Source organism: Diadema antillarum, unplaced genomic scaffold (genome assembly GCF_040938485.1).
Source record: "Diadema antillarum isolate AM-2024a unplaced genomic scaffold, OU_Dant_1.0 seq00000986_RagTag, whole genome shotgun sequence".
Lineage (NCBI taxonomy): Eukaryota > Metazoa > Echinodermata > Echinoidea > Diadematoida > Diadematidae > Diadema > Diadema antillarum.
Window position 1 is genome coordinate 12282 of NW_027271826.1, and position 72089 is coordinate 84370.

The 72089-nt window shown below is 38.3% G+C and overlaps 4 protein-coding genes across 4 annotated transcripts in view; 1 reads left to right on the forward strand and 3 right to left on the reverse strand.

The window, feature by feature from the left end:
* The window catches only part of LOC139742210 (protein FAM91A1-like), a 19053-nt gene extending 12074 nt beyond the window's left edge, over positions 1-6979 (forward strand). Inside the window, exons 6-12 of the mRNA XM_071652786.1 lie at positions 1-9; positions 667-777; positions 1459-1572; positions 2459-2528; positions 4169-4482; positions 5024-5242; positions 6768-6979. The exon at positions 1-9 is cut by the window's left edge and continues 79 nt beyond it. Coding sequence (XP_071508887.1) covers positions 1-9; positions 667-777; positions 1459-1572; positions 2459-2528; positions 4169-4482; positions 5024-5242; positions 6768-6917 — 987 coding nt within the window. The 3' untranslated portion in view covers positions 6918-6979. The remainder of the gene's footprint in view (positions 10-666; positions 778-1458; positions 1573-2458; positions 2529-4168; positions 4483-5023; positions 5243-6767) is intronic.
* A 10783-nt stretch (positions 6980-17762) lies between these two features.
* LOC139742211 (regucalcin-like) lies at positions 17763-25372 on the reverse strand. Its single transcript, XM_071652787.1, has 6 exons — positions 25219-25372; positions 22416-22595; positions 20916-21019; positions 19852-19966; positions 19140-19271; positions 17763-17971 (listed from the first exon to the last, which is right to left on the reverse strand). The coding sequence occupies exons 1-6, from the start codon at positions 25370-25372 to the stop codon at positions 17763-17765; spliced, it is 894 nt and encodes a 297-aa protein (XP_071508888.1).
* A 4140-nt stretch (positions 25373-29512) lies between these two features.
* On the reverse strand, positions 29513-35137 carry LOC139742212 (regucalcin-like). Its single transcript, XM_071652788.1, is given in 7 exon segments — positions 29513-30006; positions 31425-31539; positions 31541-31557; positions 32105-32219; positions 32652-32758; positions 34089-34268; positions 34975-35137. Coding segments are annotated over 7 exon segments (897 nt in total). The 5' UTR covers positions 35129-35137; the 3' UTR covers positions 29513-29797.
* A 4007-nt stretch (positions 35138-39144) lies between these two features.
* On the reverse strand, positions 39145-58832 carry LOC139742209 (regucalcin-like). Its single transcript, XM_071652784.1, has 6 exons — positions 58634-58832; positions 45294-45473; positions 43137-43249; positions 42144-42258; positions 40999-41130; positions 39145-39969 (listed from the first exon to the last, which is right to left on the reverse strand). The coding sequence occupies exons 1-6, from the start codon at positions 58785-58787 to the stop codon at positions 39761-39763; spliced, it is 903 nt and encodes a 300-aa protein (XP_071508885.1). The 5' UTR covers positions 58788-58832; the 3' UTR covers positions 39145-39760.
* Between the last annotated feature and the right edge of the window lie 13257 nt (positions 58833-72089).

Here is a 72089-nt window from a genome sequence, read left to right on the forward strand (position 1 = left end):
ATTCCAGAGGTTTGTACAATACTTGACGATTTTCGTATTGCATCTAATAAAATATCAGGAATGTGAGAGTGAGTCGCAACAGTCACCATGACAACAAAGATTTAATGCTTTTAATACTGACTGCATACCATCCCCGTGATGATAAAACCTGGCATCTCCAAAATCATGCATTTTCAGAAGAGTTTACATAACATCAATGTTGATGTCAAATGATTAAGAAGCATTGTTGTAGATTACATTGATAATTATGCTGTTGTAAAATTCAAATTGATGCTTTTGATATTCAAAATAAAGTTACGTTTATGGAAACAGTAAAATTACAAATTTTTGCAAGCATGAAACTTTTATGAATTTTGCGAGGAGCCAAGATTTGCAGAAGTAGAACGTACGCAAAATTTCTTGTCAAAAGAATGCATTGAATGGCAGTGACAATTCGCAAAAGTTTCATGCTGCAAAAAGGCCTGTTGCTTCAGTTTGCAAAAGTTTCGTGCCACGGATGTTTCAGGTGTTGCAGTATGTGCCCATTGAGATATGAGGGTTTCACCTCAGTGATGATACATGACTTGATTATTTGTGGCCTGAAAATTCTTGTGCAAACCAAATATGTGACATATAATAGGTTCACTCACTCCACATTTATCTCTCTGACTACGTCCCTACTCTCAGGTGAACTCTGTGTGGTTCAAGCTTTTCCTCTACCACTTGGTGGGCAGCGGGCCTCCATCCCTACTCCTGGTGAAAGGAAGTCGGTTACGATATCTGCCTCCCATCTTGCAGGTATGGTGTTCTCTCATCTTAAAATACAATTTCTGTCTGTTTTTGTAATGTACTGTAGCTATGATAATTTGGGTATAAATAAATCAAAGAGTATGGACAAGGTTTGGTGTGAAATGGACATGGAACAAAAGAAGATAATTGTTAGTAGTCTAACAATTTTGTTGTTTGACATTTCATCCTAGAAGAAGTACTGCATAAGCTATTATTTTTGCATGCAGATGTTTTTGCAAATTAGGAGGTGAAGGACACTTTTGTGAGATGTTGTTTTCACCAATTGACACTGAGGCTGTACTAATGATTGTAAGTGCACTGATACCCTAGTACATGGCGACATTTTCGCGTGGTGTTGAATTTGCAGTCCAAAGCTTGAACAGTAATTCGCGAAATTTGTGAAAATTAAACCCTCATGAAAAGAACAGCTTATACGGTAGTAGGCCCTTGTGGTGCAAAAAGATTGAAACAGCTCTGAACCTTTTATCTGTATTTCATTGATAATGACGCAAACTCATGCAAGAGTGCACATTGACTCATTGTCTTTAGGAACAGGTTTGTTCTGTAATTAATCTTTCGAAAATTATCATACTGTGTTAGGCATTGACTGGAAGTGGAGCTGCTTCTGCCTAATTCTCCCTGTCTCTCCCTCAACACTGTCCACCACATGTCTCTTTGTATGTTCCCCAGGATTACGACCGTCTGCTGATCACCACATGGGGTCACGACCCCGGCCTGGTCAGCACGTCCAACGCTCTTCTCACAATTAATGACGCCCTCTCTCACTCAGCGGTGCTCATACAAGTAAGCTTACAAGTGCCACACTGTCCGCAAAGATCCATTTTTCCCCTAGTGGCGTAGACACTGATCCGCTAGGACGTGTTCAAACTTGCCAGAAATGTCAATCGACTTTTACGTCATACTTTTGTGTTAGGCCAAATTTCCATTTTGGTCAAACGTCTCTGCTCCAATCTTGCAATGTTATTGCCTTTTATTTCTTTCTTTCTTTCTGTTTTTGAAGATCAGTCTGCACAGAACTGCCAAGTGATTTGCCAGTAGACTGCCCTAAAAGTTAATATCTCTTTGTGTCCCGACAAGTATATGTAAAAAGCCTCCGAGAGTCTGATATTACATTAATTTTTCCCATTGGAATGCGCATAAACACTCAGGTATCTCCCTGATCACCCTTTTGAATCTCCCTGAACTGACATGTAACATTTGACACCTTTCTTTAAAGAATTGAATGAGCGTGAGTTATTGTGTAGCACTGTACGGATTGATACTGTCCTTTGTGGCATGGATCGCAGTTTTTTATGAAAGTGATGTTGTGGTCATTATGCATATTTTCTGGAAGGAATGCAAGTAAGTTTCTCGTGAACCCTCATACACGCAAGTTGATACTTGCAGAAGGTTATCTTCCTGACTGTGTACTGTAGGTTCATTTATCAGGTTCAAATATTATGTTTTGATGAAGATTTACCCATTATCCAAGCTTGTTTGTCTTGATATTCAGATTTTTACAAGTTTGTACTCTTTCTTGCAAATTTATAAAAGCTTAGTCTTGTGCATTTGTATCATTTATTGGTTCATTTTCTGTAAGCCTAAAAAGAAGGGTAGTTTGTGAAGATATTATTTTGGCATCAATGTGCCGTGTCTGATTGTTATCTTGATTGCTGTTTTCCGAACACAGGCCCATGGTTGGCTGAATGATGGAGAGACGATATGTATTCCCTTCCCTCTGGAGGAATTAGAGAGAAAAGGTAACAAAAATTCTCTTTCTGACTTGGCCAGACATCTTCCAGTCTAAAGATTACAAGCTCAGACACCTATCCAATCTCAAATTTTACTGAAAACATTTTCCTACCATCCTCAGGACTCATTCTCCTGAAGGATGGTAAGAACATGCTACTGAAATATTGAGATTGATTACGTCCTTTTCTGGACCTCACAGCAATCCAAGAAGAATACATGGTGTACTGCGAAACCATCCATCACTTAACGTTCTACCACCATAAAATACTTCAAAAATATATAAATCCAGACACCACATAGCAACTTATATTTGCACTCCATACCTGAAAACTGACATCAGGAGATTTACATAGTACCGACAGCCCGGAAATGGACGATTTGAAAAAACAAAAAGCAGGAGTCTTTAATCCTAACTAGGCCGGGCTATTTAGGTAGATGATAGAGCCGGGGGTGCCCCCACCCCCCCCCCCCCCCCCCCCCCCCCCCCCCCCCCCCCCCCCCCGATCTCGGCCGTCAACTGTGCGATCACACATTGCCTATGACGTAATCTAAGGTACCATGAAGTTAATTTTTCAAAAAATTATCATTTATGCTAAATTATGCTAATTTATGCATAATGATACATGTACATGAAAGCATACAATTTTGTATAAATCACTAAATAAAGCTCAAAACAGGCACATTTTTTTGTGTAAATATTCTTAGCAAATGTAAGAGGAAGAAAATTGTGCCATCAGAAAAAATCTTCAGTATTTTATTATTTTTTAAATTTCTTATGTATTTCTTTGTCGACTTTATGTTTTTCATTTTTTTTTCAATGAAATTTGTCTATGACATTGTTCTGAAGAAGAATTTATGTTATTGATTGATTTTGATCAATAAAACCCCCAAATAATCATGCCTTTATGAAATTTGCCTGTAAGCACAGATTGCATTGAAATTGTACACAAATTCACATTTTTGAGCAATTTTTGGTCTGACATGCACATACATATTTATGCGCAACTTCGAAACGTGCACCCGGGCATCACAAATTTGGTGTCAAAAGATGCGGGAGACTCGAAAGAAAAAAGTCGTAAAACATCACGGCGATAGCTTTTCGCGATAGCCATACATCGCGCGGAACGTCGAGGGGGGGGGGGGCCTCAGAGGAATGGAATTAGTTTTAATACTCCATCATGTTTCAAGAAGAGATGCCATAGGTACTCATCTAAACGTTTCGCTTGAGTATTGGGGCACTGTGGCATGGTGGATAAGATTCCCGACTCCCGATCGGAGGATCCGAGTTCGAATCCTGCCCAGTGCTTACGTCCTTGGACAAGATGTTTTTACCCACTGTGTCCCTCTCGACCCAGGTGTATAAATGGGTACCTGGCAACGCTAGGGTAATAATAATAGCAGGGCCCTCTGGTAGAGCAGTGGCAACACTGAAGAGGCTACCCTGGGTAAATAAGACCTTATTATTATTATCATTATTATTATTATTATATAGATCAAGGATTTGCTTAGGAGGTCAAGCATCTTCTCTTTACCACACAGGAAACACTACAGTACTTGATATGAATTGTCATCTTTCAAGACAAATCCTTTCAGTATATGGATCAAATGACATTCGTGCCTTTGTGCTTTCATCCCTTGCTCTCCAAAGGTCATTTAACACGAAGCTGCATGCACACCCACGAGACTGTCAAGAAACTTGAAGCGGAGCTGGATCTCCAGCACGCCTGTGGCTACATCACCCTCCTCAAGTCCGGTCGCCTAGCAACCCAGCATCATCTCATCCCCAGCAATGGAGCCGTGGGCAACGAATTGGAAGATGCCCAGAGCCGCCTCACTGCATCCCAGCTCAGCGAGGCTGCGGAAGAGGATGACCAGGGGTCATACGGTCAAGAACTTGGTGGTCAGATCATGGACGTAGAGAAGACAAAGGATTCCATGAAGCTCCCTCTAGGCCCAAGAGAGGTAAGAAAGATTCAGACCTGTTTGGTCTCTTGCAAGTAGTCTGGACTGGTTTTGCCTTGAACATCTAGTGGCCCAGTAGTTGACCTTAACCACCATTTAATATGTCCCATGAACTATCACCTCTCAGGAGTATCCTTGTATTGCATAGGAACTCACAAACTTTTTTTGCAGTACGCAACTAAGCATTAACCACATGAATTGTGAGTTGAATATCTTACTTTTAATACATTTCTACTTTGACTTGTAGAGTCATCAGGGCAGTACAAGTAGAATGGTTGTAGGAATTTTGATTAATTTTCAATGTGTTCTTTTAATAATAGCAATGTAGCATTTTCATTTTCATTGATATCCTCTCTTGACGTCTTAATGGAAGATGTTTTGACAACTCTTCTCATGATTCATATCTATTTTGATGATAAAGCTGTACTGGTTACAGAAAATATCAAGCCCTTGCCTCCCCTACTCTTCCTGAAAATGTGCAGGAATCCATGGATTTTTCGCATAGTGACATGAAAACATTTCCCATTTTACAAACTGCCAGGTCCATGGTGAGAGTAGACAGGATGTGGAGGAGACGGAAACGGACTGGACGCTGCTGGACCTCAGCTTCGGCATCCCTCTGTTCGACGAGTGGGTCAACCAGGAGGTCTGCCGCCGCATCGCCGAGAAGAAGCTCTGCGAGAAGTCCAGCCTCGAGGGCCTCCTTCACTCCAGCCGCAAACTGTCTCTACAACTGCTCAATTTCATTGCACGCCAGCAGGTGGGTGGGGGAATCTCTACATCTCATTTTTGTGACCGCCCAACTCAAAACCCACAAAAAGTTATAAATTGGGAATCTCTGTGATTGAACAAAATAATAAATATGATGCCATCTGGGTACACTGCCCACTTGCTAAAGTTTGTCTGAACCTGTGGAAGAGTAATCTTTTCCTCACTTCCTTTCAAAATTTGGGGCTTAGGACAAAACTTAAAGCAAGATATGAGCAGTTTCTTTGGACCATATTATTATTTCAAACAGGTGCTGCTTTCACTGTGAAATAGAACATGTTTTCATTGATACTTTTGCACATCACGCCAGAGTGACCCTAATCTATAAATCCTCTTTTTTCCCTTTTTCTATGAAACCACACCTCCTAACTCTCATTTCAGTCACATTTTGAATGGGTTAGGATGGTCCAATTCTAACATGTTATACTGTAAAAGTGGTTTCTTTTGGGTGGTTTTATTTTCGCGCTTTTGGCGCTTTGAGGTTGAACCGCAAATTTAATATCACACGAAAATGTTTTGAACTCGTCACTTGTACAATACTATCATTATCGCCTGCGAATTTAAATACACGCGACAAAGTCTGCACCGATGGAAACCGTGAAAGTTTCTCTACGCGAAAGAAACCACTTTTACAGTATATAATTTTAAAGGGATCATACAGTTTTAGTTGAGACCTAATTTCAGGTTTCTAACATTTTTTTTTGTGAAATAATGAGAAACCTCTTATGAAATATGAAAGAGCAAGTAATTCTATGAGGAATTCAACGTTTATTTGATGAAAATTGGTTTTGAAATGGCTGAGATATCCAAAATAGAACGATTCTAATAAAGTGTGGGACCCACACTTTATTACGATCGCTTTGTTTTACTTTGTTTTTGAATGTTTCAGATATTCCAAAACAGATTTTCATCAAATAAACTTTGAATTCGTCTTAAAATGGTATGCTCTGTACTATATCATAAGTGTTTTCTTGGTATCTCGCAAAAAAAGTTAAAAGCCCAATTCTCATCTCCACCAATACTGTACCATCCCTTAAAGGCTTAGAGTGTACTCATTTAATCTAGGTAGAAAAGTGGATATTCATTTTTGCCTGTTTTTTTGTGAGTTTTCATTAGAGTTATTAAAGGTTGTGATAGGGTTTAAGGTTTAGTTCAATGCGAGGATTAGGATGAGGGTTAGGGTTACATGTGAGGGTAGAATTTATGTTTGGCTTTATACCATGCAGATATTTCATGGGAGCGATTGTCGCAGGAGCAAATGTCATGAAACCATGATCACAATGTAACTAGCTTTTGATATTCAACACAGTTACTTCGTCTTCTCTAGTTGGCTTAAACAGGATATTTTGAAGCATGTCCTTGTGTTCGTTTGAAAAGTATGGCATACAAAATTATAAAATCACACTTTGCAGTGTTCTCCCTCAAGTAAAAATCAAATTGTTTGCCCCCAAATAATTTGATATATAAACAGTTTGTCTAATAGCATCTTTGGATCTGTTTCTCAATTCTTGGACCAGGACTTGCCCGTAGTTCCAGATCTGCCAGCGGACAGCGGCCTGACACCGTCCTCCACCCAACGAAGCCACGCCCCATCCCTGCCCTTCCCCACCAGGAACCTGGTTTTCCATGAAGGCAAGCTGAGTGTATGGGATCCCATGCCAAGGTGAAAGGTCATGTGATGTCAGGAGGACCGGTTTGGCAGATACCCTTTACTTCTTACCCCTGTCAGTATCACAGAGATAATTTATTTCAAATTCAGACTAGATGGTTGCAACTCTGAGGTGATATGTTATGAAGAATCTCTTTACACTTTTGTATGTCTTCTTTAATATTACTGTGGGTAGTCAGAAGATATATATTGCATGACAAAATTTTGACGAATGATCTGCTTTTATCACATAGTGGAGTTTGATTGTGATGTAACAGTAGGTACTTGATCTCTTCTTTGTGGTATTTTGTCATAATTATAGGAAAAGAAATGAAATAGATTGTATGTCTTAACTTTATCTTGAGATGACTGGACTTGGTCCAGTGCAAATGGTCTGAAATGCAACTTACATTGATTTAACTGTAGATTGCATGTGCACCACTTTGGATGTAACTTTCTGTTGACGGTGTGAATCATGTCCCAGAATAATTACTGTGTGTCTGGATACTAGACTGTCTTTTTCTTGCTCATTTTGTCGGGCTATTGGTCTTTGAATGTACTCGAGACAAGTGGACGATTATTGTTATTGTTTGACCTTTGAACTCATCGCTCAAGTTACGGACTCGAGGTGCTCTTTAGATATGGATTTGAGCCAGCATCATCATCATCATCATCACTGTACTCTTCATCAGCATGATTTTCCCAATGTCATCGTTATCATCGTTGTCAAAATCACCAATTTCATCTTCATCATCACCCCTCCCCATCAGCACTGCAGAGCCAGAATCAATCACTGCTGTTAATCATTACCACCACTGTCATCATAATCATTAGGATCACCACTACCAACCTCATCGTCATCATCATCGTCACGAACATTATCGCTGCAGTTACAAAACATCATCCTCACCCACGAAAGAATTGTGACAGGTGGCTTTCCATATGCTTCTTTTGACATACAATGTAGTATATCGCCAGTGATGCTGTATCAGGGCTCATATTGTAACGTTTCATTCAAATCCCATGATAGAAGAAAGGAAATGATGTAAAAATATTATTTGTATGCCTTGATTGTAGTAAAGCAAAGTTATATTCATAATTCTCTCATGGTCCAGGGTTTGATACTTACAGCATCTAGTTTTCGAAGAATCAAAGCACAAACAAAACAAAAAATGTTAAGTAGAATGTCTATTTTCTAAAAACCATATTAATTTTAATCAATAAAAAAGTGGATTCTCCTCTTCATCATAACATTCCCTCATATGTTTAGTGTGTTGAGTTAATATTTTAACTGGGATATAAAACTTTGGGCAGGTTTTGCTCTGCTTCTATCTTTTGGCTTTTACCATATGAATAGATTATAATCAAAAACTTAGGATTAGTTTCCAGATTTAGCAAAACGATTTTAGATTTTATATTTTTCAGTTCAGCCACCTCCTTTCCCGTTCCCCACTCACATTATGTATAAATGGGTTATTACCATAGAATTACTTCAAAAACTTGTGGCATTGATACCCATAGTTTTGATAATTTCACTCCAAAATATAGTAATTCCCCATTTAGAAGCAATTGACATACTAGTGAGCAGATTCAAGCATGAGAGAAACGGATCTAACCTGCCATTCACGTCGCGTTACCTAACAAGCTGTCACTTCTAAATTGTGTACTTGATATTTTTTAGTTTGTGCATTTTTAATGATTTTAAAGATGAACATACAAGTTAGAACAATGCGGTCACAAGCAAATATTTCACATGTTCCCATGGCTTCACGTTAGAGTAAGGCGCATTGCTACCTCTAAATGGGCTTGGAAGTCTACATATAGGTCAATTTTGTTTGGGTAAATGAATGCTGTTGTAAAAAAAAAATGTGGGATTAAGCTAAGTGCCTGGGCATATGAAGGGTGAATGGGACACTCACAATGTTTTATAGTTACACACAAAGAGTACATGACTACACCATTACGTGTAATGAGTTATTTTTGACCTGGCACCAAGTGATGTGAAAACTGATTTTTAAGACAAGAAAACAGCACCGTAAGGTGAGTTGGCTGACTGAAATGATGCAAATTTTCATTCGTTACGAGATCAAAGTTTGATCCACTGTCTGAATTTCAACCTTCAGGAATATTATGAAATTCAAAAACTTCTTGGTTTTCATGAAACATTTTACTGTGATATGTATGACTTGACATCTTGTATTAAATATCTGATCTGTTCTCTGGTGGATAGCTTTCAAACAATTTCTGTGGAAGACTTCTAGGTAATATGGTGGGAGACAGTGTATATCATTGGAAAGGAGTCTTGAAACTCTTATATCCCAAATCAGGAAATCAAGGTGTGGTAGGTATATCAAGCTTTTGTGGTGATGGCTCACAATTGCATCCACAAGGTTTGTTTGTAATTTTTTCTTTTTCTTCCGTGCTCAACTGAGACATCGGTTGCTCAGCTGTTAAACTGAGATGCTGGTCATTTGAGTGAGGGTAGAGACAATAATGTACACTTAGATGTTTGATGAATATTTGCATAGATCATTGCACTAAGTATTGACAATGCATTCAAAATTATGTTTTTTTGTTGTTGTTGTTGTTTTTTGTTTCTGTTTCCGTGCAGCAGCTACATTGTACATTACTGTTAATGACCAAAGTAGACGTAGAGTTTGCACAACTCCAGGATATTCACAGAAACATGAACCTCGAAACTCAAGAGAATATTGTACTGATTGATAATGATATGTATATAATGTAAAGTATGCATCACAGTACTCTGTGATTATAATCTTCTTGTCAAATTGTTTTGTGAATGCATCAGTCTTGCCTGATTACTACTGTAGTTGTTAATGAGCAAAATGTGTGCCTGAGCTTTCTCACAATCATCGTCCAGGGAAACATTGTGTGTAAACGGGGCAAAAATCTGTCTTTGTGTGAACTGCCCATGCAAACTTTTGAATACTTGGGAGTATTCAGATGTGAGATGGCAAAACAAAGTATGTCGAAAATTCATGAAAATTGACATAATCACATATTTCAGCTTATTTTAGTATAATCTAACTCTTGACCAAATCTTGAAATCAGAACCCATTCCGTTACTACATGTATTAAGATGTAATGCCCCCTCCCAGTGGGAATTGTTCAAATTTTGTTGGCAAAACAACGTAATCGGCGATACGCTTGCTCCTGCTCAACACACATCGGGCATGGGAATTGGTAAAACATTAAAATTAGCAATTGATTGTTTCAAAAAATCTTATGACACAATCTTGTCTGAGCCCCGGTCTAAGCATAGCCAAAAAAGCCCGGCCCTTTTAGGGTTAAATCACTGGTAATGGTTGTACTGCAGTAGTACTCCAAATATCCCCGTAATAGAATTGGTTTTGCTGCAATTCTACAAATGTCCCCATTATGACACTCATATAAGTCATTAGTAATGGTTTTGCTGCAATTCTACAAATGTCCCCATTATGACACTCATATAAGTCATTAGTAATGGTTTTGCTGCAATTCTACAAATGTCCCCATTATGACACTCATATAAGTCCTTAGTAATGGTTTTGCTGCAATCATATGCCAAATGAGCCCATTACGAGACTAATTTTAAGTCACTGCAGTAATTACTCGACATGTTCCTGATTTATAACTCCTAAAGTTATTGATAATGGTTTTGCTGCATTCACACTCCAAAATGTCCCCATTATGACACTCCTTGTAAGTCATTGGTGATGGTTTTAAACATTCTGCAGTAATACTTGAAATGTACCCATAATAATTAGACTTCTTTAGACACTGGTAACAGTTTTACTGCAATAATACTCCCTAATGTATCCATTATGAGACTCCTCTTCAGTCATTGGTAATTGTTTTGCTGCAGTCATACTCCAAATGTCCACCACATAATACTCCTTAAGTCATTGGTAACAGTTTTGTTGTAATCATACTCCAAATGTTCCCATTATCAGACTCCTTAAAGTCATTCATACTGTAATATTTTGCTGTAAAAAAGGCAGGGCCTACCTACTCCTAATGTCCCCTTTATGAGACTCATTTTAAGTCGTTGGTAATGGTTTTACTGCACTATTACTCCCAAATGTCTCCCATTATGAGGCTCATATAAGTTATTGGTAATGGTTTTGCTGCACTATTACTCCCAAATGTCTCCCATTATGAGGCTCATAATATTGTTAATAGTTTTGCAAACTCATGTAAATACCTAATTCCATTATTCTGACGGACATCAAGCTGCTTAGTGGATGCTATGAAATGAAATGCTGACTTGCATTTATTTGAATTACAAGATGGGGACTCATTACTTCAAATTTTGCAAATCCTGAAAATCTTCAAAACTCTCCCCTCTCGCCTCTCTCGCTTTCTTCATGATCCATTCCCTCCATAATTTGTTCATACAATGTCATTGGCATGTCTACATTATTTTGCTGCATTTACCCTTTCTCCCCAATCAGCATGTCTGAGAATGGACATACAACCAGTAGCGAAACCTTTTTCTTATAGCCCAAAAGCTTAACTACTCTGTGTCTTAAATGTAGTGTAAAAATAGTCAAAGAAACACAAATGAAGAGACCTTTGTTAGTATCCTTTTCACTTCTATATTTTCCAATTTCCATAACAGATTATCACAGAACTTGTATCTAAATCTGTCAATCTCAGTGTTCCTTTCTCACATTAGCATTACAATGGTTACTGTTTCTAAGGAGACCCAAGCGATACCCAAGTAAACAAGGAATATTGTCTAATTGTATGTACGAAAGTCGTCGTACTTTCCCCACGATTTCTGTTTGGCAGATTTATGTGTCAATGGGTCAGTTGTTGATTTACATGTCTTTTTTTGTTGTTGTTGTTGTTGGTGATTTGATATGTGTATATACACGTGTACCTATCTCTTTATATGTTTCAGACATAACAATACTGCTGACACATAAGCAGTGTATTGTACCCGCGTGTTCGTGAGTGATATACTGGAGTACACGCAACGGTCTACACGTTCAGCGAACGTGTACACCACTAGCATCTGTATAGGCCCTTGCATCTGTTAGATGAGAATGAACAAGTGAAACGCCACTAGAGATCAGTGTAGAATGCGCTTGAAGGAGACAGTGTTGCTCAAACAGTATTAGCAGGCAACGAGCATTTTTGACTCGCGGAGAGTGCGGCTTTGCATATCATACAAATCAGTATTTCTCTCAAGTGCTCGGTTCAGGCCCCGTAATGTGTAACATCATCTACCAATCGTAGGAACTAACCGTTAACTGAGTTCTGAGTGGTTGTGGAATAGCGGCTAACAGCACGTGGCTAGCAATAGGCCAAGTTACTGACATACTGTCGACACGTTGTAAAACAAACTTTTTGTTATCCCCCCCCCCCAAAAAAAAAGCCTGAAACTTATTCGACAGAGAGAGAGAAAAAAACAAAGCAAAACTAATGCATGCAAAATGGATTCCGAGTACAGTGTACTGGTGAATATGAAGGCTTTGAGTACGTGGAGATGGCTGCACGTGCGAATAGACTAACTTCTTACTTTGTCCTGGGAGGAAAAAAAAAATCCATGCATTGGAATGCATTAGTCATGTGGCCTATTGCTTGCATGGTTGCAGATTACGGGGCTCTGGCCACAACCTTTATTACATTTATAGACCTGAAGGGCATGTTATTGCCATCTGAAATTTGAATGCGAAATAGGCATCTAACTTCATATTTTGCCTTTTTAAATTTTATTAAGAAAAATGTGGGAAGAGCTAATGAGGTATATTTCCAAGAGTTTAAAACAATGAATATTAATAGTTTTCTTTTGTTGACCAAAATACCGTGGAAACAGGATAATCAAGTGATTATTAAGAACATTCCTGCCTGTCCAAGCAATGCGTAACCAAGAGTGAATATGTCGCATACTTGATATTTTGGTGAGCCAACAAGCTGTGCTTTCTGTGACCTGCAGCATTTTCTGTCAATCTTGCTGCTATTTGCTGTAGTATTTACATTTAATGGCTGTAGGAACCATTTCTTTATTATCTCCCTTATTGCCATATAATTTGATTTTTTTTAAAAATTGTATCTGGTACAAAAATAGATATATTTTGTATGAAAATAAAAGCATCACTTTTGGACCCTTACAACTAAAATGGATTCATTCATTGAGTTTTTTCCCCCCTTTTTTCATATTCATTTGAATCCATGGCACGCGACTATATATGCCATACAATGAAGGGAACTGGAATAAAAGGAAAAATAAAATCATGTGAAGATGTCATTTTTTTTTTCAAGCATGATTGGGATGCTGTGATAACCATAAAGTGTTAGTTTAATCAATACATTGTTCATTCTAAGCCACTTCTCTCTTCCTTTCATATTTTTCCTTTGATATTTTTCTTTCTTTCTTCTTCCTGTTCTACTTCGAAAGAGGGTCTCTCCTTTTAAAGAATAAATTGTAAGCATGCAAAGTTTTGAGGGTATGTAAATATTTTGAATCGCTATGATGGTAAGTAAAGAGAAATACATGTAAGTGGACATTTATTGAAATGATGAAAAAGTAATTAGCGTGGACTTATTTTCTTTTTGTTTGTCTAACTATATTTAATAAGGAAAGCTGGATTTGTGCTTTATGTCTATGAGATGACAGCATGAGTAATATATCACTAGGTCTACACTGTGAAGTATATACCGAAAATATTTTGACTCTCCACCTTATGCCGTGCATTATGTACCGTTTTGGCATAAGGTGCTTTTAATATTTTATTGTTCATGAGTCGTAATGGGTTATCAATTATCAATATTTTTTCTCGAATATTTGTTTGAAACTGTCCAAAGGGATTACATATAAGAAATCTGTAAATGGCAACTGTATATATATGGTACAATGTAAAACTAGAATGTGAAATGAATGTCTAAGCAAAATAAAATATCAATATATGTTATGAATGGAAGCTGCCACTCACATCTGAATCTTGTGTTTCTTGTAAGTGCAGGTCGGATATGAAGGATATATATTGCATTGAAATTGACCCGTGGATGCATACATGATGTACTGAAAGGTTTACCTGTACGTAGGGTATACTATCAATTATCATGTTTACTGCGTAATATGGTGCATAATCATACACATGTATAATAGTAATTCAAGAATCAGACGTTTACGCAGTCGTCTTCGAGAAGGATTGTATTAATCCTTTGCTCACTAATGAGATTTATTAACTAGTACAATGATAATGATAATAATAATAATAATAATAATAATTCAATACATTTATAAGGCGCTTAATATGGATGTTTCTAAGCGCACAGCTTACCTGAAAATTAATATCCAGCCCAAAATAATACAAAAATACAAATACAGAAAAAAAAGAAGGATAGATACAGTGTATAAATGCAATACATTTAGTATTTCAATTCAATTCAGTTTTATTTCATTTTTCGAAAGGAACATAAACATCTACTTTCTTTGGTAACAGAGAATAAGGTTGCATAATCAAAATAAAGTAAATTGAGAAAAATATTATTGTGAAACCTTGGGGTAACAAATGCGTTGTAATGAAAATTGACTAAAGTGATAAAGACGATATAACAATACGCAAAACATCGAAAAATGGAGGGACCCACTAAAAAGACAATGCTTGTTGAATGTGGACCCCTCAAGTACAGAATGTCAATAGAAAATGCTCTGATGCAAAAAGGGGAAAAAAGACTGGGAATAAAGTCAGAAAGAAAAGTCTGGAAGCCCACTAAGAAGATAAGAGTATCAAATAGACACATACACAGGCGAATAAACATAAAAGGAGACTGGGACGACGAAACTGATAAAGGGGGACTAAAAGACAAGACAGAACGAGACAAGACTAACATAACAGGAAGACAATACAACGGACAGAAAGGCAAAACAGATCCAGTGATCCTCGATAGAATTTATCGAAAAAATAATGGGATGCGTGAAAAGGATACGGAAATATAGAGAAGTGGAGAGAAATAGATGCAGAAGTAATATAAATAAAATCAAATCTACTCTGTAAGTGTCTCAGGACAACAGAGACGAGAAAATATGTGACAGTGTATTATTTGTAATCCGAGTTCTTCGAAAAGGAATTAAAATAAGACAACAGGCTAATTCAATTCTGTGGGATCATAAAATTGCAATAAAAAGGCTTTAATCTTCTTTTAAATGAATATATTTTTTATATCATTATTCAGAAAATTGCAATAAGTTGGGCCAGTATAAATAAGTGTGTTCTTAGCAAAAATCGTTCGTAAAAGAGGTAAATGAAATTCATTGGAGCGTCGAGTGGGATACTCATCCATGGGATGACTGATTTCTTTGAAACATAGAATCGAAAATGGACGGGAGTGAGTTGTTGCTGTACATGTACATAAATTGCCCCAAATTGCCCCAAATTAAGACATGTAGTATATGAAGAGTTTGTTCGCAAAAATCGATAAGTCCATATTTGCCAAATGGAGATATTTGCGATTAAAGGTCAAGACAGATAAAGAGAATAATAAGAAAATTTTTGCTTCTTTTGACCATATCTTCAAAAATGTACCTTTATATGTAGTGACCAATACAGGGCGTATAAAAAAAAAAAAGAAAACGTTACACTTTTGAAAAAAAAAATTGTCTAAATTACATTTTAAGATGTTTGGAAGATTTTTTCATATCTATGGATACCACATAGTCTCATCTATCAAGTGCAATCAACAAAACAATTTTTTCACGCTTGGCTGAACACTGACGCTCTTTGTCCAGAGTGTGAAAAATGGCTTGCGCCAAATTGAAAGAAGATGGAAAATTCAGCCAGCAGTCCAAATAAGCCACATGTTCTCATTCAAACAAATTGCTCTTTCGCTCACAGTTTTTATTATGTTATGATTGTTTAGGAATTTTCTGGCGATTTTCTGTCACGTTTTAAATGACTCCATTGTGTTATGGAAGGTTGATTTGATTAACAACATCAAGATCTTTTAAGCATAGTTATCACAAATCATGCATAGACATATCGAACCCACATGCCAGTCACTCAGTCAAGAAGAAAAGTATAAAATTAATGCATCCTCAGATCATTCAATCAATACAATCAATCAAATCAATCAAATCAATCAAATCAATCAATCAATCAATCAATCAATCAATCAATCAATCAATCAATCAATCAATTAATCATTCATTTAATCAATTAATCAATCAATCAGACAGTCACGATTGTATGCATGTTTAAAGTGACAGATCGACATAGGAAATACCACGCCCCCCCCCCCCCCGGTGGCTTAAAGGCTCGTTTTTTGTTTTGTGTAGGTTTTTGGTATTTTGTTCATCCAAAATGGCCACTGCTCACTGCTCTCTTCCCTTATTGTTTGGTATTGATGTGTCCGTGTATTGTGAAGTGATTACACACTCCAATTCTCACCAATTAATTTAGAAATTAAATCATTAAAATTACGATAAAGCTGACAAAAAAATCTCAGACTATCATAACATAATCAAAGCTTTAAGCAAAAGAGCAGTTTGTTTGAATGGGAGCACTTCTTTGGACTGCTGGCTGAATTTTCCATCTTTCAATTTGGCGCAATTTTTCACACTCTGGACAAAGAGCGTCAGTGTTCAGCCAAGCGTGAACAAAAAAATTGTTTTGTTGATTGCACTTGATAGATGAGACTATTGGGTATCCATACATATGAAAAAAATCCTCCAAATATTTTGAAGTGTAATTTAGACAATTTTTTCAAAAGTGTAACTTTTTTTTTCATACGCCCTGTATATCATTTAAAAGGTATAATTTTTGTACTTTATGACAGAGACCGTACTTCAAAATCTTCAAAAATGGACTTATCGGTTTTTGCAAACAAACTCTTCATATATTCGTGTGGCGTCTTTTCCACTTTTCCACTGTATACAACGAGCTGTGAGATTTTCATCCTTGGTTCTGCATTGGCGTCAAAGTTACGTGCAAAGTATATCAGGCAGTGACCGTGCTAGTTCAACAAGTGCAAGGGGTCTCAGAAATGAAGCGCTTTGAAACTGAGATTGAATAGATTGGCGATGGAGATGCGAGACGATTAAGGAGCCTGTTCCATAGTTTTAGAGCAGTATAGAAATCTGCATCACCTCCTAATATTTTGTTAGACGCTTGCACGAAAGCTACTGACGTTGATACGAGTGTATCTTGATTGGGAGTGATGCATGTGACACTCATCGATGTACTCTGGTGCTTTGTTGCCGACCATTTTGTAGACCAATAGAAGAAGTTTGGTTGAGATTATATCCTTGACTGGAACCCAGTGGAGTTGACGATTCAGTCGGATAAAATTGGCACATGAACGAACATGGAACACAAAAGTCTACATGGTCTGGATGCAGCAATCTGCTCTTTGTGCAATCGATCCCAATCAGTTTTAATAGCTCATACCAGCGACTGAGGCATTGCAGTACTACAGTCGTTTAAAGTAGTACATGTATAACCAAGGAGTGTGACATTACGCGACGACGAGAAGCAGTCTCTCAATAATAATTACATGCTACTCGAACATTAATCAAACCATGGTTTAAACAGATTTGCGATATAAGCTCCAGCTCCGTATCTAGACAAAACATCGATTTTATGCAGTCATTCACCACACACACACACATACAACGCACACACACACACACACACACACATACACCCACACACTTTTTGCATGACGCATAACCCTAGTTTTAGATGCTTATGTAATACAGCCTGTGTGTGCTACATACATGATATAATACCAATACACTTTCATGCGTAGAACATGTGTGTGTGTGTGTGTGCTTGTGAGGAAATACTAAAACAAACGGGCATTCAAATAAAAGTATCCTTAAAACGTGTGCCCGCTGAAAATTGTCAGTGAGACATCACACATCCTTGTACGGTTGACCCTTAACCCCTTTGACCCCTAACCCCGTGACCCGGAAAAGGGACCCCGCCTTGTCCTGTTTCTTCAGCTCCTCCTCGGTGAGAGTCGCTTTACCTGTGGTCACGAAGAGTTCGTCGAGCCCGGCCCCGCCCCAGCAGCAGCTTGTGATCGTGGTGACTGGCAGGTTGACGGAACGAAGTTTTTCACCTGGGAGGTAGAAAATCACAAACATGTGATTGCCCATTACAAAAGTCACCAAAAAGACCGTTAGATGACACTTTTGATTATTATATTTCAAAAGATCAAGCCTTAATTCAAGTAGTAATTCTCAGCTTTGAATTATTAGTAGGAATGCGTGACTGATCGAAATTAGAAATTTCCTAGCCTACTAAAAGAAATGACGCAAAATCAAACATTTTACTTTTTTAAGATATGGGCTTTGAAGTAAGGGTTCCAATAATTCAACTGCACTGACTAACTAACCTTCAATAAACATGGAACAAAAGGGGCATTTCGATGATAACTATTAAAGGGATCGCTACTTTTGGTTGAGACCTAACTTCAGATTTCTTACATTTTTTTGGTGAGGTAATGAGAAGCTTCTTCTTAAATATGAGAGAGCATGTAATTCCAAGAGGGAATCAACGCGTCTTTGACGAAAATTAGTTTTTGATATAGCTGAGGTATCCAAAACAGAGCAATTCAGATTAAAAGTGGAACCCTCCTGTTACTCGGATCGCTTTGTTTCTCTTTGTTTTTGGATGTCTCAGCCATTCCGAAACCGATTTACATCTAACAAACTTGGAATCCGTCTTAGAATGGTATGCTCTGTATTATTTCATAGTTTTGGTTTTTGGTCTCTTGCAAAACGTTAAATGCCAAATCCTCATGTTCAATAAATAAAAATAGTTTAATGATTGAGTCAAAATATTACAAAAGACAAACTTTACCCTTCTCTTTTCGCTGCCTTGCATTCCCGGTTACAGCTCGTTATTCCGAAGGTTTGTTATTCCGAAGGCTGTTTATTCCTAAGATTCGTTATTCCGAAGGTTCATTGTTCCGAATTTCATTTTCGGATTAACCAATCTTCGGAGTAACGAACCTTCGGAATAACGCCACAAATTTTCGGATTAACGAACCCTTTTTCATTTTCGGATTAACGAACCTCTAGGTATAGGGAATTTGCGTGTTTCGGATTAACGACCCTTCGGAATAACGAACCTTCGGAATAGCGAACCTTCGGAATAACGAACAGCACCCGCATTCCCGTGACTGGTGAAATAATTCACAAATTTCTCCCTGATATTTCATGTTATTCAATTCTGCTGGCATTCAGTGTATGCCAGATTGAATTTATTAACAGTGAGATACTAACCAGTTCTGGGGTTATACCGAATCACACTACCGCTACGGAAAACGGCCACCCAGAGCATGTCTTCGCTGTCGATACACATACCGTCCGGGTACCCAGTCGACTGGGGAATGGTGATGACCCGTCGACGATTACCTGAGCACGGCAGTGTGTTAGAAAGAACTTCATCATTTCATTGGGAAAAGTACAAGGAAACATCCACTTAAGAAATCATGACAACGTGCATATTCATCATTTCTGCATAGATAAATGTGTCATTTTCAACATTTATAGATTTATCATTTTATTTTGAATTGTTTGCATTCCCTGGGTGCGTGTTGGGTAAAAGAAAGTTCCCTCGGGAGTGAAATGGGGCAGTAAGACAGAAATAATATTGTGAGTACGTCCTGGAAGTGAAAATGTATCAAATAAACGTAATGATACCAAGTCAAAACAAATTATAAGAAAACGGGAGAGTGTAGGAGACGAAGTATTCATTTCACCTTCACATTGATAACAGAACCATGTACTTGTCAAAAAAGGAAAATCATTACAGCTTTCTAACCACAAGAAAGTATAACATCACCACTTATTCATTATCAACATCAACGTCACCATCGTAACCGTCATCGTCATCATCACTTCCACACTGCATTATAATCATCATCATTGCCATTTTCATCATGATCATTGTCATGATCATTGTCATGATCTATTAAAGGAGAAAACAACTTACTAATATCTCCCGTCTTGATGTCGTAATCGAACGCGTCCACACCGGACGAGAGTGAGTCGATGTAGTACATGGTCGAGTAGTCAGCTGTCCACGCCAGACCGTTCGAGATGGCCACCTGCAAGGTGGACAAGATGAAAAATGTAGCATTAGAGTGTGAAAGGATTCGTTACGCAAATCAATGTGCCCGTCGCAGTATCGAAGATTCCCAACCTCAACACTCCACCTATCTTTCCTTCTATCTCCACCCATTTGTATATCTATCTATCTATCTATCTATCTGTCTATCTAATCTTCTATCTATTTATCTTTCTATCTATCTATAATAATAATAATAATAAAAATAATAATAATAATAATAATGATAAATCAATAATAATAATTGACAGTGCTTACATAGCGCATAACACAAATTAATAATGTCCGTATGCGCTCAAAAACTGAAAAGATATATACGAAAATATACAATTCCAATTACAGTGATGGTACCGAGCTTCATGTTTGTTTACACTGTAAACAAATGCTTTTCAAGGCAGACTTGAATCTACCTATATCAGTGATTTGTCTTAATTTCTGAGGTAAATTATTCCCTAGGTATGGGCATTAAAAGCAAATGTTCGTTCTCCGTAAAATTTGGTTCTTCTGTTTGGAATAACAAATAAATCTTTACTTTTTGAACGAAGGTTCCTCTCTGGTGTGTAGATTTGAAGTAGCTCCCTTAAATAATGTGGAGCTAAATATCTATCTATCTATCTATCTATCTATCTATCTATCTATAATGATCTATCTATCCATCAGTAGGAGGCTAGTAGGCCTACTACAGACTGCAGGTGGATACTTTACCTGTGACTGTATGAGGATAGTACACTTGAGAGAGCAGGGGGGGGGGAGATTGCAAGCCTATACTTGAGACAACAGCAGATAACTGTACTAGGGGCAGCTGGTCGAGACTGTAAGTCTAACCAGCTATATACTACATTAAAGATACTATTTAGAGCACCATTTTCCTTGATATGCAGTCTCTGGCCCTATATCGATCCCGCTCCCAGAGGAAGTTAATAACTTACATTTTGCACGTGGGTAGTTAGCTTACTATCGACACCAAGACAGTAGAGGGAGCCCCGTCGTGGATAGCCAGCTCCAGAAGCCTTTTCTCCAAATGCCATCGTACCTGAAAGAGCATTTAAAAACAAAGTCATTACCCGGACGGTTCCTACAAAACTCTACAATGTCTATGGCAGTGAGACAAGAAAATATTTATCCAATTGAAATTGGGAATCAATAAGGGCTTAAGCAAAATTTTGGCAATGAGAAAAGGATTGAAAATCTAAGAATGTCAAGGTATTAACGTCGGCTGTTTTGAAAATGAGTGGGCCATTACGCGCGTTCGCGTTATACGAGGCACTGTATTAATTTCATTCAATCTGGAAAGTTAAAACTGTAAAAGGAATCCTTTTGGGAGCTTTAAAGGCGTACAAATTCAAAGATATTTTTCTTTGACTGAGACCCTTTAAAGGGATCTTATAGTTTTGGTTGACACCTAATTTCAGGTTTCTGACATTTTTTGGTGAGATAATGAGAAACCTCCGATAAAATATGAAAGAGCATGTAATTCCATGAGGAATTCAACGCTTAATAGATGAAATTGGTTTTGAAATGGCTGAGATATCGAAGACAGAGCGATTATAGTAAAGTGTGGGACCCACACTTTTATTACGATCTTTTTATTTTACTTTGTTTTGGATGTTTCAGTCATTCCAAACCCGATTCTCATCAAATAAACTTTGAATTCCTCTTAAAATGGTATGCCCTGTACTATTTCATTAGTGTTTTCTTGGTATCTCACAAAAAGTTAAAAGCCCAATTCTCATCTCCACCAGTACTGTACCATTCCTTTAACATTCTTTACACTGGAAGTTCCGTTGTTACTCCTTCAGGTAAGTGATAAAATAAAGAAGAAATCAATTAGAGTTGAGCTATGTGAGAGTGCAACAAAACGCTCTTCATGTTTGTTGTCAGCTTGAAGTTCCTTTGCGCAAACGTTTGTCCGATATTTATCCCCACCTGCTCCAAACCTTTCGATAAATATTTAATATTTCAATACGTTACATGAATTAGTTGTTGCGACACTCTGGTTAAGCTTCGGGCAAGCTGTCTCAACAGGTTGTCGAAAGGAACCATTATTAGGTTGTTTGTAGGTTGCTTACCAGCAGGTTTACAAACAAAATGCGGGGTTATCGATAAAAAAAATATAATCATTTGGATCAGCGACACTATTCGTATGTGCTATTAATAGTGAGCATTGTCAGTCTGTTAGTACCCCACGCACCGTCAAAATTGAAAGAGGGCCAAAGTAAAAATTAATCAGGTATACAGTGGACTCCCATTATAACGAAGTGCTCGGGACCGGCTGTTTTCTTTCGTTATATCGAAATTCGTTACAACCTAGCATATTAATAAACAATAAGAATACATAGCGAGGATAATAAACAGCCTGAATTTTTATTTCGTTGTAATCGGAATTTCGTTATAAAAGTGTTCGTAACGGGAGTGCACTGTACATATACCTGCCCAAAATCTCCCGGCAGAATCACACTTTCCGTCGTTGAATTTTGTAGATGGTGGAAGGTCTGCAGAGGCGACCGTTTCGAAGTGTCCATTCTCCCAGTCCACGAACCCAATTCGGCTCTCGCTAGCTGCAAGGGTTTTCCCGCTCACTGTGGGGACAACGGCCCCAAGCGCCTTACCTATCGTCATGGTAACAGAGTGGGGGAATCAACCCAGAATGCATATCAACAGGACATGTCAAACAAGTTTGGAAAAATCTGATAATCTGTTAAAAACAAAATAATAATTTACGCGAGGCCATTCCTGGATGATAAGGTTCGTGATGTCCCGGTTATGGAACGTTTCAAAGAAAACATTTAAAAGGGATATCAACTAAAAAAAAAAAATAAGTTAGTCTGAAAAAAAGAGTAAAATCTTAAAAGTTCAACGGCAAAAATTTGACTGAAATCGGACGAAAAATTAGAAAGTTATGACACTTTGAACTTTTGCTACTTACTACAAAACAGTTCTTGTACAGTGGATGTTATTATGCAAATGAGTGAGCTTACCATTTAAATAAAACCTTACAATTTTCCATTGATCATGGACAAACCAAAAAAAAAAATGACGAAAACAAACCAATGTTTCTGTCGTTGAAGTCTGAAACATGAGGCTATTCCTGGTTGAAAAACTTCAGAGTATAGTGATCAGTTAGATATACCAGGATTTGAGGCTTAGACATAATTGCGTTTGAATAAAAAACTGAATTGAAAAATTTCATGAACAAACTTTACGGTAAGATGTGAGGGTATGACATGCTCACTTTGTCACTTGCATATTGACCGTTCAAGAACTGTTTCCTGAAAATTAGCGCACTTCAAAATTTCATAACTTCCTTATTTTTCACCCGATTTCGATCAAAATTTTACCGTTGGACTCGTAATATTTTACTCTTTCTTATCAGATTAATTTATATTCGGAATCGATTTCCCTTATAAAGTATTCCACTTACAATGTATTATCAGTTTCTAGCGAAATAAAAGAGCAGTTGGCTCACTTTCTGCAGGAGCCAGGGGGAACTTATCACTGCTAAGATTGATTACAAATGAGGCGTGGGAATGTATGCTTTTCATTAAACAAATAAATTATTTTTTTTTTATGATATTCTTCAGAACAGCAACTCACTCCATGATTCACTGGGTATAAAAAAAAAAAACATGTCAAAGAAAAGAATATAACGTTACATGTATCTTCGGAATAACAAATTTTATCCCATTATCGGATTACCGAACCTCGGGAAAACGAATATTATTTCATTTTCAGATTAAAGAACCTTCGGAATAACGAACATTTCCGAATAACAAATTGCCATTCTCCGATATCCTGCAATTCCTCGGAGCCTACATAACTCGAATCTGGGGCCCGTTGCATAAAAGTTACAAATGCGGTAACTTTGCCATTCAATGGTAACTTCCGTGGAATTCTTGATTTTGATTCGCTGTGGAGTATTGTTGCCATGGTAGTTACCATCGGATGGCAAAGTTACCATAATTGATGGCAAAGTTATCATAATTGTAACTTTTATGCAACGGGCTCCTGGCACTCTAAGGGTAACAGTGACAAACACGCATAATTCTAAAGGCCACCGCACACTACACGATCAGACTGGTCTTAAAGGACAAGTTCACCTTCATAGACATGTGGGTTGAGTGAATGCAGCAATATTAGTAGAACACATCAATGAGAGTTTGAGGAAAATTGGACAATCCATTCAAAAGTTTTGAATTTTTGAGGTTTCTGCTTAGTCACGGCTGGATTAGAAGACTATTATAGCTTGTGATGTCATATGAGTACAACTATATAAAGAAAGTATAAAGAAAATTCAAGATATTCTCACTTTTCTCACATTATAAAAGAGCACTCGACTTCTCTCTTTCAGATGTCAGGGGAAATAATATTATCCCTATCATAAGTCAGTAACATGTCGAAGAAATGTGCACTTTATTCAAAAAGTCAAGTTTTGTGAAATTCTCTTTTTATTTTCCTTATATTGTTGTACGCATGTGACATCATACACTGTAGTAGTCTTCTCCTCCAGCGGTGATTGCACAGATACTTTAAAAACTCATAACTTTTGAACCGATTGTCGGATTTTCCCCAAACTTTCACTGACGTGTTCTACTAATATTGTTGCCTTCACTCACTCCACATGTATTTGAAGGTGAACTTGTCCTTTAAAGTCTTAAGCCAACGACCGGACACCGCACACTATACGACCGAACCTTACGAGTAGGCTTACGACTGTAAAGCGCGCGCAGCGCGCACTGCGTGCGCTTGCATTTTACTGCATTGTGAATGGCTGAAAGCCTACGACCGGTCGTAGAAATTCAACAGGTCAAATCTCCACGACTGGCGCTAAGACCCAGTCGTACGACTAGAACATGGCAAGACTGTGACGTCACACTTGTAGTCTTAAGGCCACCGCACACTACACGATCCGACTGGTCTTAAAGTCTTATGCCAAGCTGGGTCTTAAGACCAGTCGTACGACCGGACACCGCACACTATACGACCGAGTAGGCTTACGACTGTAAAGCGCGCGCAGTACACACTGCGTGCGCTTGCATTTTGCTGCATTGTGAATGGCTGAAAGCTCACGACTGGTCGTAGAAATTCAACATGTCAAATCTCTACGACTGGCGCTAGGACCCAGTCGTACGACTAGAAAATGGCAAGCCTGTGACGTCACACTTCTAGTCTTAAGGTCTTAAAACCGGTGAATCAGGGCAAAATCGTGTAGTGTGCGGCGGGCTTAACTCTCACCGATGTTAACACTCTGTCTCTCTCCCGAGGATGGGTCGTATCGGTAGATTGTGTTGCCAAGGATATCTATGTAGAGGAGCGTGTTTGTGACGTCATCCCAGTGAGGTCCCTCCAGAACTTGCCCAACGTTCTCCTGAACCACCTCGACGGACATGACGAATGAATCCGACGACGATCACGGAATTGACTTATATAAATTATTGTGGTGTTCCTTGATTCTGTCTAACCTATAGAAAGAGCAGAAAATACGAAGCGTTAAAAATTCGTTACCTTCTGATTCATATACAGTTAAACCTGCCATAGCGACTATTATATTTGTCCATAGCGGACTCTTGCCTATACAAACACTAAGCTCAATTCTCGCCAATAGAAAAGGCATGTTCAAGACCCTGTCTACGTGGTCACCTGTCTACAACGACCACTTTTTTCGTCTTCCTTAGGTGGCTGCTATACTAGTATACAGGTTTGACTGTAAGCGTGGGTTTGTGTGTTGGTGCGTGTGCGTGTGTGTGTGTGTGAGTGTGTGTGTGTGTGTGTGTGTTTTGCATACAGCCCATGAGTCATGAGCCCATGAGCTCAAAACTACACAAAAAACGTTCCAGCTCGACATTAGGCATATAATCGAGGTCCATAAGTCCGACACTAATAGTATATTATATAGGCACACAAGGCCAATGAGTTTGAGAATATAGGCAAAAAAAAAAAAAAAAAGGCCAACGAAACCAACACTTATGATACAATGCCTAATGACTAAACAAAGATTACACAGGTAAATACAAACAGAACGGTCTTTACTTGACACGAAGAATATAGGCCTCATACCGCAGTGTGAACAGTCAGATAGCTAATCCAGTTCTCTAAAGCTGCATTTCGAATTAATTAACTCGTACCAATCGAGGGGAAGGAATAAGTAGGCCTACATTACCTTCAAGGTATGTTAAAAATCAGACCTCACATCAGGAACGGTAATTGGATAAATAATGTCCTGTGCATTCTTCTGTACAATTATGTAGGTCCTACTATATTCGCGATGTGTACAGAGAGCGAATAAGTTTGATCAGAGAGGTGTGTATAAGAGCGGAATCCTTGTAACGTTTTGTCCAAATAAAATGTGCAAGGTTCCGTAGCATGGCAATTGAATGCTTAGCATGTCACTGGCGTTGGGGCTCTGTATCCCGCTCTACGTACGAAGCCGCTCTTCCATATAGTTTGGATATAATATGGAGATCAAACAAGAGTTTCTAGATTTTTGTACAAGTCTCCCCTGTATTTCAGACGAAATGATAAAATCGTGAAAGGATCTTGGTGGAATATGTACGGAACAAATCCTTCAATTTTCCTCAAGTCTTCTTACTAATACCCCAGGACTGACAAACAAAGGAATATCAGTGTATTTATAGGGTCCTATGCCATAAAAAGTTTATAATCCGCCATTTTGCACACAAGTGTGCATTACTTTGTTCGTCAGGTTTAGCACAAATCTTTCAGATTATATGGCTATATGGCTACATGGCTATATGTATATATATATATATATATATATATATATATAATCAAATTATGAAAGTTCTGCGTCGGTGTGTAGTAAATAGATATCAAGTGTAAAAACAGTCGTACGACTGTTTTTACACTTGATATCTCTCTCTCTCTCTCTCTCTCTCTCTCTCTCTCTCTATATATATATATATATATACATATATACGTACTTCTGTGTCTTCTTGAGAAGTATTTTACACGGTTAAAAAGGTACAATTTCGAACTGATTTTTGTTCGCCTGAGCTGTTTCATGCACACAAAATTATTGCTGCCAAAAATATTGGAACTGTCAAGAATTCCTATCATGCACGAATAATTATACGTACCGACTGAACTTCAAAGAGGATGTACACTGCGGTCACCAATTACCAATCTACAACAAGTGTCGTGGCCTTCAGTGTAAGTGGCGTAGAGCCTGATCTAACCAAGAAGATACCTCCTTGATCCCACCCAGTAGCTCCTGAGTAGGTCTTCGGTGTACAGAATGTTTTGTCGTTTGACGCGGCAGGCTTCAATACAACGTGATAACCCACAAAAAGCTTTTTGATCGCAATGCTAATTCGCATTAAGCATAAAGAAGCTGTTTACACAAAACCGCTTCAGACGTGAAGCTGAAGCGCTCAGGTGAAATTTCCTCTCAGCATGGAGTTACTTCTACCCTCGTGTCTATCTTGCCTTCTTTTATCTCATCGTTCTCTTATTCATGCCTCAATGCTTCTATCCCCTGTGCCCTCTGTCCCATCACTATCTGTTTCTCATTCTATTCATCCACGCCGTCCTACAAAACCTTTCAACCAGACTCATCTATTATTGTCGAAAAGTTGGGTGGAAGCATCTTCTGAATTTTCTTCTTAATCCAACAACAGTAGCACCGTATTTTGTGGTGATGTTGTTCAATAAAGAATGAACAATAAACATGTGAAAAGCATGCCATGCACGTGGCTATTACGTAACCAGAAATTAGGGTAGATATGTCAATAGTTGGCAGTTTGTTTGTTTGTTTGTTTGTTTGTTTGGGGGCATTTTTGTTTTTTGTCTTTTCTTGAAACTGAAATCGCTTCAGTCAGAGACACATTTCGGGTAATATACAAAAAATATGTATAATTACATCTGTACTTAATGAAGTAAGATCAACGGGAATATGATTATGAGTTTTTGAGTTGATAAATTCTTTTATATCATAATAATATGTGATGCAATACGTTTGTATTAGGTACATACATGTTATATCATACCCGTTGTCATAATTTCTTTCCTCCAGAAATGTTTGAAAAACCACTCTGAATTTCCAGCGTACAGCACAATTGGTTTTATTAAGATATGAAGAAAGGCGAAACCCTGTGGCGGTCATTCTTCATTGGTGCCAATACGGTAATTGCCCTTTTACGCCATGTTTATCACTTCAAAAATTCAAAATTTATCAAATTCAGATGACCGGATATTTATAGGAATGGATCTAAATTAATATTACATATGTAAGGGATATAGACTGCATCACAAGTCGTTCCCTTAGTATAATGTTTCTCCCATTTCACCTTCACTATAAAGAGCTTTGTGCTTCTGCACTATAGTTAGGTCATCCACCCCCCCCCCCCCCGAGCTTTCAGAAATGTTTTATCAGAGGTCGGAAGGAAGAGACCCTAAAACTACCCTACATGAATACATTGCTGTGGAACATCATGACATTGGATACGCTTGTACTATCCATTTTCTCATCGTACATATATTACTATGTAACCACGCCATTGCTACAGCCATAGGATATCGCCTAGAACGAATAGTTTAATGTATTAACTCTTTAATGGTCATGAAGTAGGCATGGATTAAGTCCAAATTAAGTTCCATTATAATTCAAGAACCCGTTGTAATTTGTAGACAACCACTTTATCCCCAAAACGACTGCATTTGATTGAAAACGACAGCTTTCAACGCTTTATTTCTATATACATTGCAATGTGCAAAACATAATGTCGGAAATAAACGCATGTAAAACACAAGAAGCTATTATAGGATAAGTAAATTAGCGTTGAAGTCACATAAGCCATCTCGCCCCCCCCCCCCCCCCCCCCCCCCCCCCCCACTTGTACGTAGATAATGTTACTTGAATCACAGCATAACGACTTTGTAATCAGACGCAATCTTGGCTATGTATATTGGATCAAAGAAAAACTCTTGCAACGAAGTATTGTTTGTTTGTATATTTGATTTTATTCATCACGGGATAAGATGCTTTTTTTTTCAGAGAAGACATGAATATAATGTGACAATCATCAAGAAAAAAAAAAAGCACAACACAACAATGAACAAGTCACTTAAATCAAATTAAAAAAAATGCAAAATAAAGTACATTTCAACATGTATGACACAAGCTAAATAAAAAAGAACAAACAAAGAGCGAGAGAGAAAGTGAGAGAGATGAAAATTTGCCTAACACAAAATGCAACGAAAAAAGGTGAAAACCATGCATGCAGTGACGCATAACTTATTCAAGTTATTGCAGTACTGGTATAGGCCTATATCATGTACGTGTGTATAAGGAATTGTATAAAATAGCACCGTGCACCACAGAGGCAAATTATACGTCATATCCATGCTAACTCAAATTTTGATGTAATGTTCTTTCGAAAGCTTTTAAATTGCTAATTACTCTTTCGCGGGAGGATTAGGGAATATCTAAGCACTTGAGTAAATGCACCCAAAGTTCTTGAGATTTCTCACAGGTTTGTGAAGTATTATCAAATTTACAGTATTTATCTCTTTCAATCTCTCTCTGTTCGTTTCCTCTTTTTGTGTATATGGAAGATGCATGAAGGTAGTAAAGTGATTTGATTTTTTGAAAATAAAAAAATCATGAGTTTTCTTTTTCAGTTGGTCCTTAATCAATTATTGGTTTCACGCTAGTAAATTTGTAAGAGATTGTTTACAAAAACGATTGTCTACAAGTTAGAAATAGCATGAGTCTTTTTCGAAAATATTAGTTTATTTGGCAGTTTAACTTATCAGACTTTTAACCCACACGTGCCCATCCACATTGCCATTGACATTACACATCCTTGTACGGTTGACCCTTAACCCCTTTGACCCCTAACCCCGTGACCCGGAAGAGAGACCCCGCCTTGTCCTGTTTCTTCAGCTCTTCCTCGGTGAGAGTCACTTTACCCGTGGTCACGTAGAGTTCGTCGAGCCCGGCCCCGCCCCAGCAGCAGCTTGTGATGATGGTGACTGGCAGGTTGACGGTACGAAGTTTTTCACCTGGCAGATCGAAAATCACAAATGTGATTTCCCATCATAAAAGCCACCAAAAATACAGCTAGATGACACTTTGGATTATTATTTTTCTAGGTGAAGATCAAGCCTTCAAATTGTAATTCTCAGCTTTCAATATTCAATTTAATTCAAATTCAATTCGAAATGATTTTATTTCCATATAAAGTAATACAAAGTAATATACATAACGCTTACATGAGCACATAATTTTAAAAAGAACTTTGAATCACGCAAGTTTCAACAAAACATGAATACAATTATTACAATGATATCAACTCTGGTTTGGATAAATAAACAAGTAAGCAATGCAATCTTAATTTTATATAACTGTTCATGGAAAAGAGGAATTCACAAGAAAAGCACAGCTTGTAAAATTTGTGAATTCCCGTAGAAGGTTTTAAGGGCATCTCAAGATCCGTCAAGGTCTTCATGTATAAAATTTTGATATCCTGATATCAGGCGACATTATCGGAAAATAAAAAAGGACTCTGACAAGTACAAGGATAAAAGCAGGGACGGAACAGACAGAAAACAAAACTAAAGATAGGCATGACAAAGAAAGGGCGGAAACAAAACGAGACAATGTCTACATTCAGTTATCTGGAAAGGTCACCAAGGCATGAGGAAGATCTTAACATTCTATACAAATTTGGCTGAAAACACAAACTTTTAATGATTTAAAAAATACTCATTATTATTATTAGGATGACAAAAGAAATTTTTGTCAGTTTTGATTGTTCTTATACTTTCTTACACTTTTTTTTTTTTGGGGGGGGGGGGGGGTGAGGTAAAGAGAAAATTCTTATGAAATAATTATAAAAGAGCATGTAATTCCAAGAGGGCTTCAACGTTTATCTGATGCAAAATAAGTTTTGAAATGGCTGAGGTATCCAAAACAGAGTAATTCAGATTAAAGGTAGAACCCTCCTTTTATTCGGATGGCTTTGTTTTAATTTGTTTTTGGATGTCTTAGCCAATCCAAAACCGATTTGCATGTAACAAACTTGGAATTCCTCTTAGAATGGTATGCTGTGTAACTATTTCTTAATTTGGTTCTTGGTATATTACAAAACGTTAAAAGCCCAATCCTTATTGCCACCAGTACGACACCATCCCTGTAATAACTTAGTAGTTTAAGCTGAAACTTGGTACACGGATTTATTACAATCATGCTGTTCAGGATTGAGTCCAAATAACAAAAATACGAACTTATTCCTCTTCCCGCTGCCTTCCCTTCCCGAGACAGGTGAAATAATTATCGGTTTTCTCCCTGATATAACATGTTACTTACTTCTGCTGGCATTCAGTGTATGCCAAACTGAATTTATCACCAGTGAGATACTAACTATTTCCTACTGACATTTAGTCAATGCCAAACTGAAACTATCACCCGAGATACCAACCTGTTCTGGGGTTATAGCGAATCACACTACCGCTACGGAAAACGGCCACCCAGAGCATGTCCTCGCTGTCGATACACATACCGTCCGGGAATCCAGTCGACTCGGGAATGGTGACTGACCCGTCGACGGTTACCTGAGCACGGAGTTATGTGTGGAAGAATATCATTATTTCATTTGGAAAAATACAAGGAGACATCCATTTAACGAATCATGACTACGTGCAAATTAATCATCTCTGCAATCTGAAATGTATTATTTTCAAAATTCAAGAAAAAATAACAATTCAAGATTTGCATGATTTGTCTTCCCTATTTGCGTGTAATGGGTAAAAGAAAGTTTAGCTGGGAGTGAAATAGGACTGTAGGATAGATACAATAATCAAAGTACGTCCTGATACCGGAACTGTATCAAATATTATAGACATGATGATACTTAGTCAAAACAAAGTATAAGAAAACAGGAGATTGTAATAGATTAAGTATTCATTTAACCTTGACATTGATAACAGAACTATATACTTGTCAAAAAAGGAAAATTATTACAGCTTTCTCACCGTAAGAAACTAATATCACCATTGAATCATTATCAACATTGATCAGCATCGCCATTGTAACCGTTATCGTCATCTTCTTCCCCTTTGCATTATCATCATCATTGTCATGATCTAAGAAAAAACTCACTAATATTTCCAGTCTTGATGTCGTAATCGAACGCGTCCACACCGAACGAGAGTGAGTCGATGTAGTACATGGTCGAGTGGTCAGCTGTCCACGCCAGACCGTTCGAGATGGCCACCTGAATGGTGGACAAGATGAAGATGTAGCAAAAGAGTGTGACTGAGGATTCCTTACCGCAAATCAATTTGCCCGTCGCAGTATCGAAGATTCCCAACCTCAACACTCCACCTTTCTTACCTTCTATCTCCACCCATTTGTATAATATCTATCTATCTATCTATCTATCTATCTGTCTATCTATCTATATATCTATCTATCTATTGATCTATCTATTGATCTATCTATCTATTGATCTATCTATCTATCTATCTATTGATCTATCTATCTATCTATCTATTGATCTATCTATCTATCTATTGATCTATTTATCTATCTATCTATCTATCTATCTGTATTTATTTATCTATCTATCTATCTATCTGTCTGTCTATCTATCTATCAATTTATCTATCTCTCTATCTATCTATCTTTCTATTTATCTATGACTTACATTTTGCACATGGGTAGTTAGCTTACTATCGACACCCAGACAGTAGAGGGAGCCCCGTCGTGGATAGTCAGCAGCTCCAGAACCCGTTTCTCCGAATGCCATCGTACCTGAAACAACATTAAAAAAAGGTCATTGCCCATTCCAACAATACTCCAAAATGACTACGGCAGCGAGACAAGAAATATTTGTCCAATTGAAACTGGGAATCGATAAGGGCTTTGGCAAAATTTTGGCAATGAGATAAGGATTGAAATTGTAAGAACTAATGTCAAGGTATTAACCTCCCTTGTTGTGAAAAATGTTTAGGCGACATTGTATTAACTTCATTCAGTCTGGAAATCTCAAACTGTAAAATGAATCCTTTTGGGAGCTTTAAAGGCGTACGAACTCAAAATATTTTTCCTTATTTGAGACTCTTTAACATTAAATACACTGAAAATTCTGATGTGACTTCTTCAGGTAAAGTAATAAAGAAAAAGAAATCAAGTAGAGTTGAGCTATGTGACAGTGCATTAAAAAGGAGTTCATGTTTGTTGTCAGCTGGTGGTCCCTTTGCGCTAACGTTTGTCTGATATCTATCTCCACCTGCTCCAAACCTTTAGCTATATATCTCAATACTTTACATGAATTAGTTGTTGCGACACGAGTTAAACTTCGGGCAAGCTTTCTGAACAGGTTGTCGAAAGCAACCATTATTACTAAATTCTGTTTGTAATATTAGGTTATTTATGAGCAGGCTTACAAACAGAATGCGAGGTTATCGATCAGTGTCGATAGAAAAGTATAATCATTTGAATCAGAGACACCATTCGTATCTGTTATCAATAGTGAGCATTGTTAGTCTGAACTGTAGAAAGAGCGGTGTAACACCATGGGTGTTAAATCTAACACCGATCAGTAGAGGACCATACCGACAGGACCTGGTGTAGAACGTATGTTTTGATGGTGTTGAATAATATTTACATGGCACTTCCTGGTGTTAATTTGGCACTGTAGCTGGTGATATTTGGACACAGCGCTGGTGTTATTTCAACGGTGACACTACATGTATACTTGCTCTTGATTTGATACTGCTGGTGTTAATGTCAATGGTATACCACCAGCCCAGCTTCAATAGGAGACCACACCAACTGGCACTACTGTGGTGTAGAACTTTTTTTTTTCAAAAATCAAATACAATGTACTTTATCTGAAAGCTTTTGTCCGTCTTATTAAAGTTCAAAACCAACAAGAAAAAAAAAAACCAGTAATTAATTACCTACCTTAGAATAATTTTGAAGTGACACCCGGAGATGTTGATTTAACACCACAAATGAACACCGAAAATTTAATATCAGCTCGGTGTTTCATATCATATTTAACACCCGATTTTTTGCAGTATGCTTGTACTCATTCATCGTCAAAATTGACAACAGGCAACAATAATCGCCAACACACCTGCCCAAAATCTCCCGGCAGGATCACACTTTCCGTCGTTGAATCTGGTGAATGGTGGAAGGTCTGCAGAGGCGACCGCTTCGACGTCTCCACTCTCCCAATCCACGAACCCGATTCGGCTCTCACTAGCTGCAAGGGTTTTCCCGCTCACTGTGGGCACAACAGACCCAACCGCCTTACCTGTCGTCATGGTAACAGCATCAGGGAAAATCAATCCAGAATGCAGACATATCAACAACAATCCAGAATGCAGACATATCACTAAATCACGTCAGTCAAATTAAGGGAAAATCCCACAATCTGCTAAAAAAAAAAATAAAAGAAAAAAAAGTATACCAAATTCACGCTCGATCATGTCTAGAAATAAGGCTGCAATAGTTCGAGATCTCCCGGTAATGGAACGTTTTGAAGAAAACATTAAAATGATTCCACGTAAAAAAAAAAGAAAAAAAAGAAGTATGATATATCCAGCCTAATGAAAGGGCAGGTAACTGAACTTTCTGCAAGAGGCAGGGGGTAATATCACTCTAAAGATCGATTTCCAATGAGACGAGGGAATGTACACTTTTCATTAAACAAATAAATATAAATTTTTGTGGTATTCTTCGGAACAGCAACTCACTCCTTGATACACTGGAAATGAAATACATGGCAAAGAAAACGACATAACGTACATGTATTTTTGGAATCACGAATTTTTTACATTATCAGATTAACGAACCTCCGGAAAACGAATCTTATTTCATTTTCAGGTTAAAGAACCTTCGGAATAACGAACATTTCCGAAAAACGAATTGTAACCCTCAGGTATCTTGCAATTCATTTTGTGGACTGAATCCGGTACTCTAAGGGTTAAAAGTGACAAACGTATAATTCTGACTCTCACCGATGTTAACGCTCTGGCTCTTTCCTGAGGACGGGTCGTATCGGTAAATTGTGTTGCCAAGGATATCTATGTAGAGGAGCGTGTTTGTGACGTCATCCCAGTGAGGTCCCTCCAGAAGTTTCCCAACGTTCTCCTGAACCACTTCGACGGACATGGCGAATGACTCCGAAGACGACCACGGAACTGACTTGGTATGATGTTCCTTCTGTCAGACCCTTACACATACGAGCAGAAAAATATGGAGAGTCAAAAGCTCGTAACCTTCTTATACAGTCAAACCTGCCAAAGCGACCATTTTTGTCCATAGCGGCCTTCTGGCTATACAGACACTAAACTCAATTCCCGCCTATAGAAAAGGCATGTTCAAGAGGCATGTTCAAGACTCTGTCTATGTGATCACCTGTCTACAACGACCACTTTTTTTCGTCTTCCTTGGGTGGCTGCTTTATACAGGTTTGACTGTAAGTGTGTGTGTGTGTGTGTGTGTGTGTGTGTGTGTGTGTGAGTGTGTGTGTGTGTGTGGCATAGATCTCACGAGTCATGAGCCCATGAGCTCGACACTACACCAAAAGGCCCACCAACTAGACACTATAGTGTCTATAGGCAAATGAGTCTAATGAACTCGACATTCGGCAAACAGTTGAGGTCCATAAGTCAGACACTAGGCTAACAAGGCCAATGGCTTCGAGAATACAGGGGAAATAATTCCAACGAACCGACACTGAGTGTAAGCAATGCCTAATGATTAAACAAAGATTACACAGGGAGGGGGGGGGGGGTCATAAATCTGTTCTTAAAGTTACGAACGACTTAAGAACGACTGGTGATCAGTTCTAGTGCGCTATACTTAACAGAATTTCAATAGTCCTGCACAAGAACTGATCACCTGTCGTTCTTAAGACGTTCGTAATTTTACGAACAGCTTCATGATCGAAACACCCCCCTGGTCTATCAAATACAAACAGAATGATAGTTAACACGAGGGATAGGTCTCGTACATCGTGACAAAGTTAGATCGCTAATCTCGTTCTCTAAAGCTGCATTTCGATACAATAACTCGTACCAATCGGGGGGGGGGGGTCTAAGTACATTACTTTGAACAGGCAGATCCAGGAATTCCGTAAAGAGGGGGCGAGTTTACAAAATTAAATGGGGCGCATGCACCCCTACCCCTTTTTCTTTATATTTGTTTTAACAAAAACAACAACACAAGGGGGGGGGGGGGAGCGTGCGCCCGGTACGGTCTTCCCTGGATCCGCCACTGTTGAACCAAGAACGATAATTTGATAAATAGTGTCCTGTGTATTCTTCTATACAATTATTATGGAGGCCCTAATACATTCGTGATGTGTACAGAGAGCAAAGTCTGATCAGAGAGGTGTAAATAGAGGAGCGGAATCCTTGTAACGTTTTGCGCTAAGATTTATGTGTAGGTTCAATAGCATTGCATAAGAATGCTCGTCATGTCACTGGCTTTCGTGCTCGTTATGTCCCGCTCTATGCACGAAGCTGTTCTTCCATAACTGTTTGGGTATAGAGGCCGAATAAGAGGTTCTAGATTTGTAATAATTCTCACTTGTATTTCAGAGGAAATGCGAAAATCATGAAAGGATCTTTCATGGGATGTGTACGGAACAAAATAATAATCCTTCAATTATTTCTTCAAATCTTCTTACTAATACCCCAGGACTGACAAACAAAGGAATATCAGTATCTAAAGGGTCCTATAACAGTTTATATGCAACCATCTTGCGCACGAGTGTTACTATGTTCGCCATCAGCTTTAGCACTTGTTTAGGCCTACTTCTGTGTCTTCTTGAAAAGTATCATTTTTTACATTGTCAAAAAGGTACAATTCTGAACTGATTTTTGCTCGCCTGACCTGTTCCCTTACATGCACATAAAATTATTGCTGCCAAAAACATATTGAAACTGTCAGGAATTCCTACCATGCACGCATAAATCATACGTACCGACTGAACTTCGAAGAGGCGTACAAGGATGTTCACTGCGGTCGCCAATTGCCAATCTTCAAGTGTTCTTAGATAGCCTTCAATGTAAATGGCGTAGAGCCTGGTCTAACCGAGTAGATCCTGAGTAGGTCGTCAGTATACAGAATATTTGCCATTTGACGCGGCAGGCTTCAGTACAAATAACCCATGAAAGCTTTTCGATCGCGATGCTAATTCGCATTAAGTATAAAGAAGTTGTTTACGCAAATCACTACAGACATGACGCAGCTCAACTGTGATATTTCGTCTCAGCATGGAGTTACTTCTACCCTCGTGTCTATCTTGCCTTCTTTTATCTCATCTTTCTCTCATTCATGCTTCAATACGTCTATCCCCTGCGCCCTCTATCCCCTCACTACTATCTGTTTCTCATTCTGTTATCCGCGCCGTCCTACAATACCTTTCAACCAGCTTCATCTAATATTGTAATAAAGTTGGGTGGAATTAGGCCTTTATTCTGAATTTTCTTCTGTATCTAACGACATTAACACCATATTTTGTGGTGGTGTTGAATGATAAAGAATAAACAATAAACATGTGAAAAGCATGCAATGCAAGTGGTTATTACGTAACCAGATATTAGGATAGAAATGTTAATAGTTGGCAGTTTGTCTATTTGTTTTGTTTTGTTTGTTTGTTTGTTTGTTGTTTTTTTTTTGGGGGGGGGCATTTTTGTGGTGTTTTTTTTAAAACTAAAATCGCCTTATTCAAAGGCTCATTTCGGGTAATGTACAGGAAATGTGTACAATTACATCTGTACTTATTAAAAGTAAGACATTCTTTTTTTTTTTCCACGGGCAGACTTATCATCGGGAAAAGAGTTATGATTATGAGTATTTAAGTTAATACATTCTTTTATGTCGTAACATGTGATGCAATACGTTTGTATTACATGTGTAGGTACAAATATGTTATAGCATACCTATTGTCATGATTTCTTTCCTCCAAAAATGTTTGAAAAACGGCTCTGAATTTCCTGCGTACTTCTATTGGTTTATTTCTAAAGATATGAAGAAAGGCGAAACCCTGTGACCGTCATTTTTCATTGGTGTCAATACGGTATTGCCCTTTTGGGCGATGTTTATCACTTCGAAAATTCAAGCTTAATCAAATTTAGATGACCGGACATTTATATGAATGGATCACAAGTCATATTATATTAAAGGGATAAAGACTGCATCACAAGTCGTCCCGTAATCCCCCCCCCCCCAGAGCTTTCAGAAATGTTTTATCAGAGGAAGGAAGAGACCCTAAAACTGCCCTACATGAATACACTGCTGTGGAAGATTATGACATTGCATGCGCTTACATATTTATTGTACTATCCATTTCTCATCGTACATGTCAGATGCATGTATTACTACGTGATAACCACGCTATTGTTACAGCCATAGGATATCACCTATAACGAATAGTTCGTCTGCTGAGAATGAGAAGGGCGTTAAGTTGTCTCGAACACTATGGGTTTAGTGGCAACTTAACGCCCTTATCATTCTCAACCGACAAGTTTATCTATTAACTCTTTTATGATCATGAAGCATGCATTGATTAAATATAATTAAGTCTCAATATTATACAAGAATCCGTGGTAATTTGTAGACAACCACTTCCATCCCCAAGACAATTGCATTTGTAAAAAAAAACAAAGAACAACAACAACTGGCTTTCAACACTTTATTTCTATATAATGTGCAAAACATCATGTTTGAGTTGGAAATAAACGAATGTAAAACACAGGAATGTAGGATATGTACAGTAAATTAGCGTCAAAGTCAAAATCACTTTAGTCTGTATCTTAGAAAAAATAGACCCAATCTCCCCTATATATTTTGCATGACATAGATCATGTTACTTGAATCATAGCATAACGACTTGGCAATAAGATGCGATCTTGGCAATGCATATTGGGTCAAAGGAAAACTAGAAGTATTGTTTGTCTGTTTGTATATTTGATTTTATTCATCACGAGATAAGATGCCTTCGATCAGCCAGACATGTTTTTTTTTTATTTTTTTTTTAGAGAAGACACGAATATACAATGTGACAACCATCAAGAACAAAAAGCACAACACAACAATGAGCCAATCAAATTATTCAAATTAAAAAAGACAAAGTGTAATGAAGTACTTTTCAAGATATATAACAGGGACTTAATAAAAAGAACAAAGAGAAAGAGAGAGAGATTGAAATTCGCCTACCACAAAATGCTACAAGGAAGGTGAAACCAAACAGTGACACGTAACCTATGCCAGCTATTTCAGTAACCTATATGACTTGTAAAAATAGCGTTGCACATTACCTCAAATCCATGTTAACCCACATTCTGATGTAATCTGTTCTGAAAAACGTTTAAATTGCTGAAAATTCTCGGGGTGATTACAGAATATCTTAGCACTTGAGTAAATGCATGCAAATTCATGAGATTTCTCCGAGGTTGGTCAAGTATTAAATTGCGTGAATCCCGTAAAATGACAGTATTTATCTCTTTCGATCTCTCTCTGTTCTTTTCCTCTTTTTTGTGTGTGGAAGATGAATGAAGGTAGTAAAGTGATTTAAATGTTTGAAAATAAAACTACCACGAATTCTTTTTTTTTTTCGTTTTATCTATCCTTAATCAGATATTGGCTTCACGCCAGTAAATTTGTAAGAGATTGTTTACAAAAACGATTGTCTACAAGTAAAAAATTGCAGGAGACTTTTTTCGAAAATATTTATTTGGCAGTTTGACTTATTAGACTTTTAACCACACGTGCACATCCACATTGCCATAGACATCATGCATCCTGGTACGGTTGACCCTTAACCCCTTTGACCCCTAACCCCGTGACTCGGAAGAGAGAGCCCGCCTTGTCCTGTGTCTTTAGCTGCTCCTCCGTCAAAGACACCTTAGCCGTGGTCACGTAGAGTTCGTCGAGCCCGGCCCCGCCCCAGCAGCAGCTCGTGATGATGGTGACTGGCAGGTTAACGGTACGGAGTAATTCACCTTGGAGAACAAGTAATAACTTTGATCGTGCATCACAAAACTCACAAGAAGTTGCCAGATAAGATTAATTGTCATTCTTTTTTCTTTTCTTCAAGTAAAGAGCAAGCCTTCAAGCGGTAATTCACAGCTTGAAATGATGCGTAATTTGTCCAAATTAGAAATTCCACACTATCAAAATGTATGACGGACAGAATCAAACATGACGGACCCCCACTTTAAAAAAAAATGAAGTTAGGGGTCTATTACTCAAGTGCACTGTTCATGTAACCAGTCCACTATACATGGAACAAAAAGAGAGATTTGTTTTGCATGGCAAAGACGTAAACGGAGCAATCGGATTTACAGCAAGACTGAACCTCAAACTTGTTCTAACATCTCTAGGTATGCGATTTATCACTGAGTTTACAGACTGTTTCAAGAGTTTGTAGGGTTTTCGTGCCCAATTTGGTTCATAGAGAGAGGAAACAATTCTGTTAAACTTCACCTCCACAATCTCGCAAACTTCATACGCCACTTTATACGTCATCGAAACTAAAGAGTTGTGCAGCTATGAAACATCACCAACGAGCTTATAATAAAGGAGTAGATACGTGTACTAAAGTGTTTAATAAATTATTCATACGGTAGTGAGAAAAACTTAGGATATCACCTGTTAGGCCTACGTATTCGAAGTGCATGCCTATGTTAAAAAAGCCCCTTGAATATTCAGAAATCTTTCTCTCTCACTAGGCGTTTTCACATCAGCCCGATAAAAATCCAAGCTCGAGATATTTTTCGCAGAAAATAGTCAGCAAAATAGCGCGCTATTTCGAAACATCGGGCTGATGTGAAAACGCCTACTGCAATATACATTGAAGCCTTTCAGGTGCTGCCCCTACTTTGCTCATTACAACTCTGTGTCTCATCATGTCCATTTTCTCAGATGACTCTTATCTGCTCATGCGCAGAATGTAACTCCGACCTGGCTTATTCCACTGGCTCTCATTGTATGACAAACATTAAGATCACTTGTCTATCCGAGTGGCTAACCTGTCCTCGGGTTATACCGGTTCACGCTTCCAGCACCGAAAACTGCCACCCAGAGCATGTCCTCACTGTCGATACACATACCGTCTGGGAATCCAGCCGACTCGGGAATGGTGATGACTCGTCGACGGTTACCTGAGCACGGCGATTTTATAAAGGAGAATAGCATCAATAAGGAAAAGTACAAGAAGACATACCTAACGGATCATGACCAGGTGTATTTTCATAACATCTTAGCAGAATTGAATGTGTTATTTTCAGAATTCCCACGAGTCACCATTGTTAGCAACGTTTTCGTTTCTGTTCTGTATGTTTGTAAATGATTCAGTCGGAAGTCAAACGGGGTGCTAGGCCTGGAACGACAGTACACCTTGTAACCGAAGACGCATTGAAAATTTTAGCTAACACTAATGATGATGATGAAAATGATGATGATGACACAAAAGTGGAAGTAACAATAGGAATGACAATAATGATGATAATAACGCCAAAGTAATGAAACAAGGAGAGTGCACGAGAGAGAGAGAGAGAGAGAGAGAGAGAGAGAGGGGGGGGGGGGGGAGTGCTCTTTCCATTTGGGCATTCACAATAAAACAATAATACTTGTCGAGAGGGTGACAATTTTACGGCATTCTCACCACTATAAACCATTTTCAAAGCATTGTCATTTCAGCATCAACATCATCATTGTCACTGTCATAGTCGTCATCATACTTTCATTCTCCTCTGCACCGTCATAACCATTGTCACCAGTAACACTATGATCAATATCGTCATCAACATCATTATCATCAGCATTATCTTCAACATCATCGTCATCAGCATCATCATCACCATCCTTATCATTATCATTATCATCATCATTCTCATCATTACCATCATCAATATCAATATCATTTTCATTATCGTTATCACTATCATCACTATCATTATCATCAGTGTCATCATTACCATCACCATCATCATCATTATCATTATCATCGTCATCATGCTTCAGCATTAATTATCATCATTTTCATAATTTTCATCATCATCATCATCATCATTATCATCATCATCATCATTTCATCATTATCATCATCATCACCACGATCATCCCTATTATCATCATCACCATCATCGCCATCGCCAAGAGAGAGGAAACTCACTAATGTCCCCCGTCTTTATATCGTAATCGAACGCGTCCACAGCGAACGAGAATGAGTCGATGTAGTACATTGTCGAATGATCAGCTGTCCATGCCAGACCGTTCGAGATGGTCACCTGGCGGACAAGATTTAAATGCAACGAAAAAGCGTACACTGTATTTAAAAAGGATTCGTGGCGTAATAACAATTCATCTGCCGCAATCTGGTAAATCGTTTGCCGTAAAGCTACTGAAAAGCATTCAGGTTAAAATGATAAAGCAGAAACTAAAACCTCAACAAACAACAAAATTTTTAAAATACATCATCAACATCGAAAGAGTTCCATTTGACAAATTAATGTTCAAGCCAACGCCATGGACTTGATTGAAGACTGCTGCACTGCTGTGTATGTAACAACAGCCACATATATCAAATCAAAGAATTTTGCATTGAGTTATTTTTATTGCAACTGATTGCCATATTGCCCTGTATCGATGCAGATAAATACCGATCACTCAGTTTCTTTAGTAGTAGCCGTGGGAAAAATAATCATGGGCCTACAATAATCTGGTATTCAGGTTAATGAAGGGCCATGTTTTGTTTGTTTGTTTGTTTGTTTGTAAATCACTTGCAGTAAAACAACTGGACGCAAGAATTCAATGGTGTGAATAAGCAGCATCCGCAATCAGCATCAGCAATGGCTGTTGGGCGAAAGCTTGGTAGTCTTGCAGGATACACGACGCCTGTGGAGAAATCGAGAGATTATTGGTTCGAGTCCAACCCGAGTAATGTGTGTCCATTATTATTTTTTCTTTAAATCATGGCTAATACGGCTTTTATGTATAACCGATATCACTTTCCTTTATGCAAGGAGACGTTGAGACAGTGTCAATGGGGTACTTGACAGTTAGTGGCAGCAGTGCTGTAGAAAAAAAAATCATAATATTTCTCCTGCCGCTAGCCGTTCCTCAATCCCACTCCTAGAGAAAGGAAAAGGTGATTATCTATACTTACGTTTTGCACATGTGTAGAGAGCTTATTACCGCCATCTAGACGGTAAAGGCAGCCTCGTTTGGTCTTGGCAGGTAACTCGGCTCCAGAAGCCGTTACTTCATACCCCATTGTACCTGAAACAGTGAATACAAACTCATTACAAAATCTCACCCATTCCCACAACAGCCCTATATGACTTTATCATATCGAAAGATGATCAGCCTATTGTGCCGGAAACAAACGGAAGAAATAAGTAGTTTTCTTCTCAACATGATTGCCCTCAAATCAGCAGTGATTTCTCTATCACCGTGCTATCCTTAAATTTTCTGTTGCACATTTTCTCTCTCTCTCTCTCTTCAATTAGTCGTCTAGTTTATTCGTTGTAAAGCATGGGCTAGGAAATTGTCGCAAATCTCCCTGACAAATGCTTAGTCCCGGGGTACCATATTTTGTGGAATGAATATTCACGAGACAAGTTCATTAACCCTTTCTGTTCCAGGGACTTTGGACAGTGTGTACAATGCTATTTGGTTTTCTGTGCTAATCCTCACTCAAAGCATACAAAGGGATAATCAGCCGAGACGATGCAGGTTTCTTTCCTCGATTGTGTGAGAGAAAAATAATATTTTCGAGGACTGCATAATCACCTATGGTTAACACTGGGCATGTATTTGTATCCACTGGCTCATAACGCCTGAAGTGGGTCTCTCATTGGCTTGGAGAATAGGTGACAATCTGGTGACAACTCGAGTCTCGCTGGTAGAAAAGACGTCTCCGCGACGTCTCCGCGACGTCTCCGCGACGTCTCCGTGATGTCTCCTGGAGACTAGTCTGGTTTCCGTGGAGTCGCGACAGAATCGGAACATGTTCAATATTTTCGGAGACTTTTTTTTTTCAGCCTCAAACGAAGATTTACTTTGCGAGCCATGTCTCCGCCACGGTGGTGACCTGTCAGTGACGATGTGGAGACGTCGTCTCCGCGACGTCTCCGCGACGTCTCCGTGATGTCTCCTGGAGACTAGTCTGGTTTCCGTGGAGTCGCGACAGAATCGGAACATGTTCAATATTTTCGGAGACTTTTTTTTCAGCCTCAAACGAAGATTTACTTTGCGAGCCATGTCTCCGCCACGGTGGTGACCTGTCAGTGACGATGTGGAGACGTCGTGATGACGAACCCGCGACGTCCTTGCAATTTCCAGGCCATTTAGATTGTCACCTGTAGACGTTTCAACTCCGAAGCCAACTCCTAAAGCAAAGAAATGGCTCGCGCTTTGACCAAGGAGACTCCAGGGCAACATCTGAGACGTCTCTGAAACGGGGAAAAATCATTCACCCGGCAGTCGCGGGGACGTCACCGCGACGTCACCGGGACTTGTCGGAGACATATTCTTAGACGTGCAGATGTCTCCGCGACGTCTCCACATTGTCACCGGTAGGTTGTCACGGGTCTTTATAAGGTCGCCGAGAGGTTTGCAGACAAAATTTGTCCCCGCGACTTGGTTACAACTAAGGAGATATCTCCGAGACCACCTGGAGACTGGAAAGAGTCTCCGAAATAAAGTCGAACATGCTTGATCATGACTCCCACGACATAAGGATAGTCTCCAGAAGACGTCACGTATAGGCCTAGCGGACACGCCTCCACAACCAGCGAGAATAAACAACTGCTAGAGTTGTTCCACGCGTAGTCCAAATTCGATGGGGTACCCACTTAAAAGTATGCCTCAAAGGTGAATTCGTTTGTAGTATGGTCTTCTTTATCCAGGGTAGCCTCTTCAGTGTTACCACTGCTCTACCAGAGGGCACCGCCATTATTATTACCCTCGCGTTACCAGGTACCTATTTATACAAATGGGTCGAGAGGGACGTGGTGGGAACAAACATCTTGTCCAAGGACTGGGCGGGAATCGAACTCCGGTCCTCGGATTGGGAGTCGGGAGTCTTAGCCACTATGGCACAGCGCCCCTACAGTATAGGTCTACAAACAAAATACAGGGTCATCACCAGAAGAAGAAAAAAATATATACACACTGTATATACAGGGTATTTACATGTATACGACATAGATACCGTGTATATCGATATAATTGATGTCGATAGCGTACAAGTCGTCTGTCTGCTCATACACATCCTTAAAATTTATAAGGGGCTAGTAGATGCAAGGATAATCATGTATACCTGTCCAATATCTTCCGACGGGATCACACTTTGAGTCGTTGAATCTTGTGAAAGGTGGAAGGTCCAAAGAGGCAACCGTTTCGAAGTCTCCACTCTCCCAATCCACGAACCCAACTCGGCTGGCACCAGATGCAAGGGTTCGCCCGCTCGCCGTGGGGACGGCAGCCCCTACCGTCTCACCTGTTGTCATAGTAACAGTAAATGGTAATTCAATCCAAATGTTCATACTTTAACTCAATGAAGGCATGAGCAATTGCTAAATGTCAGCAGAAAATATCGTAATTTTACTACAGGGAAAATCTGGCAATCCGTTCAATTGATCGCATGTTACTTGTACTTATATAAACTTTGCTGGAAATGAATCAGCGTGTTTCTACAGAGAATCCGATAGACCTAGCATTTGCAAGCGCGTAATCAAACAGTGCGCTAACGCGGAACCGGGGGTGGTATTCTGTAAGGATCCTAGGACAGCTCTTGCTCCTAAATACGCGATTGGTATTCTGTAACACCGCGCGTAGGAGGAGAAATGGGACAGTGACGTCAGGGATCCTGATTTCTCTCCCAGCTTAGGATAGGGGCGTAACTTGATATGTTAATTAGATATAATTAGATGTTAATGAGATCTTAAGATAAGTGGTATTCTGTAAGCACAAGTAGGATCAAGTTTAGGAGCAAAAATAAGGATAGCCTCTAGGCAATCTTTCTCTGGCGATTATGCCGGGCTATTGCGTATATAGGCCTACTGACGACCCACTGTCTCTTATATTGTATGTTCATGAACAAGAAAATAAATATATGAATCGTATAACAGAGTTATCTGTTCCTCTAATACTGAGGATTCTAAAACTGAAGTCTATAATGTTCGAAACATTTGTATTCTTTATCTAGCTCTGTGGTATGTGTTTATTTGTTTGTCGTTCGCCATTTTCACACTTCATTTTATTCGGTCCAAAATAAATAAAAAGTACATTATGTACACAATTACAACAAAAGCTATTATCATAATTATAATTGATATTGTAATAATTATGATAATTATTATCATTATTAATATAATCATTGTTATTATTATTATCATTATTATTATTATTATTATTATTATTATTATTATTATTATTATTATTGTCATTATTGTTGTTATCATTATTATTATGCTCAACGTCTGCCCGAACGTCATGCGGACGCAGTGCAAGTAGCCTACCTTCGCCGCCCACATTACGTGACCCTCGAAGTCGTTGCTATGAAGATCTAGTATACTCGTATACAAGGATATCATGGAGCTTTAGTAGCTCCATGTTTATATCTTTGTTTAATCTATCAGTGATCTCCTTTATCTATTCTGTTATCATTGCCCTGCATGACATTGTATGAGTCTATACTACCATAAAGATAGGGGAGAGCTAGCGGGGTGAATTAAGTGGGACAAAAATTGTGATTTGATGAAGTTTCTCGAATAACTTTCTGATATTTAGAATGGAGCACACATGTATCGGACCAAAAGACTTTTGATGTTCGCCATATAACGGGTTGCTACGCTATATTCCTATAAGTCTCATATTTGTGTTATCATTGTTTTTTTTTTCTTGGGAAAAGTGGAACATTGGTTTGGTTTAAGTGGGACAAACAGTAGCTATAAGCAAGACATATTTATTACAAGCATATCAATCGATCATAGAATAATGTGAGTGCATGTGTGTGTGTGTCTGTGCGTGCATCTATTGTTATTATTATTTTTTTAATATTTATTTAAGAAAATCTTATATATTTTATAATAACTTTGAATTAAGGACGAAGTTTGGCATGCAGTGATGATATCCCAGTTTACCCCAACATCCTCCAAAAGTTCAAAATTTGAGCTAATTTCTGCAAAAACTTTAAATGCTAATTAATGAAACTCGTAAGGTCACATCTATTATGGTGGGCTAAGTGCGTGCTAAAGCTTTGATAATCAAAATTGTATTCTTAACTGTAAAATTTGACTGACAATACATTTTAACTCCTCGCACAATAGAGCTTCGTGAAGCGCATGTTTGAGCAATGTAGATCTTGGGCGCGCATTGCGTAAAATTAGCCAGATGATTGGCTTATAGATACTGCGCCGGGCGTGTCCTGTCTTTCCTCATTAATATTCATTATTCATAAATGACCGTCCTAGGATAGGCTTAGGACAGGCTTACAGAATACCGATTTTGCCTGTCCTAAGGGTATCCTATTTTCTGTCCTACGCGCGCTCCTAGGATCGAAATAAGGATCGCGCTTACAGAATACCACCCCGGGTTGTTTCTACAGAAAGCGCATAATCGGATTGAATCCGATTCTCCACCTGAATGCAGGTGTGACCGGATGTCTGGAAAGTTGGCTGGTGCATTGTGGGCCTGGGTCAAGGTCAAGCATCTACTGATGATGCGGATGCGATCACCGATTGAACGAAACTGAGCACAGGGCCTGCCTAGCTAGCCTAGCCCTGGGCAGGCCGGCTCGGCCTAGTGTGGGTACAAGTTTAACCACGACCGGCTGCTGGACGAATTTGTTTTCATCTAACTTAACGTTAGGGCTCCTACTCTAACGTTAGCTCCAACGTTTATATGGATTAGAAACTAGTTTTGTTTTCTACCAATTCTTTGGTGCGTCAATTTTTCACGGATCTTAAGGTTGGATTTTTATAACTGGATTATCACATGTGACGAGACAACTGGGGTGGTATTCTGTAAGCGCGATCCTTATTTCGATCCTAGGAGCGCGCGTAGGACAGAAAATAGGATACCCTTAGGACAGGCAAAATCGGTATTCTGTAAGCCTGTCCTAAGCCTATCCTAGGACAGTCATTTATGAATAATGAATATTAATGAGGAAAGACAGGACACGCCCGGCGCAGTATCTATAAGCCAATCATCTGGCTAATTTTACGCAATGCGCGCCCGCCAAGATCTATACATTGCTCAAGAGTGCGCTTCACGCAGCTATACTGTGCGAGGAGTTAAAAATTCAATGTATTGCCAGTCTAATTTTACAGTTAAGAATTAATTTTGATTATCAAAGCTTTAGCACGCACTTAGCCCACCATAATAAATGTGACCTTACGAGTTCCATTAATTTGCATTTAAAGTTTTTGCAGAAATTAGCTCAAATTTTGAACTTTTGGAGGATGTTGGGGTAAACTGGGATATCATCACTGCATGCCAAACTTCGCAATTAATTCAAAGTTATTATAAAATATATAAGATTTTCTTAAATAAATATAAAGAAGAATAATGATAATAGATGCACACACAGACACACACACACACACGCTCACATTATTCTATGATCGATATGCTTGTAATAATAATGTCTTGCTTATAGTTACTGTTTGTCCCACTTAAACCAAACCAATGTTCCACTTCTCCAGGAAAAAAAGACCACAATGATAACACAAAATGAGACTTATAGGAATATATGTTATAGCGTAGCAACCCGTTATATGGCTAGCATCAAAAGTCTTTTGGTCCGATACATGTGTGCCCCATTCTAAATATCAGAAAGTTATTCGAGAAACTTCATCAAATCACAATTTTTGTCCCACTTAATTCACCTCGTTAGCTCTCCCCTATCTTTTGGTAGTATAGACTTACATGCAGGGCAATGATAACAGAATAAATAAAGGAGATTACTGATAGATTAGACAAAGATATAAACATGGAGCTACTATAGCTCCATGATATCCTTGTATACGGGTGCTGTTCGTTATTCCGAAGGTTCGCTATTCCGAAGGTTCGTTATTCCGAAGGTTCGTTAATCCAAAACACACAAATTCTCCATACCTAGAGGTCCGTTAATCCGAAAATGAAAAAGGGTTCGTTAATCCGAAAATGAAAAAGGGTTCATTAATCCGAACATTTGTGGCGTTATTTCGAAGGTTCGTTATTCCGAAGTTTTGTTAATTCGAAAATGAAATTCGGAATAAAGAACCTTCGGAATAACGAATCTTCGGACTGGAAGAGCCTTCGGAATAACGAACCTTCGGAATAACGAGCTGTAACCGTATAAACACATAAGTTCACTACATTTTGAAGAAAAAAAATGTTAACCCATGCACATGGACTGTTAGGTCACCGGGTTGCGTCACACACTACGTACGGTACGTCTTAACAATAATGTGAGCGTAATATGGATCGTTGCGTTACTAGTACTTTATATGGCCGGCGGAACCGTGGGGGCCGTGGGGGCTCAGGCCCCCACACTTTTTGTGCACCATACAAAGAAAATACATAAGGTGTCATCACTTTGGGCCCCCACATTTTTTTTTTAACCCAGAAGTACGTAAGTGGCACTAAATAGAAATAGATAGAGATCTTGAAGTGTGCGGAGCGCGGTAAGGTTATGTTTTTCCAATGTAGACCTTTTTTTTATTATTATTCGCTTGTCAGCTGAAGAAACCCAGAAATGGAAAGGGTGAGAGGAGCTGAGGACTTTTTTTTTCTTGTTAGCTCCTGAAACTCGGAAGTAGGCCCCCACGCTTTTAAAAACGTTCCGCCGGCCCTGCTTTATTCTTCACGCGACCTAGAAGCACACTGCGTACGTTTCTTTTTCTTTGGTTACTAGATCTTCATAGCAACGACTTCGAGGGTCACGTAATGTGGGCGGCGAAGGTAGGCTATATACTTGCACTGCATCCGCATGACGTTCGGGCAGACGTTGAGCATAATAATAATGATAACAACACTAATGTCAATAATAATAATAATAATAATAATAATAATAATAATAATAATAATAGCAATGATAATATTAATAATGATAATAATTATTATCATTATTACAATATCAATTGTGACCATGCACCTCAAAACGAACATAAAGTCGCACACACTGATTTTGCATGAGGACTGAGTGAAATGGGTCAATGTAGCCGAACTTCATTTTTTCATATTTTCTGAAAGAGCGGGTCTTCTTTTACATTATGCTAAAATTTCTTATCATAAAACGGGCAGGAAAGTGTGTTTTTTTAGCAGTTTATCTCGATCATTTTTTGGTAGAATAGTGTGATTAGGTGTGTCTTTAGAATTCCTTTTTCATTTCAGAAAAACCTTGTCCACACTCTTCACTTTCAACTCTAATAACTTTTGAAAGGACACTGCTACTGCTTTGAAAGTTTGCGTTAATTATAGACAGAATGTGTTAATGACGCATGCTTAATTTCAGTTTAATCTTATAATCCCTTCATTGTTGTTACTCTGGTGGTTTACTTCCTGTTTTTTGTCCCATTCATCCCACAGCCAGCACGGTTTGGTAAGGATTAAGCGCTTGAATAGACACTGTACTTCAGAGCCTCTTTTCTCAGTTCACAGTCTTCCTGAGTTTGTGCTTTCTTTCCAATATTTAGATAGGTTAGGAGAGTCCATTTGAGTTGAGTTATACATGATTTTAAAGTTTAAAGTCTGCTCTTTCAGAATATGGTCTTCACTAAAAATTCATGTCTGGCGACTTTTTGTCTGTTTTGAGGTGCAGGGTCACAATTATAATTATAATAATAGCTTTTGTTGTTATTGTGTACATAATGTACTTTTTATTTATTTTGTGCCGAATAAAATGAAGTGTGAATTGAATTGAAAATGGCGAACAGCAAACAAATAAACACATACCAGCTAGATAAAGAATACAATTGTTTCGAATATTATAGACTGCAGTTTTAGAATCCTCAGTATGAGAGGAACAGATAACTCTGTTATACGATTCATGTATTTATTTTCTTGTTCATGAACATACAAAATAAGAGACGGGGTGGGTCGTCAGTAGGCCTATATACGCAATAGCCCGGCATAATGGCCAGAGAAAGATTGCCTAGAGGCTATCCTTATTTTTGCTCCTAAACTTGATCCTACTCGTGCTTACAGAATACCACTTATCTTAAGATCTCATTAACATCTAATTACATCTAATTAACATATCAAGTTACGCCCCTATCCTAAACTGGGAGAGAAATAAGGATCCCTGACGTCACTATCCTATTTCTCCTCCTACGCGCGGTGTTACAGAATACCAATCGCGTATTTAGGAGCGAGAGCTGTCCTAGGATCCTTACAGAATACCACCCCAGCAGTTCACAGAGACACAGCTTCTGTCGCGTCTGACTGAGTTCTGTAAGTTCTATCATCTAGAGTAGAAGTAGAACCTCCTACTCAACTGTTGGGCTAGGCCCAAAACGTTAGGCATATTTCTAGTCTAACATTTAACGCTAACAAGTTAAGGATAAGATTAAAAAATGATTAGATTAGGGCCTAGCAGTTACACGTTTTAGGCGTAAAGAGTCGTTGGGCCTAATGCGACTGGATCCTATCTTACTAGCAATATATGTTAGGGGCAAGCATGGTATTACCGGACGCATGGTATTACCGGACACGCACATTTTTGCGTACTAATGACATTCTGGGGCCTGTTTCACAAAGGTCGCACTTAGTAAGTCAGACTTAGCGCTAGTCAATCTTAGTCTAAGTGCGACTTTTTAAGTCTGTTTCACAAAGTCAATCTTAGGCTAAGACTGACTTACTCGATTTCAATAGTAATGTACGAGCCAAAAATATGCAAATTAGCCGAATGTTGTCTGCTGATGATTTTTGAGTAATTTCTGGAAAGGAAATTGCTTTGATTTTCTGCAACTACGATTCATATGACATTACTGTATCATTCGTTATTCACAGTGCTCATTTACTGACTCATATTATTTCTCTTTTGTACATGAATAGCCGCTCGTTTGATGATTATTTTGATATAAGAGATGTTTTGTGCATGAGGCCTCTTTAATCCAGTCCCACATGTTTATATTGGACTGTGTGAAAGTTAGGATGAATGGGGTTGCTCGCGCAGCTCGCAGCAGCTAGCTGGCACTGATATCAAGATATGATTTCTGCATTCTGTACAACCATTCACATTGCACAATTATTGGTAACTGTGGACCTTGGTAGAAGAGGATTCTGGCTAGCCTCTTGTTGCACACGAAGAGAAGTTTTCTTTTCCAACTAGCTAGAAGTGAGTGTAGCTTAATCTGTTTAATCATTTAAATATAGGTCCTTGAATTTGAGCAAGAGATGATTCATTGAAGGTTTTATATAGGAAGGGACTGAATATTATGAACTCTGTGTGTGTTGTACCATTTATACTTGTATTGAAATTTGTAGAGTCTGCTCATTACTAATATCATGTCATTAGACAATGTCTACATTAGCCCGACCAGATGCTGTTAATACGCTGTGCAAATAACTGGGCTGTGTATAGTTATGTCTACATATAAACTCTTATCAGTTCTAGTATAATATTAGTATGACTATCAATTAAACAGGGCTATGCCTAACAGTTAGTGTAGAGTCTGTGCACTGTGTTATTAATCAAGATAGGGGCGCAGTGCCACATCTTCATGATTTTGAAGAAAACAAAGTGCATGATTGCCCTAGACTGCACGTATAAGGTTAGTTAGAACCATGATAAATCATGGCTATTAAAATGGCTATCAATTGGTCGAATTTTAAAGTCCAATTGCTGGGCCCTGAGTTGAATTGGGAAGTAATTGATGAATTTATGCGTTTTCAGATTTTGGAATGTGTTCGAGAACTGCATCAATCAAGATTAGGCATAGAAACTACTAGACCTCTAACGTTTTCTGTGTATACGTTACTGTAGCCTTTGATGCGAGGCAGAGGTGACTGTCTATTGGCTAACCGTTCTTCTAACTGACACAAAATGCTGGGGGGGGGGGGGTTGTTATGTCTTATTTTGTTTTGTTTTTTGCTTCCAGGAAAAAAAAAAAAGCATTCATTAAATTGTAACTGGTACGGGTACCGTAGAAATGGAAACTTGGCTAATTTCATTGGCAGTCATGTGTAGAGGTAGACCAATAAATCTGCCTCTTGTCGGGTAGCCTCTTGTTAACTGTATTTATGCAGTCGCTAATGCAGTCGACCGTATTACAGACTGTACAGATACAATTAGGCTACCGCGAACAAGTGACAAATTTATCGGTCTAACAAGTTAGTGTAAATACACACAGCCCCGTCCTGTACACAAGAGGTATAATATTTCTAACAAGTATAGGTCTAACTAATTTGTTAGGTTTTTCTAATTTGTTGTGAATGCATGATATTTATAATGGATAGGCATGCATTAATATTCATGGGTAAGCAGCTAAGAAGATAACAAAGGCAAGAAAGGATTGGTAGAAATATAATTAATTTCCGAAGTCCAGATACATGTAGATTATATACATAGCTCTTTATGAGCTAAAATTTTGGTTTAACTTAATAATTCAAACTATCAGTACATTTGTAGGTAGGGATCTATTTTTATGACTATTTTTAATTTGGACCATTGTTCAGTGAATAGTGTAGGAGTAGACCCTCTACGAAACTAGTGATTCTCTAGTTTGTTAAAAATACTGCCGTCTCACTCAGGATAAGATAAAGTGGAAGAAATTAATGAATATTAGGAGTTGATTATGCTTTTGAAATTCCCATTTTGGAATTTAAGTCTGACTTTACGCATGGCTTCAGGCCATGCGTAGAGTTACGCAGGACTTGGTGGGACTTACGCATGACTTAAGCTTTGTGAAACAGGATTCAAAGTCCTGCGTAAATTTACGCAGGACTTAGGGATTTACGCAGGGTTTGGGGATTTACGCATGAGTTAAGTCAAACTTAAATCTTTGTGAAACACCCCCCTGTACGCGCGAGACTTCGTAGATTAGCCTCACAGAACTTTGTGTGGAACGAAATCGCAAAAAACGCCACATAGAAATGTAAAAACACGAAAAAATTCACATTTTACCTCAAATTTATAGTTGAGTGACCCGCAACTCGTCATAGTTAATATTCATGCATGTTTAAATCACATTTCGCGACTGAAATTCTATGAAATCCCACTCACATACAGGAAAAATGCTGAAGATTCTATTAGAACCAAAAGTTCACTGATCAATATCGGAAATTTGTAGCTATCGTCCTCAAACGCGAACGATGCGGAATAGTTGTGCGCTGGGGCACGCAACTCATCACCCGCGCGTGCAGCTCTCATAGACAAAGCACGTATACTCTAACCAGTTGTCGATTTCTCACAAGGCTTTATTGCGTGAACTGTTCGAAATGGTCAAGACAGACATTTTACTGTAAAATACTAGATTTGAGCCTGATTTGCCGATTTTTTTTTTCATCCGCTCGGTGAGAATGTGTACGGTGATTTGTGGGATGAACTGTGATTCTGGTGCAAGGATTAGGTGCGAAAGACCTCGATTATTCGATGACGAAAATCGCGTCCGGTAATACAATGCGATTTTGCACCGCGCAAAAACCACTATTTTTAGAGGGGTATGTTTGAAGCATATTTTCTAAAAACTGGAACGAAGAATTGACATAAGTTGGCTGAATTCGTAATTTCCATGAGTCTGTGAATAAGTGGTGTTATTTTTAGCCGAAATTTCATTCTATGAGTACGGAATTCAAAGCCACAAAGAAAAGCGTCCGGTAATAGGATGTGCCACCCTACTACTACTACAAGTTAGCTCTAATGTTAGACTATTCATGTTAGTGATTTCCACATTTCTACTTGTCATTAAGCCTAACGTTAGATTCTAACGTTACTATGAATATAGGCCTAGATATCTACTTTTACTAACGTTCTTAAAGGGGCCCTGAAATCCAATTTTTATATTTGAAAACATCACTTTTTGGGAATATAATGGCTAAGGGTGGTTCTAAGAAACATTCCATATTATAGGCTCTATTTTGATTAGACCTCTATATTGATTAGAAATGTATTAAAGTCAATCTAGAACTAGTTTGGAAGGTGTTTTTTTTAGTTTTGTTAAATATTTCAGTAGACGTAGAAACTTTACTACTGTAGTACTGCATTACATAGATAGATCTACTGTCTTTACCAATGACTGACAGATCAGGAATAATATTGATTAGAAATGTCTTAAAGTAGATTTCTAGATCTAACGTTAGAACTAGTTGTAACGTGTTAGTTTGGAAGGTGGTTTCTTTTTTTTTTGTGGGCGTTCCCAAGTAGAGTCTAACGTTAATCTGGACAATAAAAAGAAAAAGTCGTTAAAAATAAATAGAATGTTTCTAACGTTAATCGTGTTAGATATCCGTTTACACAAAAGTGGTATTGAGAACTTGAGGGTACTTTAAATCAACACAAATCAACATGCATTTGAATTTCGGGGCCCCTTTATTAGGCCCTAGACCTAGAGAACCACTCTAACTTAACAAGTTAAAACGTTCAGTATACCGTTAGTCTAATTGTCAGAGTCTTAAACACAAACGGCCTAACGTTACAACTAAAAGTATCGACTGTGTGTCATTGGATTTATAAGTAACGTTAGAACAAAGGCCTATTAAACGTGAGGGCTAACGTTGACTGTTTGTGTTAACTAATAGACCTCTTTCTTCGGGCAGGTAGGATTTAATTCGGGTAGAAACTCGGGTTTATGGAACATTAAAGAACTGTTAGTTATATTCCAAGTCAACGTTAGATTTTAGAACAGAAGCAACTGTTGTTAGGATGCCTAATAAAACACTTAACGGTTAACGTTAGATAGCGTTAATTCTAACGTACGGTAAAGTTTGTTTAATAGGTAGGCACCTTGCCTCTAAAATCTAACGTTAACTAGGTCTAGACATATTCTAAGTTATCTAACGTTACACCCCAAGTGGACTCACTTTTTCCACTTTTGGATTGACAAAATGTGCTTCAATTATGTTTCGATACTCAGTAGTCTAAATGAATGTTTGAATTTCTTTTCATTTTCGGACTAACGAAACGTCGTATTTTTATAGGCCCTACCAAGATCCATATTTCTATTTGATTCTTTGTCGGATTAACAAACTAGACCCTAGTAACGAACCTTAATAGAATAACGTCAAAAAGTTCGTAAAACAAACCCTAACACTAGTTTGCTAATGCTGGACTTTAGAGTTTGTCTTTTCCGAACTAACAAAGTTTCTAGGCCTAACGTTAGAGAATATCTAACGCTAGTTTTAATAGACCCCTACTAGATTCTATGTGCATCTCACACGTGTTGTTAGCGCTAGTTAGTATAAGTATTGTCAATTAGAATGTAACAAGTTAGTCGTACTCGTAGAACTATGTTCTAGTAGTTCGAATCTAACGTTAAAAAGTATTAGGCCTAACTATATGAGAACGGTTACTATTAATACTAGCGTTAGATCTAGTGTTCTGTTAGTTGCCTTGGTTTTAAAATTACAGCGCAACTGTGTAAAAATTACACCCCTGCCCCTGTTCGTGTGTCTTTTCTTTATGTTAAAATTCAGAGTATTTTCTTTACAAGTTTGTCAAATCTGAGGCAAATTGTGACTAGTAACGTTAGAACCTGATACTCGGACGTTTTGGAGACACCCAACTACTGTAAAAGTGGATTATTCAACGTTAGATAAAATAGACAGTCTAGCTGCAACATGCATGCACATAACAGTCATGGCCACATTACCGTACACGTGTATGTCAAACTGGTGATTGTCTTCCGGGTCAGTATCGGATTATTGAACCTGGCGTGTTTCTACAGCGCTGACACTGGAAACTGCCCCGGAAAGAACTACTAGTACCTCATTAGACGGTTAAGTTAAGCGGAATCGGTATCGGAATCTGCATCGGAAAGAAACCGTTACTGGTGTGTTTCTACAGCCCCCTCTATCGGATACAATCCGATAGACCCGGAATTTGGGGGTCTGTAGAAACACGCTGAATGTCATTGAACCTGAAACCTGAAACCTGAACATATTATAGGGCATATCTCATTTTCATTTTTTTTTTTTTTTTGGGGGGGGGGGTGATCAAATCCATGTGCTGCCATATCCCTGGAGGATAAGGCTGCAACAGTTCGTGATGTCCCAACAGTCAATGTGTCAGAGCGTTTTGAAAAAAAAAAAAAAAAAAACATAAAGAAAATTTGAAATATCGGCCTAGAGTGCATTTCAATTTCCTACCGTAGTGAAAACGCAGTCGATTTACCCCGTCTTACTATCGTAGAGGACGCAGAGGTGGGGACGGGAGGAGGAGGGGTAACTGATCTTGCCAAACGTTACTGACGAGTTGTGGGAATTTATGCTTCTCAATAAAGATATGAAACTTTCGTGGAATCCTTTACAAGAAATAAGCTACACCCTCCATGCTACACTGGAAACAAAAGGCAAAAAGACAGAATAAGAAGAGTGAAAACAAATTACCAAGATAGATAAACGGATATAGATAGATATTGATATATGAGATAGGCCTACATAGAGCAAAGATACAAAACAATTGCAGGTAGAAAGATATGAATGTAAAGATACATAGAGGTAGAGAGAGAGAGAGAGAGAGAGATAGAGAGAGGTTATGAAGAGGAAAATAATTGAAATCCCATAAGTTCCTGCGACTATAAATGTGTCCTGCAATTGCATGGATATCTATATTTATGTGATACATTATAAAGAGTTTAGTTTCAAAGCAGTTATTTCCATTTCTATCAGTTGGAGATATTTGAGATTTAAAGGGGCATAGTCCCGGTAGTGTAGATGGCGCTGTTGATGATACTGCCGATCACCGTTAGCATTGATACGAAGATTACCGAAGTAGAGCTATCATCAAGAGTTAAGTGCGTAGGTGTTGCTAAGTAACGTTGCCTTTGTTGTCTTCTCTGCGCATCGCGCAGTCTGTAGTAATGCCAGGGTGCGTGCATATGTGCTTGTTATTATGACATCACAAAAGAAGTTTGCTAAAGCTGTCACCCCCCTCAGCCGAATCATGAGCCGAACTGTGATCGGACCACTGACTACAGTGAATCGGACTTCTTCGGACTCGGGAAAGTGGGCCAAAGCGTAAGCGCCAAAGAGAAGTCGATAGCGTAGGTCTCTATAGGAAACTTGCGCCGTGCGCCCGCGTACGCATTTGACTAAAACACGGGGACCATGCACCTTTAAGTTGCTGAAAAATATATGAAATAAGTACAGTATATGTAATCATCATGATTAATATTCCTTCTCATGTACCGAATTTATAAACATTGAAAGTATGTGATATATCATAAAGACTTTAGTTGCAAACAGGTTTTTAAACATCAATCAGTTTGAGATATTTGGGATTTAAGTTGCTACAAAATATAAGAAATGAGTACAGTATAAGTGATAATCATAATTACATCTTTTAAAATATTCCTTCTTATGTACCGAATACATAATCAATGAAAGTTTTCAATTTCCTCTGATCTAATAGAATTGATAATGAATTGATTACTTAAATGGCGTTAATCTGTTTTTCCATTCAAATTCTAAATAATTAATTTCCATGGACTTTGTATGAAGGGTTTTAATTCTCACCAATGTTGACACTTTTGCTCTGTCCCGAGGATGGGTCGTATCTGTAGATTGTGTTGCCAACGATATCTACGTAGAGGAGCGTGTTTGTGACGTCATCCCAGTGAGGTCCCTCTAGCAGGAATCCGACGTTCTCCTGAACCACCTCGACGGACATGATGGAAGACTCGGATGACGATCACGGGTACGGTTTGGATGGCGATGTCCCTCGATCGGGTCTGACCCAGATAGATACAGAAATTTGATGGCTGTGCTGTTCAATTCGCCTTATTAAGAAACTCATTTTCATTTTCGTTACTTGCATCACACTGACTCACACCCCAACACATTATACACTTAATCTAGGATTATAAATGCATAATTTAGGCTACTAATACAGATATTGAATATAGTGTCTTAAATTTTGAACTGCAGCACCGTTCATTGTTTCGTGGTGTACATTTCACGTAGGAGCCCTGCACTTCCTAACTACCTGCACGTCTCTGCGAGATCATTATGTATTTCCCCACAAATATGATACGTGATATTTGGTTCGCTTTCTTTTTAATGGGCCGGTAAATAGCTTATCGCAACAATAGTGACGATCATTTTATAGACTATAACTTTCCAGCCTTGACTTTAACAGAGTTTGCAAAAGTCGATACATACGTGATCTATACGTACGTATACCCAGTCACTCGACGTACACTGTATTTGATAGCCTCGTAAGTAAATTACAGGCCCGCGGATGCTTTGAAGACAAAATCAGCTACAACATGAAGGAATTATATTTACTGTGATATTGACAAAGTTTAAAACAAAAGATTATGTAGTTGATCGACACGAAGGATATAGGCCTACAGCATGAAATAATATCAGCGACAGCTATTCCATTTCTCTCTGAGTCTACTGCAATTCGAGTCAGCAACTCGTAACAATTAAAAAAAAAGAGGGGGAGGGAAAATTAAACCCCTTGAACTTTTGAATCCCACCCTTCCACACAACCAGTGGGCTTAGTAACATAATGTACATGTGCCTACAATAATACAGTTGCACGCAGGGAGGTACTTAGATTGCACCGATAAGGTCCTGTGCGACATTCTTCTACTATTAATTATGCAATGTCATGTGTACTGAACAGAGCAAAGTTCACCCATGGAGGTGGAAAGAGACACCCCTGGGAGACACCGCCCTGGTTAAACTTTACATGTATGCGTGTAGAAGCAACTGGTTCAACCAAGGAGGTACCTCCATGATTGAACCATGAAGCTATACATTAGCTTCATGGTTGAACAATAATGCGCTCCAGTCGGGACGTTAACAACTCTTAAAATTGTCATTTCTTCTCTATTATTCTGCCACTGATAGTCATTATGGAACGGGTTAACAGTCGTACTCAACGTACTATCTGGAACAGCGTAACAAATATACACGTTTTCAAGCCTTGCGCAGAGGGGTTATTTAACTACTCGTGGTAGATATTCAATAACTCTACATCGTGTCAGGAAATTTGTAAGGTACACGCACCCAGAATTCACTTTGCACTTACCGCTATACATACCTTACTGTAAATAGAAACTACAGTCGCTTCCTGGATCCTTCACCCTTTGGCTTAAAATTGCAAACTCCGTGTACGTTGACGTCTAAGACGTTGGGAGGTGTCACACCTCCGTGCTTCGTTTGGTTTGAAAGGGGCTACCTTGCACAGACACTATGCATCAGATTATGCATGGCATGGGCCGCATGGACAATAGCAGATAGGAACAAAAGGCTCGCGGATCGCGCAAACACATTGCGATTTGTGAGCACTGATAGAACGATCGAACCCGCCTTTGCAAGTACCAAGACCTACTCTCCTTTTCCAGAACTTATGCCCCAGTCACATATAAACACGGATGCTCAAGGATCTACACGGTGATCAGGGGAGATCCGGGGACGTCCGGGGAGATCCGGGATTTTGGTATGACTGTACACATGGTATCAACACGGCAGCTACACGGATAAGGCAGGAAGAGCGCGGCGTCTACACGGACAAGCACGGCATCTTGTATACACGGATCAACACGGCAGCTACACGGCAGCCACACGGACCATCCCGGATTGCTCTGCCAACACGGCAGTCCCCGGATGACGCCGGATGTTTTTGACCTCCAAAAGTTGCCGTGTTGGCCTCCCGGCTTGAACACGGATCTCTCCCCGGATCACCCCGGATCAGATCCGGGATGGTCCGGGGTGGTCCGGGATGTTTATGTGACTGGGGCATTAGTTTGTTGTGAAAAGGCAAGAAACAAACAAGTCAACAATTTGTTTTCACCATACAATTGCACGTACAATTTACTTTCACCTGTATCTAGCGAAGACATTTTTCTACTAGCAAACTAATTCTCATCATCTTAATGATATTTCATTCAATCAAAATGTCAGTAACACTTGATGAAATATCAAATGTATTAATATGCTTTTTATAGCAAATATATATATTTATACAACACCTCAGAATGATGTCGAATTGTGATTGGCCAAGAACATGTTACATGACATTCAATAGAAAATACCTATCAAACTCATTGAGAGTGACAGCCATACAATAGGCCCCTGGCATGGGCCTATTGCACGGCTCGAAGGTACTATAGCACGGCTTCGCGGGGGGCTACTAATGCATGGCCGCTCACAGAGTTCTGTGGCTCACACCTGTAGCAAAGCGCCAGCAAACTACATTGTACGTGCTGGCCGGCTGCGCTGCGCTGCCGGTAAGTCTCACAGACGTAGACCAGGCGCGGCGGAGTACTGCAACGTTAACGTACGTGTACGCGCAGCTACTTTACCTAGCTAGTTGCATGTATAGCGGCCTTTATACCTACTGCTGTGTTTTTACTTTTGACTCTGATCTGCTACGTGGACCACAGTGATCCCAAAATCAAGACTTCATTTCAAGTTGAGAAACCGTAATTTGAATATTTTTCTGTGTTTTTATACCAAATCATTTTCGGAAATAGACAAAGTCTAGACCTACTACTAGATCTACCGACATCTCAGATCGGCCTAACAGTCAGGCCTATAACTCGATCTAACGTTAGCGTAGAATGGGTAGACCCTGCGGAGTTTGTGATTCCTGTGACTGTGTGGTCGAATCATGACGAGTGTTTGAAAGCAGTACTCAGGGTGGTTAACAATTCTCTGCCTAATTGTTACATTTATTTTTGGGCCTTCCTAAGTTGGCGGTCACTAATTTAGTACTGTGACTGTGGACAAGGTGTTGTATAAAACGAATAATTTATGATTTTGTTCGTGCATTGGGGCACGTAATACCGCACTCGGCGCGAGATTCGCCACTGGTCTATTCAACGCGGCGCTACGCGCCTTGTTGAATAGACCAGTGGCTTATCTCGCGCCTCGTGCGATATTCGTGCCCTATGCACTCACAACTCATAAATTATTCGTATAATATATATATATATATATATATATATATATATATATATATTTATTTATTTTATCATTATCATTATTATTATTATTATTATTCCATCAATGATATTAATCAATCTTCTTTCTTATGATGATGGTGATGTTGATGATGATGATTGCTATAATCATTATTATTATCATCATTATCATTATTTTTAAATACTTCATTAAGATATGCCTTATATTTTCATCCTCCTAAACCCCTAAGAAAAAATATATATATCTTCCAGACCACCTTTATTGTTATTCCAGCTGTGATGTCATTCTCCTGTAACATTTGACCTGAACTATGAACCAGGCTGTTAGCAATCATTCATTGTTACGTCAGAAAAAAAAATGTCGGAAACATTTGCATTAAAAAAAAACCCCAGCAAACTGTGATGCTGTTTTCAGTGAAGGTAGAGTAAGGTAATATATAGCCATTATTTCTATGATCAAAGTGCTTGGAATGAAACTCTTCCTCCATTTTCCTCTCTTCTTCATCATACACACTAAGAAAAAAAGGTTCAATAAGGGAGCTAGAAGGGTTCGAAGTCGCGAAAATGGGTGCAATCTACACGATTTGAGAAAATGGTGGAACTTTGCTTCTTATATGGTTCATTTTGGGTTCGATCTTGCCACGGTCATTGACGGTGCAATATTACGCCCCAAACTAGTCTCAAAACAAAGGCCATCCTATGGTGTTGCTCGGCACTAAAATGCAATATTACATATCCTTGTGCTGATATTACGAACATATATTTTTTGATATCAGGAAACTTAAATTTCTTTCATATTCTATAATCATTCATCGAGAGTATATTTTCAAATTAAGTTGAGTCCATGATGAAAGGGGTCTACTAAAAAAACAAAAGTAGAATACCTGATTGCTTGTCTGGTATTGACCAATCACATTGTACACATAACCTAGGAGGTTTAACAGATGAAGTTCCAACTGGATGTAATTATTCAAATAGTCGTCAGATTTCTATTGCTGTACAAAACAATTCCACAGGTGCATTTGTGCCTTCGGGATTCGATGCCGCCGTCTCACTGAGCAATCTGAAAATTCATTGTGGACGTTTACGTAATTTTGGCTATATTTTGCTTCAAATGAAATCCTATACTTTAAGATAAAAACATATAAAACAAATGTCAATTCTGAACAGAAATATTATTGTGCAAAAGTGTTAATCAGAGCTGTTTCATGTGAAAGTGTTTAAACTGTACCCTGGATAGCCGGTTTATTTTATCACTTTTCCTCATGATTCTGACAAAGCAAACTGATATGAATCTTCAAATAGAATTCTCTATCAATAGAAACATCAGATTACTGCCCAGGCATGCCTATTAGAATAATGTTCGTTTTATTTCATTTTTTGGAGCAATTTCTATTCGTGTATCCCCGTGTCTTTAACATTCACCTAACCTATCTCTTATTGGTGGGGATGTCGAAATGTAATTACCATTACAAAGACATATCTTCCTGTTTGTGGTTCATTCTTGCTAAGGTGCAATATTGAGCCCATAACAAGTCTCAAAGAAAGACCCATATGGTGTTGATCGACACTTGAATACAATATTGCATACCGTCGTGGTGCTACTATGTACATGTTTTTTTTTTTTTTAAAGACATCATAAAACTTGATGTTCTCCCATAATTTCATAATCATTCATCGGAGCATTTTTAAATGAAGTTGAGTCTTTGATGAAAGGGTTTGCGAACAAGCTAACGAAGAATACTTGACTGCTCGTCTGGTATTGACCAATCGAAATGGAATATGTCACATCAGCATTCCCTGCATGCTTACTGTGCGACGATGGAATCAAACCCTACTACACGCTAAAGATTTTCGTTGCGACTCGATCTCGGGACAGAAAAAAAAGTCAATATTTTTTCAAGGCCCTCAAATCTGGAATTCCATCCACTCTGATGTGAAATGTAAGAAAACGGTACAAAGTTTTAAGGAAGCTTTAAAACGTATTTTACTTGAAAGGTTTTCTGGAAGTTACCAATATCATTTTACGAATTTGGAGACTAGCAAGATAGGGTGTGTTTGTGAAAATGACATCTTGTGTATTGCTAATATGCGCTGGTCCATGTTTTTGTCTGTGTGTGCATGTGTGTGTATGTGTGAGTGTGTGTGTGTTTGTGTGTGTGTGTTTGCCAATGTTTTTCTCTGTATATACAATGTATTTACTTTTTCCGGGATTAGTTTTAAATAAGGCCAATTGCCTTCTCACTCACCCCTTCACTTGATATCTTTTGCTGTTTGTTTGTTTGTTTGTTTGTTTGTCACATTGTCATTTTATTCATACCATTGTCACATTTTATGTATGCATATTTTATTAAGTGAACGTAAAGGAAATGATAAACTAAAATCATTTAGAGAGCAAACTCGCGGATATATAAGGGTGCAAACTACACGATTTATTTGTAAGGGTTGATTTTTTCCCCCTTTTTTTTTCATGGATTCATGCACGGTAAAGCCTAAGGGTAAAATGCATGCACATGAAAAATGCAAGCACATGTTTCCGTGTGCTTGCAAACACCACATTTTAGAATGAATAAAGACTAGCTGTGATAGTGGAATTTCTCATGAATAAATAATAAAACATTAAAACCCTGGCTATTGTTCAACACCATTGTCAGGGTGTTAACCACATACTCCCATACACACCCATTGACCCCTGTGCAAAGTGAAAATTTTGTACAGAGGGTTGGAAATAGAGCAAAATCTGTAACCTAACTGTGAAATTGATCATGAATTTCATGAAACTGATTTGTGTTTTAAACCACCTCCAACGAAATTGTACATTATACAACTATCTCCCATATCAATGATAGTGTTATCTGTTATATAGTTACTGAATTATTAAGAATCAAAAGTGGATTTTTTTTTTTTAAAACGCCTATTAATCCATAGAATACATTCGATGCAAAATAATGACATGGATGTTTCCTAGAGTGTCAATTCACGGACCCAGTAGTTTGGTCACCTGGTGTGGGCATGTTCATTCTTTTCTTGAACATGATTTATGAATTCAATGAATTGTTGAGTCGTGCAAACTTATGTGCACATAAGTTGACTCCCAGATGGCTCATTACACAGCTCGTTTGAGCTGAGCATCTAGCGCAAATTCCATTTCCATAGCAGATCAGCTCTTCTGAGGTTTTTCGTAGCGGCTTACTGCAACTCTGACTTCAAAATTATTTTGTCCACTTCATAATATCAAGACCCCGCAGATTCCTACCACGTGGAAAATGGTGAGTTAAAACATCATCGTAAAGCATGATTTGAAATATCCACAATGTTCTCGACCAAGGCCTTACTCTCGATATTACCCTTCATTAAATTTCTTGTATCTGTTATGTTTTTGGTTGTATAGCCATGTCTTATAATGTAGGCTTGCAGGCAGTAATATTAAAATGTTCATTTTAGAGTTCTGTTAAAACTGGCTAGTTTTATGCGTGCTGTTTTCTGTTCTATTTTGTTTTGTTTCGTAACCATTCTGTGGAATTAGAGCACCTTTAGCGATAAAATGTCTTACTAAAGACGTCATGGCATTCCGATTTCAGATTTCAGATTCATTTATTGTTCATTTAGGAAATTCTTTTTGTTGGTACATGGGCGTGCACATAGGAATATCTACATACATGCATAAACTCACATATATTCATGTACATGTACACATTATAAATGATACAATTTTCACTACATACACAATTATACAAGCATAATTTATACTGACAATACAGTGAACACATACATAATCACAAATTTCAAGTAATTCTTTATATTTACCGATCAACAACAAAACAAAATAGTTAAGAAAACGTGGAATCGGATATTCCTATAGGAAGTGTATCCTTAACATAACCTTTACGCCACCTCCCCCCCCCACACACACACAAACACACATCCCCAAGGATAATACATCGCGTCGTGCCATACCACATTTGATTGATAACGAATAAACTTATGGATAAATAGACTAGTGTACTAACTAAACTTATAATGGCAAACATTGCCCGCTTATCTTTATGCTGGGATAATTCTCTGTAGTCAGGTATAGTGTTAGTGGTAGACTTAAGTTCACCCTGTATGCAGCAAGGCAGTGCATAAAAATTGAACTATACATTAAGCTGCCATGGAGAGAGTTATGTAGTCACATTTACATAAGTTAGCTCTTCTGCAAAATTATTACACACGCATGAACTGTGGCACTTGATTTTCCTTTTCAGGTATTCAAGCAAGATACAATAATTTGCGCGCATTCTCCTGATCACGTAAACTGATATGCAATTCTGAAGGACAGAGTGATTCCTCAACAGGATATGTAAGTTTCATTAATGGATTAATCCGTAATACATGTACACTTGTATATGTATTTTCAGGTTATTGATTCATCTAGATTTTCAGCATGTGATATCCGTGAAGTATATTATATTAAAGCGTATTATTACACATGAACGCAGTTTTATCAGTTACTATAACGTAGCCACCGTTTAGTGGGTTGCGGAAAATTTGATAAGACTATAGTGCAATTTTTGATACCATCTATAATCGAGAGATATGTTACTCAAGTGGACCATTGCGATCATTCATTCTTGCCTTTTCCGTTCTGCGTCTTCTCAGTTTTTTTGGACTTTTTCCTGAAAACTCCATGATGGATTGTAACTCATACAGGCAGCATCTCTACCCCGCAAGAATCTTCATTTTTTTCTTTTTTTTTTAAATTTATTTATTTATACATTATTTATTTTATTTTATTGTATTTATTATCATTATTATTTATTTATTTATTTATTTTTTTTTATTTTTTTTTTTTTGGGGGGGGGGGGTAAGCTTCTTTTCTGTAACCAGTATTATCAAAGTAAATCAAATCAATGTTATGAATAAGTAGAGGGGGCTATATTTTCTCTTTTTTGTGTGTGTGGTAGCAGGATTAGAGGTGTCAACCATAATGGGCATCATTAAACCCATTGCCATGGCCAGCACCCGGACCATCATCTGTGGCAAGCTCAGCAACGGCTGAATGGCCGAGGTCTATAAGTCTTACTCCTTTCCTAACTGTGTAAAATATACAGCAAACTGATGTTAAATTGGCATGTAATTTGATGTTGTCTTACTTTGTTATTTTATGTTATGAAGACTTTGAGTTGGTCAGGAAAAATGTGGGAATATTTGAATATGCCCTATGTCATAAATGTATGCAGGCCTACATAAAAGGTGTGTATTTTCACCTCAGTCCAAATTCGCCACATTTTTCTTTTCAACATGACTTTACTCAGCCTATTCCACATTTATTCTTTTTTTTCAGCTCTAACTTAGTGATGTCGGCATGCTGTCTCCTAATTCCCCGTCTGCCTGGAGAGGACATGCTGTATGTCTGTGACAAAGTGAGTGCTGCACTTTTATTTTTTTATGGGAGACGGGAATTCCATCTGCTTTGTGACTAGAAATATAAGAGGAATATTTCTTTGCAACATTATCATGTTTTACTTATAAAAAAGAGCTGAAATAAATCTATCCGACCGGATTTGTTTAGAAACCAATATCAAAGCTTAAAGGGATGGTATAGTATTGGTGGAGGTGAGGATTTGGGCTTTTAACTTTTTGTGATATACCAAGAACCTACTTATGAAATAATAGAGAGTATGCCATTCTAAGAGGAATTCTAAAGATTATTTGATGAAAATTGGTTTTGAAATGGATGAGCCATCCAAAAACAGAGTAAAACGCAGCGATCGTGATAAAAAGTGAGTCTTATATTATATTATTATTGCTCTGTTTTGGATATCGCAGCTATTTCAAAACCATTTCTCATTATTTCAGCAAAAGACGTTAGAAACCTGAAGTAGATCTATGCAATCAATTTAATTTTCCATTTTCTGGTCAATGGTCATAGTTGCAACCTGTTAGTTTATGTAAGCAACAAAACCGCCCATAGTGTAAACGACCTATTTCCTTCGAAATTTTATTCAGTCATTATTTATTCATGCCAAAATCTCTTTCAGAACCTGGCAGGACTAAATCCCACAATCTTCACTGTGAATGCTGCGCACTATTTGGCTGGATGGTTGTGAAATCTGCCCGAATTCCTGTATACAATCGTGTCTTCCTTCGCTACAATGTTTCCGGCCTTCTGTGCTCTGTGGCTTTCAGTATCCCAGACAAGGCAGAAACACCCGATGCATACTTCAGCAGTACATTGCAAGCCTTGATCTGAACAGGCAACTATCACGAAGAAAAAACCTATGGCATTTCATTAAAAATATTGTTCAATAATTGTCTTGATATAGTTTACCAGCCTAAAGTTTTCATGGTGTAAACTTTTACAAGGAATTGTCACCAGAGAAATGATGTTGTTCAGCTTGTCCTTCCGTTCGTACATCAGTCTGTTATCGATTATGGCAACGTTGTATCAAGAAGGGAAATGAAACGAAAAGTACAAGTGGACAAGTTAATGCAGGGAGATTACTTTAGCAGTTGAACACATCGTCACAAATTGAGGAATATCGGAAAATCCGTTGAAGAGCTATATATACACATATATTTAGAGTTTCAGTGCCGCCATTACGAGATGAGAAAGCTACATCTTTGACGTCAACCATGGAAAATTATATAAAGAAATGTAAAGAAAATAGGCATAGTTTCACGTTTCTAGCATTACAAAAGGAGCACTTGATTTACTTCTTCCAGAAGGGGGTGGGGGTAATATTACCCTTAACATTATAGCAACGACAAATAAGGGGAGGCAATTTGTACTTTTTATTTAGAATAAGATTTTATGGAATTCCCTTGATATTTTCTTCATATACGTTTCCATACATGAAAGTGACACTGAAACTTTAAAAAATGCATAACTTCCACTGGATCATACGATTTTCCATGTTCACTTATGTGTTCTTATGATATTGCTCCAATCCACGGGTACATTTGGGTTTCATTCCCCTTTAAGTACTGTTTGAGGTATCCAAATGAAACTTTGCATATGTATGTACGATTGGATGAAGTTACTTCTACCACCTTGTGGGTGCCAGCGTTCAAGGTCAAATATTGTAGGTCATTGTCAAATTCTACAATGTCATTTCGTGCTATTTCTTTGTATCTCACCTTGTAACCACTGTTGACATAGTATTGTGGTGTTCTTTTAATAACTTTCCACACTTTTGAGCTATATGACCACCAAATTCACTCCCCAGAACATCTAAAGATGGCTGTCAAGTGTTGATATTGGTGAAGTCCGACTCCGTCAACAGTCAAAAAGTCAATGAGCTTACATTTGAAAATCAGTGTAATCACAAATTCGATATGTGGGCAAGACATCACTTCCCTTTTACCTTGTTAGATGGTGAATATTTGTGAAGATTCCGTTTCTAAATCATACAGCATCAGCATACCTTATGTCTGAGAATAGTGGTAAAGAAGATTAGATACTTTGGCAACAGCGTGTAAAATTCGCAAAATTTTATTTTGTGCCTTATTTGCTGAACAAACGTCGTAGGAGGACTACAACCTGCCAGGCAGTATGGTGGAACAATTACTCTATTATTAGCGTCATAGAATAAATGACAATGATGTAGTTCTGAAGCATGCTATTCATTAGATACTTTTGCAATGACTCCATGTATACTTTTAATCGAACTAGGTATATAATCACCAATGTCTTGTGCTTGAATAACGACAGAATGATTTCGGTGAGGAAAGTTTTCTGTCACGTCATTTAGGAATAAGGGAACGTGTCAATACTATGCTATTTGTTCCATAGTTATTTCTGAAGTGGTTAAATGTATTTTCCTTAAAAAAAATCATTTTATATATACCTACGTTGCATCCAGATGCCTATTCGTTGAAAAATATGGGCAATGTATTCAAAGGACAAAGATCATACACTAATGAGCCTAGGGTATACAACATTTCACTCGTTGTTGCGTGTTTTTTTTTTTTTTGGGGGGGGGGGGAGGGGGGGGGGGGACACGGTTCAAAGTGTCCTGAAACCTTGTATAATACATGCATTTAGTCATGCATGATGCCAAACTGTTCCCGCTCATACAAATGCAGCCGTTTCAAGGAAATAGCATAAGATTATTCTTATACTCCATGATTTGGTAATGCTTAAGTGGTTCATAAGAGTCCAGTGAAACTGTGTACAGAACAAAAAGTGGATTTGACAATGGTATACGATATCCGCAATTTACTCTTTGACGGGGATTATAAGCACGGTAGTCCCCTACTCAGGAAACTACAAGTTAGATAAGCTGCAATCATTTTGCACGCGACCATGGCGCTATAGCCAAAGGTGATCTGCAAATCCCTGTGTGCCTACAGAGGATTGGAAAACGTAACAACTTTCTATGTATAGAACAACGAAACAGAAACTGGTGCATGTATTATTCTCAGTCACTTTGTTAGTCATTATGATGATTTGCTCATTGCAGTTCCGGAATCTCAGCTCGATACATAACCATGATAACTGCGATTCTGCCTAGTCTCCATTGGTAGCCCATAAGGGCTGGTATCAAGTTCGATTTTCATATTATAATTATACCTTGTATTTAGATGTTTTCATCGAAATGCCCGTATACCTGAATATGGTATGCGTATGTCAGTTAAGTATCTAAACCATAATGAATTGTAGTCGTAATCTAAGTGCCAAAAATCTCATGATTTGAATAAGTGTGAACACCAAGACATGTCGTGATAAGGACTTTAAGACAATTGGCATTGTCATTATAAAACAAACTCCTAATTGTAAGACAATCCATGTTTTAAATTTTAGATAAATTCATGTCTATGCTGGAAACATATCTTTTTGATGATTCATGATGACGTCACTGTTACATGAATATTGTACGCATGGAAATATGTAGGCCTATTCGTTTAAATGCATACAAACAACTTGTTAAATCCTCTTACATTTTTTTTTTTTTTTTTTTAGATATGGTGCATACTTTTGAAATGTACGTAGCATGCTTTTGTTTTTTGAGGCTTTGTGTACTGGCAAAAAGCATATCTTATTCTTATAGATTATGTGAATAAGTACGTATTCAAATACGTTTTGAATAAAACGTATCCAAACAAATGTATATCATATTTTTACCTCTTCCTTTATGCAGATGTATGCTCTTGCGTAGGGGTTTGTTTGATAGATAGTGATAGTGCTCACCTCATTGGAAAGGTAATTGGGTAAATATTTGGTTTCAGTATGTCATTCAAACACAACTATAAGTTAACTTCTACATTAACATCTCAAAACTCACAAATTCCACGCACACATTTCATGATTCACAGGATCCAAATTACACCAATCTTATTTACTTTGCAGAGTGCAACAACAGCATAAGTTTGATATACTGAGCAAACAGGCTTGCATTAGTTCGCACTATTCAAGGTTTAAAGTAGTTTAAGTAACCAAATTGTACCTTGTTATGTATGTTAAGTATATTTACCTTATAAGTATAATGTTGCAAATATGTGGTGCTTATTTCATCCATAACTGCTGCGAAATTGCTTCTTTAAAGGAGCCAATCAGTGTCACTGCCTGTTCCTCTAGAGACGCAATATTGCCCAGTAATCTCAAGGTTCACTTGAGGTTATACTGGGCAGCATTGCGCCTCTAAAGGCGTAGACAGTGACACTGACTGGCTCCTTTAAAGAAGCAATTTTGCTGCAGTCATGGATCAAATAAGCACCACATAGGTGCAACATTATACCTATATGGCACAAAATCGCACCCTCAAAAGAGGCTACAATCTTGGAACTTAGGGTGCTTCTTTGCACCCTCACGAAAGGTGTAAAGTTGCACCAAAAGTAGAGGCAAGAGAGGGTGCAAAGTTGCGCCGAAAATTAAAGGGAGAAAGATCGCACCCTCAAGAAAGGTGCATCTCAGCACCAATTAGTGTGGGTGGAAAGATGCACCCTCAAGAAAAGGGCGCAACTTAGCACCACTTAGTGTGGGTGGAAATATGCACCCAAGGGAACCACTTCGCACCCTCAATAAAGGGTGCAATGTTGCACCTTCTTTG

Bases quoted from the DNA above. Each gene is read 5' to 3' on its own strand.
- LOC139742209 (XM_071652784.1), bottom strand. From the start codon at position 58,787: ATGTCCGTCGAGGTGGTTCAGGAGAACGTCGGATTCCTGCTAGAGGGA. The intron at 45,474-58,633 runs GTGAGAATTAAA...CTATGACAACAG, and splicing joins GAGCAAAAGTGTCAACATTG to GTGAGACGGTAGGGGCTGCC. The intron at 42,259-43,136 runs GTAAGTATAGAT...CTTGTCCGCCAG, and splicing joins TCTCTACACATGTGCAAAAC to GTGACCATCTCGAACGGTCT.
- LOC139742211 (XM_071652787.1), bottom strand. From the start codon at position 25,372: ATGTCCGTCGAGGTGGTTCAGGAGAACGTTGGGCAAGTTCTGGAGGGA. The intron at 19,272-19,851 runs GTAAGTTGTTTT...TGCCGTGCTCAG, and splicing joins CATCAAGACGGGAGATATTA to GTAATCGTCGACGGGTCATC. The intron at 17,972-19,139 runs GTTAGTATCTCA...TCTACCTCCCAG, and splicing joins TCGGTATAACCCCAGAACTG to GTGAAAAACTTCGTTCCGTC.